The sequence below is a fragment of the Chamaea fasciata genome, unplaced genomic scaffold (genome assembly GCF_029207755.1).
Source record: "Chamaea fasciata isolate MVZ Bird 193981 ecotype frontalis unplaced genomic scaffold, bChaFas1.0.hap1 SCAF_4, whole genome shotgun sequence".
NCBI lineage: Eukaryota > Metazoa > Chordata > Aves > Passeriformes > Sylviidae > Chamaea > Chamaea fasciata.
In genome coordinates this window covers 19,706,196-19,760,991 of record NW_027094089.1, presented here as the reverse complement: position 1 = coordinate 19,760,991, position 54,796 = coordinate 19,706,196, and the positions used below count along the sequence as shown (strand labels likewise).

At 58.7% G+C, this 54,796-nt stretch overlaps 5 protein-coding genes across 10 annotated transcripts; 2 read left to right on the top strand and 3 right to left on the bottom strand.

The window, feature by feature from the left end:
• The first annotated feature begins 7,170 nt into the window (after window positions 1-7,170).
• NPR2 (natriuretic peptide receptor 2) lies at window positions 7,171-18,561 on the top strand. 2 transcript variants are annotated; one of them, XM_066180997.1, is made up of 22 exons: window positions 7,171-7,894; window positions 12,703-12,902; window positions 12,987-13,100; window positions 13,363-13,498; window positions 13,590-13,684; window positions 13,770-13,902; window positions 14,019-14,103; window positions 14,189-14,309; window positions 14,727-14,801; window positions 14,964-15,041; window positions 15,177-15,281; window positions 15,545-15,616; window positions 15,693-15,852; window positions 15,935-16,090; window positions 16,170-16,338; window positions 16,451-16,597; window positions 16,768-16,891; window positions 17,014-17,082; window positions 17,171-17,345; window positions 17,432-17,530; window positions 17,629-17,720; window positions 17,889-18,561. In XM_066180997.1, the coding sequence occupies exons 1-22, from the start codon at window positions 7,171-7,173 to the stop codon at window positions 17,940-17,942; spliced, it is 3,183 nt and encodes a 1,060-aa protein (XP_066037094.1). In that variant the 3' UTR covers window positions 17,943-18,561. The 2 variants fall into 2 exon arrangements, with proteins under 2 accessions (XP_066037094.1, XP_066037093.1); XM_066180996.1 differs by having other exon boundaries at window positions 16,448-16,597.
• Window positions 18,562-19,171: 610 nt separating this feature from the next.
• On the bottom strand, window positions 19,172-19,787 carry SPAG8 (sperm associated antigen 8). The gene is made up of 3 exons (XM_066182315.1): window positions 19,619-19,787; window positions 19,439-19,501; window positions 19,172-19,355 (listed from the first exon to the last, which is right to left on the bottom strand). The coding sequence occupies exons 1-3, from the start codon at window positions 19,691-19,693 to the stop codon at window positions 19,206-19,208; spliced, it is 288 nt and encodes a 95-aa protein (XP_066038412.1). The 5' UTR covers window positions 19,694-19,787; the 3' UTR covers window positions 19,172-19,205.
• Window positions 19,788-24,883: 5,096 nt separating this feature from the next.
• HINT2 (histidine triad nucleotide binding protein 2) lies at window positions 24,884-26,415 on the bottom strand. 2 transcript variants are annotated; one of them, XM_066182313.1, is made up of 5 exons: window positions 26,343-26,415; window positions 25,466-25,624; window positions 25,277-25,381; window positions 25,129-25,201; window positions 24,884-25,027 (listed from the first exon to the last, which is right to left on the bottom strand). In XM_066182313.1, exons 1-5 carry the CDS (start codon window positions 26,394-26,396, stop codon window positions 24,936-24,938), a joined length of 483 nt encoding a protein of 160 aa, XP_066038410.1. In that variant the 5' UTR covers window positions 26,397-26,415; the 3' UTR covers window positions 24,884-24,935. The 2 variants fall into 2 exon arrangements, with proteins under 2 accessions (XP_066038410.1, XP_066038411.1); XM_066182314.1 differs by having other exon boundaries at window positions 25,298-25,381.
• Window positions 26,416-26,651: 236 nt separating this feature from the next.
• TAF1C (TATA-box binding protein associated factor, RNA polymerase I subunit C) lies at window positions 26,652-31,073 on the bottom strand. Of its 4 annotated transcripts, XM_066180994.1 has the most exons (14): window positions 30,889-31,073; window positions 30,707-30,800; window positions 30,454-30,560; window positions 30,267-30,362; window positions 30,111-30,181; window positions 29,777-30,024; window positions 29,592-29,702; window positions 29,357-29,480; window positions 29,173-29,244; window positions 28,923-29,058; window positions 28,699-28,827; window positions 28,378-28,552; window positions 28,107-28,244; window positions 26,652-27,848 (listed from the first exon to the last, which is right to left on the bottom strand). In XM_066180994.1, exons 1-14 carry the CDS (start codon window positions 31,018-31,020, stop codon window positions 26,674-26,676), a joined length of 2,808 nt encoding a protein of 935 aa, XP_066037091.1. In that variant the 5' UTR covers window positions 31,021-31,073; the 3' UTR covers window positions 26,652-26,673. The 4 variants fall into 4 exon arrangements, with proteins under 4 accessions (XP_066037091.1, XP_066037089.1, XP_066037090.1 ...); XM_066180992.1 differs by having other exon boundaries at window positions 29,777-30,181; window positions 30,267-30,560; XM_066180993.1 differs by lacking the exon at window positions 30,267-30,362 and having other exon boundaries at window positions 29,777-30,209.
• A 7,256-nt stretch (window positions 31,074-38,329) lies between these two features.
• Window positions 38,330-43,081, top strand: TMEM8B (transmembrane protein 8B). Its single transcript, XM_066180990.1, has 10 exons — window positions 38,330-38,452; window positions 38,587-38,846; window positions 39,097-39,452; window positions 39,738-39,834; window positions 40,047-40,170; window positions 41,485-41,627; window positions 41,807-41,985; window positions 42,061-42,207; window positions 42,282-42,398; window positions 42,595-43,081. The coding sequence occupies exons 1-10, from the start codon at window positions 38,421-38,423 to the stop codon at window positions 42,928-42,930; spliced, it is 1,791 nt and encodes a 596-aa protein (XP_066037087.1). The 5' UTR covers window positions 38,330-38,420; the 3' UTR covers window positions 42,931-43,081.
• The last annotated feature ends 11,715 nt before the right edge of the window (window positions 43,082-54,796 follow it).

Genomic DNA, 54,796 nt, shown 5'->3' with positions numbered 1-54,796 from the left:
CCAAAGTGCATGGGTGCTGCTGTGGACCCTGAGGCAGCTCTGGGATGTGGGCACCTTTCCTTACCCAGCACCCTGAGGATGCTTCAAGCACCAGAGCACCCAGGGCACCAGGGCAAGTCCAGGTAGATGCTGGCTCTGAGTGATGACCACTTATGAATGCTCACTGCTCACTGGCATGACCAGACCCTTGGGAGTGGTGAGCAGAGGGGTGAGGAAGAGCTAGGCAGTCAGGAGCTGGGGAGGGAAGACAAAGGGCTAGCCGGCGAATGACAGCTAACTCATAGCATCCTTCATCCCACAGCTGGCAAGCCAGGTGGAGTAGCTCACAGAGACTGGAGTACAGCCCCACCAGCAATGAGACTATTACTCCAAAAAGGGGACAAAATAGAGGGGATGTGAGAAAAACTTGATGTCTCCTTACTCTGCAGACTGGCTGCCTGCTAAATGAAGTTTGATGCCAGTGGAGAAGCATGGGCTGCAAGGCATGCTGGCATGCCTTGTGTCTTTCGTGGCCTCAGCTCCCACATCCTTACCCTCCTCACAGGGGAGAGGTGTTCTGACCCCAGAGGTTAGGCACAGCATTTCAGAGGGGCTCTACAACCCTGCCTGGGGGTGCGTGTGGGGTCCCTGCCATGGGACAGCAGCTGCTGTGGGATAGTGTCTGCAGGGCCCCAGTCGTGGGATGGACTCTATGTACTGGGGAGTCCCATGCTGTGGCTAACTCGGGCTCTCATGCCCTCTTGCCCTCTCTCACATGGTCTCATCCTCCCTTGCTCATGCCAATGCTCCATTCCTTTGGCACTTTCCCAAGTCCTTTATCATAGCAGTGGCTGCTCTGCATCAGGTCAGGTTTTGGCATCAGTGGGTCAGCCATGCATTCCTGCTACCCTCAGGCCTGGCAGGGTTCCAGGCTCTCTAGCACCCTGGCTATCCCTGCATGGGTGTGCTGCAGACCGTGGCTCTACCTGGGCTCCCCTCAAGGAAATATGCCGGGAGGTCACAGGGTGTTTAGGAAAACAGGCCTTTGCTCTTGCTGGCCATACCAGGAAAATAAAAACATCTGGGCAGGCAGCCGCAGAGTGACTGCGAGAGGCTGGCACTCCATAAATCCCCTGGAGCAGGTGCTTTGTAGTCAGCACAAGGAAATGAGCATATTATTCAGCTTGGCTTAAACCCCAAAATGTTTCCTGTCCTGTGAGTCAGAAAAAACCCTGGGAGATCATTCCTAGGCCACGCAGAAGCCACACAAGCCAAAAAAGTTCCAGGCACTTCTTGGTGTAAGGACTTGCTGATGAGGTCAATGGTCCAGGCCCCTTGTTTTGGAGGGGAATTTGCCATGGCGGTGTCATGCCACCAGCACTGACCTCAGCATATCAATGGCCTGGAATATGCTGAGGATCCACAGGGGACTACCAGACTGGTCCTGGCCACATTGCTTCATTGGGATGCAGGGATGGGGAGAGCCCCAGGAGACCCTGAGGCTTTCTATGTCCTGGGTGAATCCTGCAGATCTCCGGCCTCACTGTGGTACTGGAAAGATAGATCCCCCTGCGCAGTGCATAGGCTGTTTTACTGGCACCCACAGGGCCATGCTGGGGTATACCCTGATCTAGGGACACTCTACAGGAAAAGCCATGGATGGCTGGTGGCTTCATGGTGGAAGAGACTACCTAGGCATGGGACTGGGACTCCACATACTCAGCCTGGGGATCCCAGGAAAGTTGGGGAGGAAAGCACTGTAGGAGCTGTCCCTGGCTTGGCAAAGCAGCACACACCTGAAGGGGTACATGGGTGACACTTCCTGCCCTGGTGCCCTGCAAGGATGCTCCTAGGGTCCCACCCTGGGTCTGGGACACAGAGAGGTATGGGTTCTAGGGGCTCTCCCTATGGATGCACAGGGACAGCCCATGTCCTGAACCAGGGAGGTGACACAGCTGCCACATTAGCCAAATTTTTCCCTTTAAAATATTTGCCTTTGCTCTATTTTTTTCCATTACTGGCACACAAACTTCAAATCCAAGCAAGGAGCCCTTTAGTCTCCCTGGACAGCAGGAGCACAGGAAGCCCATATGTGAAAAGGTCACCCCATATATCTGCACCAGTCTCTGGGTGCTTTATGCCCACCTGGTCAAAGCCTCTCCGACCTTCTGAAGGTGTAACTCTCCCATTTGGGATGAAGTGCAAATGTGAGCACTGGCAATAGAGACCCCAGCAGAACTTGAGTAGAAATGTGAGTCCGCAGTGGTGCCTTCTCCATCCCTGCCCTCTTTCCACAGCCTCCAGCAGGAAGGGGTTGCTGGCCGTCCATGCTAGACCTCCCTGTGACCCAGCGGTGTTTGTGCCCTGGCACAGCACTGTCTGCAGGACTCCACCTGGCCCTGGCAGTGACGACTGTGCTGCAGGCAGTCATTTGTGGTGCCTGCCATGCTCTTTACAGCCGCCTCCTGAGGCTGGCAGGTTCCTGGCTCCACTTCCAGCATGGAGGAGAAGGAGCTTGGCAAGGCCCATGGCCTTGCGCTGCTACACACCAGGAGGTGGAAAAACAATTGTCACCCCTGGAGACAAGGGGCTTGGTTTTGCTTGCCAGGGGAACATGGAAAAGAAGACTGGAATCTCAGGAGTGTGAGCCCTCCAGGACAGAAGAGCACAGCTGTGTCCTCAGTGCCCATCACAATCTGGTGCAGTCCTAGGACCAGCATGTGTGTGATGAACAAGTGTGTGAGATCACTTAAAAAATCACTGGCAAGGGTATCAGCAAAAACCAGATTTAATATTAAGCGGCAGCACGACGAAGTTCATTGGCAAGCTTCTACCACTTACAAGACAGTCAATGCACACTGAGGAGATAAAAAAGCAACAACAAACAAAATCCAGGCAATCAAAACAGAAATGAACTGTTGAGTTTGTGTGTGTGCGTGTGTGTGTGTGTCCGTGTCTGTGTCTGTGTTTAGGTGTGGATGACAAAAGGACACTGAGGACAAGGATAAAAAAGGAATATGGCCTAAAAGCTTAGCAGCACTCACACTTAACACTACTAACTTGTAACTTAACAATTTAACAGAGGAACTGACACTTAACAGCATCTAACCTATGTAAATTAAACTTAACAACTTAACAAAAGAACAAAACTTTAGCAGCCTTTAACTTAGCTTATAGCTTATGACTTAACCTTACTTAAAGGCCTACATTACTTAGATCTGAGATACTTAAACATCTAAGAGACTAGCATTTCTCTCAGATTTGCTGCATCATTTGGTAGGGGCATGCACACAGACAGAAAGACAGTGCAAGCCAGGTACCTGTGAAAAATTTCCCTCAGAGGTCAGTGAAACACTCACTTTGGATGCCTTTGCATCTCCTCAAAGGCAAAGGGTTGAACCTCAGGGAGTGAGGGTATCAGCCCAGGACCCATCATCGTTCAGTGATCCTCCAAGTACAGCAGACTTGAGTTTGCTGGCTCTGAGAGGCCCCACTCAGAGGGCGGTTGCTGGTCACAACCTGCTGTGTTCCAGGACAGCTCCAAGGGTCTCATTTTGGACCACTGTTTACAGGGCTGCAAGAGAGTGGGCTTTAGTTGTAACAGTGTTTCATCCTTGCCACAGTTTCAGTCTGCACTTTCTTTGAATATCTGAGAACAGGGATGTTCTGCCTCTCAGGGAAGAAAAACAGTTGCAAGTGCTGTTCATAAAAAACCCCAGGAGCTCTATAAGACAGCTGAAGTTCCTGGAAGCAGAGAGTATTTCTGGTAAGCTAAAGAAGAGCTGAGCCCAGGTACTGTTTTTCAAGGCTGTGGTCTAACAAGCATTTCTCAGATCTCAGTGCAGCCTGAGAAAGGTGAGATGCATCACCACAATGGGTCACCATGGATTCCCATGAACCACCATAGATAGCCATGTACCACAACAGAGTACCAGGACCAAGCTGCTGGGTGCTGCCCAGTGCAAGGGAAGACTGTCATCCCAAGGTGTGGGATGCCAATAAAATTCCGTGTAACAGGGAATGTGCAATGGGGTTTAAAAAATCCCAAGGTACGATACATCTGTATGTATGGTAAGTATATGGTGAGAGTACGATCTGTTTATGGGATGTATGGTGTGTACATGGTGTGTGTCTGGTCTGTGGTGTGTGTATGGTGTGTATGGTGTCTTTATGGTGTGTGTATGGTGTGTGTGTGTATGGTGTGGAGTCTGTGTGGTGTGTGTATAGCGTGTGTACGGTATGTGTATGGTGTGGAGTCTGTATGGAGTGTGTATGGTGTGTATGGAGTGTGTCTGCTCTGTGTGCGGTGTCAGTGTGGTGTCATTTGCAGTGTCAGTGCTGTGTCGGTGCGGTGTCATTGCGGTGTTGGTGCTGTGTTGATGCGGTGTCCGTGCAGTGCCGGTGCGGTGCAGGTGCGGATGTGTGGCCCCGGGGCGGTGGCTGGGCCCCCTCTGGTGGCTCACACGCGCACACACGGGGTGCCTCCGCAACCACATTCCCTGTCATGCGCTCCAGCCTTCCCGGAGCGAATCCCCACCGGCTCCTCCCTCGCTCCTTCTACCCCCTCTGCTTTTCTTCTCCATATCTCTATTTTGTTTTACCAGAGTCGTTCCTCCGTCGGCGGCATTCTGCCTGCCGCAGGTCCTGCGGGAGCAGCACCACCTCCCGGAGAGGTCGCGGCGGAGGCTTTTCCTGCTGTCTGTTCCCAGCCCCTCTGTGTCCCCTTTGCCCCCCGGCCTGTGCCACCGGAGGCTCAGGACAGAAGTCACAGGGCTGGGCTGGGGGCACCTCAATGTGCAGCGTCTGCCACCCTCTGCCCCGTGAGCAGGGGTGATTTCGCTGACACTGTGGTCTCCGGTGGGACCACCACCACCCCACCATGTCCAGCTCCACACTCCATGAGCAATTCTTCCAGATCTTTCCAGCTTCTCATTTCTGGATGTAATCATTGTCGGTTGGATTTCAGTGTCCTTCGGCTCAGACACCGCTGCCAGCTCCGTACCACACTGGACCGAGATATTTATAGCCGGCAATGCAATCTCTTCGTCTCAGGTTGTGCTGGGCTGGGTGAGCCGAGCTCCGTGACCCCGAGACACGAGGCACACATCACTCGTTGTGGGGACACCTGCAGTGTGAATGGTGGGGGCAGTGAGAGGCACTGTGATTCCTAGCCACCCCAGAGGCGGAAGTATCCAGGCCGGGGCACCCTGTGGTGCCATGCCCGCGGTGTTGCTCTGCTCTGGTGGCCTGCCTCAAAATCCCGGGAGGCGACAGCGACACCCTGCCCGCCGCTCAGCGCAGCATCCCTCACTCATCTGAACGACGCAGGACCTTGAAGGGCCAGTGACACCGGCAAGACCTACGGGGCCGCCGTGCAGTCAGTGCGCTCCCCCTGTGCTCCCACACACAAGCATCCCGCCCCATACAGCTCTGAGCCGTGGGGCAGGGGCTGGGACCACTCCCAACGCACCCCTCCGGTCTCTATCGTCCCCCACCCCCGCCCGATGGGAGCAGGCAGCAGGCTGGGAATGCCAGGAATGCACCGCAGGCATGCTGCCGCCGCCGAGTCCCCCTTGCCCCACCGAAGCGCCCTGCAAACAAACGCACAGCACCTCTGTGTCCGCCCTGGCTGTGCGGCCCCCCATGGCAGCCCATGACATCCCCTTAGGTCCTTCCCAAATTCCCGGGAGTACAGGCAGCCCCGCTCTGCCGGCGTTATCCCAGCCCCACGACTCCATGGGGGCTTGTGCAAGGCTCGTTGCCAGACCTTGCACCCCGAGCACTGCCCTGTGCTCCACTCGTAGGCGTCCACCCTCCTACCCCACCTGGGCGCCACACGCCCCCATAGCAGAGGGGCTGAAGCCCCAAAAGCCACAGTGGTGACATGCCCGTTGCATCCAGACCCCTGCTATCCCTCAGCTCCCCCTGTCCCATCAGGTCCTGACTCGGCCAGGTCCCAGTGCACCCTCCACTACTGGGGAGACACACTGGGTCTCAGGGACGTCTGGTTCCCCAGGACATCCCAGTTCTCAGGGTCCAACTCCCCAGTGCCTCCCTGCATCCCAAATCCCCGAGGATATCTCCAACCTCCTCCCCTTCCCCCAGGGGAGATACCCACGGCCAAAGCACTGGAAGCCCCCACAAGGGGGGCAACTAGATCCCGGGTAACCCTTCCTCAGAGTCTGATTCCTCCTTTATCCCACAACTTAAGACCTCCCAAAAATCCCTTGTGAGGACACTCACACCCAGGATATTCTCTCCCCTTCCAGTTGGCTGTACCCCACATCCCTTCACATCCTTGCACCCCTCCCCAGAGTACACCTTTGCCCCATCATGAACATGCCTTGCACCTCACTGACTTCCCCAAACCCTGGGGACCCCCAGCATGAAACATCCCTCCCCAGTCCCTAGTACTTGGGGTACGCTAGAACTTGGATGCTCTCTCATTGCAGACTCCCGAACCCAGGTACCTTTTTTTCAATCCCCCACCCAGTGGGGACGCTCCAAACCATAATGCTACCTCCCCGATTCCCCTCACGGACCCTAGATCCCACGTACTCCCTCTTCAATCCCTGCCCACTGGGAGCGGCCGGCTCTGGGGACTTCCCTCCCTTAATCCCCCGACTGAGCCCCCTGAGCCCTCCCCCACCCCCTCCATCCAGAAGCCGAGCGCCCCAGTCCCCTGCCCCAAACCGATGCCCTCTTCTCCGATTCCCCCTCACTGCACCTCACCAGAACCAAAGTACACCTCCCTCGGTCCGCCTCCCACCGGAGACACCCAGAACGCGGATAGCCCTCCCTACCTCCCCTCCCGGACCCCCTAAAACAGAGGTAACCCCTCTTCACTCCCTGCCTACTAGGGGCCGCCGGACCTGGGGACCGCGCTCTCTAACCCCCCGCTAGGGATCCCATAGCGCTTCGTCAACCTTGGAAGCCAGAGTCGCCGAACACCCCGTCATCCCCCCACACCCGAGTCAGCGCCCCCCTCCCCGCTAGCCCCACCCCTGGCCCCCCCTCTCCGGGGACACCGCCCCGCCGCGTGCCGCCCATCCCCGTGCCCGTCCGGCCGGGCGGGAACCGCCGGCACCGCCCCCCCGGGGGAGGGCGGTCGGTGGCGGTCGGCGGGGCGGGGGCGCGGCGGGGGCGCCGGAGCGGCGGGCGGCGGCCGGGGCGGAGGAGCCAGCGCGGCCCATGGCTCCGCCGCTGCCGCTGCCGCTGCTGGCGCTGCTGCTGCTGCCGGTACCGACGGGCGCGGGTCGGCGGGCGGCGACCCCCGACGGGGCGCCCGCCAACTTGACGGTGGCGGTGGTGCTGCCAGAGCGCAACGTGAGCTACGCGTGGGCTTGGCCGCGCGTGGGTCCGGCGCTCAGCCTGGCGCTGGAAGCGCTGGAGCGGGGCGAGCCGCCGCTGCTGCCGCGGCCCTTCTCGGTGCGCGTCGAGTTCATGAGCTCGGAGCTGGAGGGCGCCTGCTCCGAGTACGTGGCACCGCTCAACGCCGTGGACCTGAAGCTCTACCACGACCCCGACGTGCTCTTCGGGCCGGGCTGCGTGTACCCCGCCGCCTCCGTGGGGCGCTTCGCCTCTCACTGGCGGCTGCCCCTCATCACGGGCGGGGCGGTGGCCGCGGGTTTCAGCCGCAAACGGGAGCACTACAGCACGACGGTGCGCACCGGACCCTCGGCACCCAAACTGGGCGCCTTCGTCTCCCACCTCCACGCGCACTTCAACTGGAGCGCCCGCGCTGTGCTCCTCTACGTGGACCGCAAGACCGACGACCGACCCTACTACTTCACCGTAGAGGGTGTCTACCAGGAGCTGCAGGATGGCAACAACCTCACCGTTACCGTCCACATCTACTCCCCCGAGGAGGGCGGCCCCGACACCGCCGTCCACTTCATCAAAGCCAACGGGCGCGGTGCGTGGGGTGGCGCGGCGTGGGGTGCGGGGGGGAGACGATGACCACGGGCGGGATCGGGCTAAGCGCCCAAGGAGCGGGGGTGGTGGTGTAGGAGTGGGAGGAGGAAGGGAGAACAGAGGGGGCTCCCCTCGGGAGATCTGCGTAGGGCCCCGAGGACGGGAGGCAAAATCCTCCGCGGGGCACAGCGAGGGGCTGAGGGTGCAACGGGATCCGTGTGGGGGACAGTGGGGGGGCATTGGACCTGTCTGGGGCACAGTAGGGGGAAGGATGGGGTGCAGCAAGGGGACTGGGGTACTGTGGACAACATGTAGGGTACAGCAAGGGGTTAAGGGAGAAGCAGGACCCATCTGGGGCACAGAACGCTGATGGGCATACATTGGGACCGGCTGCAGGACACAACAAAGGACTGGGAACACAGTGGGTTGCATGTGTAGCACAAAAAGCGACCAGGGGTGGCTGTGGGACCTGTTTGGGGCACACCAAGTGGTTAGGGGGCAGTGGAAATCCACATAGGGCACAACAAGTGTCTGAGAAGGCAGTGAGATACATGTGGGGCACAGCAAGAGGATGGGAACGCAGTGTGATCATGTGAGGTGCAGCAACAGTCCAAGGAGACAGTGGCACCTTTGTGGGGCACCATGAGGGTCTGAGGACATAGTGTGACTTGTGAGGGGTTGAGAGCAAAATGGCGCCCATGTGAGACATGGCAAGGGACTAAGCATCTGATGGGACTCATGTGGAGTGCAGCAGGGAGTGGGCAGAGGGATGCCTGTGGTAGGGCATGGCAAAGGGCCAAAGGAAGAGTGGGACCGCTGTGGAACAAAAGGAGGGGCTGGAGGCACAGTGGAACCTGTGTGGGGAGTGAGGATGGGCTGAGGGCACAGTGGGACACATGTGGGGCACAGGGAGGGATGGGCAAAATGGGCTCTGTGTGCGGTGCAGTGAGGATTGAGCACATTTTGTCACAGTGAGGCTGGAGCAGCACCAGGACCTGCACAGGAGGTGAGTTCACAGGAGACAAGACAGGACCTGAGTTCCTCCCCAGGCCAAACCCTGTGCCAGCGGAGGGGCCAGGATACAGCAGGAGGAGGGGGCACAATGTCTCCCTCCCAGGCCCCCAGCCTGGTCAACTTTGCCAGCAAGAACTGTGGTAGTCCCCCAACTTGGAGGGACACATGCAATGAGGGGCAGCCTGTGGCATCACCCCACCCTCTGTGTTAGCAGGATCGGCGTGACCCAGGCATGTCCTTGGAGGCTGGAGGTGATGGAGTGGATGTGGCTCTAGGAAGGACAGCATCAGCTGTGGTTATGTACCTAGAGAAACATGATGCCAACATACCTAGGTGGCCTTGCCATGCTCAGGCAGAGCCCCCCAGACTGGCACCTGGGCCCCCTGTGCTGTGCCTGTCCCTGCTGCACCCCCAGGATGGGGCTGTGATAGCCCCACCCTGCTGATGGAGGGATAAATCAATTTGGTGCCTTGTGAGTGCCCCAGGAGAGCAGCTATATTGGGAGCAGGAGGAAATGGAGGGGCTTACAGAGGCAGCTGGAGAGCAAGGGCAGTCTGATGCTCTTTCATTATTGATGAGCAGGGTGTATCAATCCTGGAGTCAGCCACTCTGCAGTGCTTCTTAATGGATTCTGAGATGCTGTGTCATTAGGAAGGACATCTAGCCAGGATAAGTGGAGCCAGATGGGCCAGCAGAACTTGTGTCCAAGGCTAGGCAGGACCAGGCTGCAGGGGGGAGGTGCTTTGGGATGCTGGTCTGGGTTCCCATCAGGACTGACACCAGTGAGGCTGAGTCCATGGGGTGAGCATCCCATGGCTGCCCTGCTGGGATGGGAGCTCTTGCATGCGTCATCCCCAGCCATGCAGTTTGGAGCTTCTTATGGGATGAGGGCAAAGGACTCTGCAGGGAGACAGGCTGAAATGAGTGATTCCCGTCAGCGTTTCCATATTGGTGGCATAAATCATCCCCGTGTGAATCAATCCCTCCTGGTGCAGGCAGGTCATGGCTGCTGGGGGAGAAGGCCAGGCATGGACACAGACCTGAGTGCTTTCTAAACTGGATCACTGAACCATGGAAAGGCTTGGGTGGAAGGGACCTTAAAGATCATTTAGTTCCATTCCCCCTGCCATGGGCAGGGATGTTGAGAGGGTCTGGGCCTCTCTGGCCACAGCTCACAGATGGTGCCAGGGTGTGGGGCTGAGTGCTTGGCCCCATGGAGATGGGTGCTGCAGAGCTCATCATAAGACCTTTCCTAGCCAAGGTATGTGGGGCAGGGAGTGGGAATTTGCAAGGCTGTCCCAGAGATTGGGACCCTTGCATGCAATGGCATGGAGATGGAAGCAGGGTCTTCAGCTGCATCCATGCCCATGACCTGCAATAACATCAAGTATCATCACTCTTGGCATCACCTTCCTTTTCTCAAGTCGTGGGTGGGAGTTTGGTAAACATTTCCTAGAGAAAGCCATTTCCCTGCCCCTCTGTGCATCCCTAGCAATGCTGGGTTTTGACATTCACAGGTGTGATGAATGGACATGAGCAGGGGTGGGATTGCCCCTCTCACTGGTGCTTGGGCGACGTGCAGGAGCCCACATCTCTCTAGCCATTTGCAAAAGCACTGATATAATTAAGAGCTGTGGTTGAGGGAATTACCGGAGCATTTGCCTGCAAAAAGCCCAGGTGCCCTGCCTGGCGAGATGGCTGGGTGGTGCTGCTGAAGGGGAGTGCATTTGGTCCCCCACACTCTCCCTTGGCTAGGGTGACAGCCTCTGCACTGCACTGCTCTGTGCTGGTGGGACTGCTTGAAACTGGGGTTTTCTGCCTGAATCTGGGATTTACCCTAATTTCAGGGTTATCTTCCATCATGCAGGGGTCAAGCAGTGTTCTGCCACCTCATCTGCATGCTCGTGGTCCTGCTCCTTCCCTGAGACCTGGCACTCCGCCACCTGTGCCAGAGACACCTCCTAAATCAATGTCAGGGGCCTGGATGCACTCTAGCTTTGCAGAATTTCATTCCCTTTGTCCAGTGTGATGCTGAGGCTGCCTTTGGCCGTTTGCTGGCCCCTGAGGTGTGCGTGAGCCCCCTAAGGCACTGCTGCCTGTGCAGGAAGCTGCCAGCTGGAGGCAGCTGCCTGCCTCAGGGAGAGCCCCAAGTATTGACCCTTCCTTCTGCACAGCTCATGCAACCTGTCCCCAGGGAGCTGTCTAGGCGCCGTCCATTCCCCTTGCTTGGTGGCCTTTGACCAGGCAGGCTTTCGCTGCTGCCACAGGGGCTGGCTGCCTGCACTGTCCCACCATCTGCCACCAGCTGTTGTGGCTCCTCAGCCCCTGTGGCTCCCTTTCCTTGGCGCCTGCAGTGGGATGGGGAGGGTCCTGTCTATGTCCTTGGGGGGAACCCTCAGGCTCTGCATGCTGGGGAGGTGCTGAACTCTCCATCCTGGATGAGAAATTTGGGAGCATTTCTTGATGCAGAGCTAGCAAAGTGGGGAAGCCAAGAGTGTTTATTTGAAGTATTGCAGCATTCAGAGGGAACCATTTCAAACCCTGAAACAGGCTTTTGCTCACACACAGCCCACGGTGCTGTGATTTCCCTCTCCCCCGTGCCCAGGAGCAGCTCCTCACATTGCTGTGCATTCCCTGTGCCCAAGCTGGGTGTGCTGGGTCTCTTCTCCCACCTATGGGCTTCCTCACTGCCCCTGTAGGCGACCCTTGCCAGCCCTGCTGCCCACATGGCTGGGTGCATGCCTGGCTGGGTGCCTTCCAGCAGCAGAGATCCCTTCCCAGAGTACAGCGTTTCCTTGCTGTCCCCAGCCCCCCCCACTCCCCGGGTCCAGCCGGGGTGCTGGGCCCCATGCAGAAGAGCTGTGTGTCGGGGCCAGCGCCCAAGCGTGACATTCCTCCAGCACCCGCTGCCGCCGCCTCCTCTGTTGCTCAATCCCGGGTTCCCAGCCAGACTGGCTGGAGCAGGGGCCCTGGTTTTCCGGGGGGAGGGAGGAGGCAGTGTCAGGATCCTCAGCAAGGGCACGGAGGGCCCCTGCTCGGGGGGGTTCGGACACTTTCAGGTGCCCATCCCCACAGCCTGTGATGCCTTGTGCCAGCCATGTGCTGGCCCCACACAGCACTTGGGTGGGCATCCCATACAGGCTGACTGAACCCCCAGCAGAGAGTGGGGGCAGGCGGGACGTCCCGACGGGGCCCGGGCACCCCCTTGCCGTGTGGGTCACACCAGTGAGATGCTCTGTTTCCAATTAGCAGCCGCCGAAGGTGCTGGAATCTGGGAACCTGCGCATTCCTGCCGCACGGACAGCCGGCCACGAACCCAAACATGGGTTTGTCCCATTCCACAGCCTGGGTTCCCCAGGGGCCTCCGGCGCACGGCTCCAGTGCCTCTTCCAGCCCCCCTGATTCCGTGGCTAGGGCTGGCATGGAGCAGATGGGAGGCTGATGCAGAGGGGAGACAGCCTTTGGCTGGCTTTTGCTGGATCAGGGTGTGTGGGGTCTGTGCCTGGGGCATCCACCTCATGATTTTAGCTAGTTTTTCCCTGTTCTCCTCTCCCCCTTCAGTCCGAAATGATTGATGGAGCAAGAGTGGGTCTGTGCCAGCAAGGGCTGTGAGTCTGGCCCTGGGTCACAGGGAGGCGGTGAGCCAAGCACTGCCGCATCTGCCTGCTCCATCCCCCTCTGTAGCCACCGAGTGCTCCTGGGAATGCCCTGCCCCATCTGCCTCATTCCTGGCTGTGTGCCAGGGGTGCAGCAGGGTGTCCCTGCCCCACTGAAGCCCCTGACTCTCTCTGGCAGTGGTGTATCTCTGCGGGCCACCAGAGATGCTGCGGCAGATCATGCAGCTGGCACAACAGGAGAACCTTACCAATGGCGACTATGTCTTCTTCTACCTGGATGTCTTTGGGGAGAGCCTGCGGGGTGACTCTGCCCGTGACCCCTTCAAGCCCTGGCAGGAGAGCCCAGGCCAGGACTCAAGGCTGCGCGAAGCTTTCCAGGTGAGCTGTGCCCACCTACTTGGGGACAGAAACCTCCCCAGCCTGACTCCACTGTGTGAACCAGGGTGCTGTGCTTGGTTGCAGATGGTGCTGGTGATCACCTACTACGAGCCCCAAAACCCTGAGTACCAGCATTTCCAAACCCAGCTCATCCTGCGAGCTAAGCAGAAATTTGGGGTGCAGCTCAACTACTCTCTGGTGAGTGAGTCCCCCTGCATGGTTGGGTGGTGGGGTCCCATCACATGGGTCTGAGGCACCTCACCAGGATGCAGAGGGTGGGACACAGCCACAGACAGTGCCAGAGGGGTCATCCCTGGTGGGAACAGCCACAGGCACTGCCATTCCTACAGGGTACATGTTGGCCTCAGAGTGGTTATGGGCCTTTGGGTGGGTGTGTGGTCCTGGTGTGAAGGTTCTGGGATGCTCCTGTGCGTGGCTGTGCTCAGATTCCCCCTGGCAGATGAACCTGGTGGCGGGGTGTTTCTATGATGGGATGCTGCTGTATGCCATGGTGCTGAATGAGACTCTGCGCGAGGGAGGCTCCAAGAAAAACGCCACCCACATCATCGAGAAGATGCGGGACCGCAAGTTCCAGGGTAACGCTGGGATGGGGGCAGCTGGGCTGTGGGTGCTGTGGGGGCAGTGGAGCCCAGTCCCCATCCCACCTGCATCTTAACTTTCCCACAGGTGTGACAGGGCTTGTGAGCATGGACAGCAACAATGACCGGGACACTGACTTCAACCTATGGGCCATGAGTGACCCCAAGACTGGGCAGTATGAGGTGGGAGCGAGCACCAGGTTCCCCTGGCTGGTGTTGGGGATTGGATGGTGGAGTCTGGGGGTGGCCTTATGTCTCTCTGCCTTAGGTGGTGGGACACTACTCGGGTGTGGAGAAGCAAATCCACTGGCTGGGACGACCTATCCCCTGGGTGAAGGGAGCTCCCCCCTTGGACAACCCTCCCTGTGTCTTTGATGTGGATGACCCCTCCTGCGATAAAAGTGGGTGTCCTGAGTCCCCACATCCCTTGGACCCCAGCAAGCTTCCATCTGGGTGCATGTCAGTCTGGCCATCATAGCCAGATGGGCCACGCTGACATGTCCTCTCCTGCCTGCAGCCCCCCTCTCTATGCTGGCCATTGTGGCTTTGGGCACTGGCCTCACCTTTGTCATGTTTGGCATCTCCAGCTTCCTCATCTTCAGGTCAGTCAGGACTGGGGGAACCTCCATCTGATAGGCAGGTAGGCAGGGCAGGGGGGATCGGGCCTGACCCCTCTGTGTCCCCCAGGAAGCTGATGCTGGAGAAGGAGCTTGCCAGCATGCTCTGGAGGATCCGCTGGGATGAGCTGCAGTTTGGAAGTCCTGAGCGATACCACAAGGCAGCAGGCAGCCGGCTCACCTTGTCCCTGGTGAGAGGAGCTATCCCTGAGGCACCACCTTGTCCCTGTGGTGCCCTCCCTTCCTGCGTGACACCCCTCCCTGTTGATCCCTTAAATGGCCCTGTTTCCTACAGAGCCCCAGCCCCAATGTCTCTCCTCAACACAGCCCTTCAACCTTACGTAGCTCTCCATTCCCTCTAGAGACTTATTCCATCCATCCCTGGCATGACTTTTCATCCCCTGCAGAACCACTGCAGGACCTTGTCCATGTCCTGCACTCTGTGCAGTGCACCATGGCTTTCCTACAGAGCATGCAGAGCTTGTCCTGACCCTTAGTGCCCATCCTGCACCATCCCCTGCACACTGTGGATGTCCCTGCCCTGCTTCATTGGTGTGGGCCATCCCTCCACGCCAGGGTTCCTCTCCCTAATCCCCTCCTTCCCACAGCGTGGCTCCAGCTATGGCTCCCTGATGACCACTCATGGCAAGTACCAGATCTTTGCCAACACCGGCCACTTCAAGGTCAGTGCAGCAGGCAAGGAGCTGAGCCCCTCCCCTGGAATGCCCCAGCTCTGTTGTGCTCCCTGTTGGTTGCACCCCCATCCTGCAGGATGTTCGTGCTTTCCTACCCTCCATAAATTCATCCAGTGAACATTTACCTTTTCACCTTCCCAAACACCCCAGGGCAATGTTGTGGCCATTAAGCACATCAACAAGAAGCGCATCGAGTTGACGCGGCAGGTGCTCTTTGAGCTAAAGCATGTAGGTTTGGGGTCTGGGCTAGGGTGGGCAACCTGCTTGGGTGTGCAGGGATTGGTCCTGGGCATGTGAGAGGGTAGCAGGAGCAGCTCATGCCCTTTGACCTCAAGATTGTCTTGGGTCCACCTCCACCTGCAGATGCGAGACATCCAGTTCAACCACCTGACCCGCTTCATTGGGGCGTGCATCGACCCCCCCAACATCTGCATCATCACCGAGTACTGCCCACGGGGCAGCTTGCAGGTAGTGGGGCTTGGGGACACTGTGGGTGACACTTAGACATTCCTGGTGACCCAGCTGGGCTGGGTGTTGTGGACCGGGCTGTGGATGCTCGTGGCCACCTGAGCCCTCCCTATAAGGCTCACAGTTGAGCTGTCCAAGCAGGTGTCAGAGGCCAGTGGAGGGGTGGGGGTGGGTGCTGCAGACCCCCCCAGATGGGCACTTGGTGAGGATGCCGTCACCATGAGCTGGGTGCTTGGTGGGGTCCACTCAATGTGCTACCCCAGGATGTCCTGGAGAATGAGAGCATCAACCTGGACTGGATGTTTCGCTACTCCCTCATCAATGACATTGTCAAGGTACCCAGCTGAGGGGTGTGTGGGGATGGGAGAGGTGCCTGAGAGATAGGAGCTTCACTGTGTCCATCTGTCCCAGGGAATGGCCTTCCTGCATAACAGCATCATTGGCCATCACGGCAGCCTCAAGTCATCCAACTGCGTGGTGGACAGCCGCTTTGTGCTGAAGATCACTGACTATGGCCTGACCAGCTTCCGCTCGCCCAGCGACAACGAGGACACACATGCACTCTATGCCAGTGAGTGCCTACCTGGGAGGACCAGGGAGACCAGGGGGATGGGGTGGCCCTCTCTCACTGCTCCATTGCCTTGTCCCACCAGAAAAGCTGTGGACAGCCCCAGAGCTGCTGCAGAAGGGGCACCTGCCCACCCCAGGCATGCAGAAAGCTGACGTCTACAGCTTTGGCATCATCGTGCAGGAGGTTGCTTTGCGCAATGGCCCCTTCTACATTGAGGGCATGGACCTGAGCCCTAAAGGTGAGAATGGAGAGCACAGGTGTGGAGGTTCTGCCCCACCATGGAGCTCTGGTGCTCACTATTGGCCACACCCTGTCAGAGATCGTACAGAAGGTGCGTAACAGCCAGAAGCCCTTCTTCCGCCCCTCCATCGACATTGGGGTGCACAGCGAGGAGCTGGCAGTGCTGATGGAACGCTGCTGGGCTCAGGAGCCCGCCGAGCGCCCTGACTTCAGTCAGATCAAGATCTTCATCCGTAGATTCAACAAGTGGGTGGTTGGCATGCAGGGATGGTGACCCTGGGTGGGAGTAGGGACAGCCATGGGAGTGGTGGTTGGGAGGCACCTCTTCCCAAAGTGTCAGCTGACTCTACCCCAGCAGGGAGGGAAGCACCAGCATCCTGGACAACCTGCTGTCACGCATGGAGCAGTATGCCAACAACCTAGAGAAGCTGGTGGAAGAGAGGACACAGGCCTACCTGGAGGAGAAGCGCAAGGCAGAGAACCTCCTCTACCAGATTCTGCCCCAGTGAGAGGGGGACACAAGGGGGTGTATGGGTATGAGGGTTAGCATGAGTTCACCATGCACCCGGTGCTGTGCAAGCATGGGGTCCCTTGCCAGCTGTCTATGCTAGTGTGGGGCAAGGGTTGCAGGGGGAACAGCGGGTTTGGGATGGAGCTCACCACTATCCTTGCCAGTTCCGTGGCAGAGCAGCTGAAGCGTGGAGAGACAGTGCGGGCTGAGGCTTTCGACAGTGTCACCATCTACTTCAGTGACATCGTTGGCTTCACTGCCCTCTCGGCAGAGAGCACTCCCATGCAGGTGAGAGCAGGACTTGGGGGGCAGCACCTCTGCAGGGCTGGTGGATGTCTCACACCCTGGTAATGCCATGCCTGGGGGGACATGTCCACTCCCAGATGCACACACACCCTTGTTCCATCCAGGTTGTGATGCTGCTGAATGATCTCTACACATGCTTTGATGCCATTATTGACAATTTTGACGTCTACAAGGTGAGTGGCATGGTGAGCAAGCACAGCCCCCCAAAGTGAGGCAGGCAGCAAGGAGCCCAGGTTGTACCTGCCCCGCCTTCCCCCACAGGTGGAGACCATTGGGGATGCCTACATGGTGGTCTCAGGGCTGCCAGTGCGCAACGGGAAGCTGCATGCACGTGAGATTGTCCGCATGGCCCTGGCCCTGCTCGAGGCTGTCAAAACCTTCAAAATCCGTCACCGTCCCAATGACCAGCTCCACCTGCGCATCGGCATACATACCGGTGAGCCAGTCAGCCAGCCAGCCAGCTGGGGGATGCTTGCCCACCTGCCCACCCTGCAGCATCTCCAAGTGCCTCTGTGTCTGCAGGTCCCGTGTGTGCTGGAGTGGTGGGTCTGAAGATGCCACGGTACTGCCTCTTTGGGGACACAGTGAACACTGCATCCCGCATGGAATCCAATGGCCAGGGTAAGCTATGGGGCTGGTAGCTGAGGTCCAGAACCACAGGGTGTGTTCTGTTCCTGTGGCACCCAGCCATGTCTCTCTTGCCCCTCTGTGCTACTCAGCACTGAAGATCCATGTCTCATCTGCCACCAAAGAAGTCCTGGATGAGTTTGGCTGCTTTGAGCTGGAGCTGCGTGGTGATGTAGAAATGAAGGTGAGGGCACAGTGATGCCGGTGGGGTTACCAGCCTTCCAAGCACAGGGGAATGAGATGGGGGGGTGGGCTTGGGCTGGGAGCCCTTGTTGCCCTCAATGCTGGGGATGACACCCAAGAAGTAGCTCCAGGGGTGGGCAGGGTCTAACTTGCTCACCTCTGCCTCCAGGGCAAGGGAAAGATGCGGACATACTGGCTGCTGGGCGAGAGGAAAGACCCTTAAGTCATTTGAGCCCAGTGGCTGTGGCAGAGCCCCCAGCTCAGCGGGGCTGCCGGTGCTTTCCAGTGCCCCAGGAGGCACTGGCAACCCACCCCCCCCATCACTGCATCCACATCCACCTGCCTCGGCAGCCCCGCTGCTTCAGCAGGGCCTGGGCAAGGTGGGGCAGCGGCCACAGCACCGTCTGCCCCCCTCCATCAGCACCAGCAAAGCCTACCTTCCCCACAACTTCTGCTGGAGTGAGGTAACCAGCCCTGATCCAGCCCAAGAGACCTTGTATCCCACCCACCCTCTTAGGTCTGCTACCCCTGCCCTATCCCCTGTGGCTCAGCTGGCTCTGAGCTTCTCCGGGGCCTGGCTGCCCCGCAGGGCACTTTGCCGTCTCTTTTCAGTACCTGGCTCCCAGCAGTTTTGCCCATGTCAACCTCTCCCTGGGGTGGGGGGAGAAATGGGGATTCCTGCCAAGACTGCTTGGCCAGGTCAGGCTTCAATGCCGCAGCTCCCCCCATCCCCAGTCTCCCCTTCCCCTGTATATAAGCCCATCGGGTCATGTAAATACCCATCCCTCCTCCAGGTGTAAATATAGGACTCGCTGCAACTATTTTGTTGAAATACAGACTTCCCCAGATCCATCTGTCCTGTGGCCTCTACTTCACTCTGCCCCAGCATGCCAAGTGGGAAGGGAGGCTGGGGGGGCCCACAATATGGAACTCAGCCTAGGCCGGTGACAGCTGCCTGAAACATCCCAAGAGATCGTATCCCAGGGGTCTGTCTGGTATAGGGCTGGGGTGTAGGCATGGGGAGCTAGTGCTGAGCGGTTGCAGCAGCGGCTGTTGAGAGCTTGGGCGGTGCTGGGAAGGCAGGGCTGCCATGGGTTTGCTTTGGCGTGAAGGCTGCAATGCGTTCCTCTGAGGTCATGCTCTGGCCGCCCTGCTGCCGCCTCTTACTGGAACACACCTGTGCCTGGGGACTGGAACAACGGCTGCGTGTCACCCATGGCGTGCACCAGGAGGAGACATGTCCCATGGGATGGGGCTGTGGCAGGGGCTCTCCCTCCATGCATAAGGAGGAGATCTTGGGACCACAGTGTGTTTTGGGTCAACAGTGACTTGCAACAGGGCTGAAGGGTTTCTCATTTTGCTTCATAGTCATAGATCTGGGATTTGAGATCCCAGGGACGCAGTGCTCCCCCTCCAAACATTCAGCTTGAGGACAGCCTTAGGGTGGGCAAGGATGCTGGGACCACCTGTGTCCCCTTGTTTTTTATTACTTGTGGGGCTGGAGCTGGCTGCTCAGGGGATTGTAGCGGTCACAGAGGTTGAAGGGCTCAGGATGCCCTAAGTACAAGGTAATGGGAGTGGAGAAGGCTGCATTCCTCTTGAAGGGAATGTTTCTGCCAAAGAGGGAGGTGACACCCTGGAGAAGAGAGAATTGGAGAGGTCTCTGTCAACAGTTGAGACCCCCAGGGTGCTGGCAGGACAGGGTGATGGGGGCCTTACCGGCACGCCGCGGGCCTGCTCCATCCAGAAGCTGGTTGGCTGCTCTGTTAAGTAGTTGTGAGACTGCAGTGGAAGCAAAATGTGAGCCAAAGGGGATGGCATGCTTGGCAGGACACGGGAACCTTCCACCCTCCCTGGAGGCTGCTGCAGGCTGCAGGGGAGGATGTCTATTGCCTGTACCTGAGTGGTGGGCTGGGGTGTGGACTGGAAACCCATGGCACAGTAGTCCTGGTGCGTGGTGGAGATAGATTCCATGCGTCTTGGGTGGGGATGGATCTCCTCCTCTGTCTCCTTACTGCAGTCAGAGCACACCCCACACCTCTCAGCTCTGGGATCCCCACCTCCCCAGGTCCCCTTCTCTGGAGCATAGCCCCAAGGGTGGATCTCATTCAGGAGTGCAGACTTGCCTATATTTCTCGTAGAGCATGGATGCCAGTGTGGCCTTCCACTGCCCTGCAGAGGGGAAAGTGCCATCAGCCCCCCAGCTAAGATTCATCTGCTGCCTTTTCAGGGTGCAGCACAGCTTGTTGGGATCAGCCTCACCTTGCAGTAGGGCCCTGAGAGGTGGGCAGTCCTTCGGGAGGGAGCTGTCCGTGAGTGAGGAGAGAAACTGGTGGATTGGCAGTCCGTGGTAGCCATGCTGGAAGTCCTCACTGCCAAAATCCTTCCCTGGCCGAGAGTCCAGGGGGTCCACGAGTATCTGGGGATGGACAGTGGGGTCTGTGGGAAGGGGACACGAGCCCATGCTGCACTTTCCGATGTGCGCTCCTGGCTTTTAGGCTTTTGATAGCCCTAGAGGCATAAGCTGCAAAGAGGTGTTATGGTCTTTCTGGCCAGAACCCTGGGAAAGTTGGAGCAGAGACACAGCTTGGGCAGGGCTGAGCTGTCCTGCCTGGTGGAAGTTAGCCAGCCTTGTATGGCTGTCCCAAGCACTTGGGTGCCCAGACTGCCCTTGGGCAAGCGCTCTTACAGCACTTGAACAACCCATGGAGTCCCCAGGCTGTGGCTCAGCTCAATCCATCAGGTGCCCCCCAGCTTTGCTTGCCCAAGCTGGCATCCCCACATCACCATGATGGGCCATGCCACACAACTCCTGCTCCCCAGCAGCAAGATCCCCTCCTGCCTTACTGTTACTCCCCATGTGCCTGCCTGTGCCTTTTGTGCTATAGAGTTTCATCCTTTTTCTGTCCTGCTGGGCTCAAGGTCATCTGGGTGGCTATTTAAAGAGAGGGGTTTGCCCAGGAGCAGGGAGCTTCACAAGATCAGCATGTGGCGCACAATGGGGCCAACCTGGTGGGTCATTTTCCCTTATGGAGTTACCTCCTTCTGCCAGTCGTGGGTCACACGGCTCCGCTGGGGCACCGACTGGCTGGGCTTCTCTGCTGGTGTGGGTGGGGTAGGGGACAGTGCTGGCACTGCAGTGGGGGAATCCTTCTCAGGGCTAGTCTCCCACTTTCCAAGCCAGCGAGGCAGCTTGATCCCAGAGGGATCCTTCCCAGTCTCTGGGGATGGCACCCTGCTGGGCACTACTGGTAGGGCCACAGTAGGCAGCTCATCTGTGTCTGCTATCTCCTGGGCCGTGTTGGCTATGTCTAACATCTCCTGGAGCCTCTTGGTTGTCAGCGTCTCACTGCAGCACGGGAGCCTCTCCTCAGGCACCTCATGCATGGGCTCATCACCCTGGACCCTGCACGGTGGCCTCTCCCCATGGCATCTGGGACCCACATGGCTTGTCAGAGCACCCCTGCAAATGGGAACAGACCCTGAAGAAAGGCAGCGGGCCGCATCCCCCATTGTGCCCAGCCTCACCACCACAAGCAGCGGCCTGACCCGGGGTTCTCTGCAGTGTCACCTCCACACAGGGGCAAAGGTCAAGGAATTCCTCTCCTTTTGGGGCACAGAGGCAGTGCCTGCTACTGGGTCTGTCATCTCGAGGGGTCTCCCCCTCCGTAACTCCCTTCTGTCCCCTTACCTCCAGCGGTGCTTCCCACCCCCTTGCCTGGGCTCAGCCCCCTCCCTGCTGCGGCCACCCCACGGGCCGAACCCACCATCTTCTCATTTCCCCTTGGCCCCTAATGCTCCACAGGCCCTGCCCCGCGACTCTCCCCACCGGGGGTTATCCCAAGGGGTCTCGATGCCCGCGGCCTGGGCCGCATCCCCCGGCGCAGACGGCTCCCGACTCCAAGGCGCCTGCGCGCGGCGGGACGCACCTCTCTCCATGGAGACGGTGCACGGCGGCCGCGCGCCCGGGGCTAGAGCCGCGCGCGTGCGCGCCTCCCATTGGCAGAGAGACCCGGAGGGGGCGTGACGGTGCTCCGAACTGGGCGGGGCAAGAGGCTGAGTTAGACGGGTAATGGGCGGGGTCTCGACCGAGTGGGCGGGGCGGGGGTGCGGTTGGCGTGAGGGGGTGGGGTGAGGGGAGGCGGAGCTGTGTCGGGGACTAGGTGAGGGGTGTACGGACACGGAGGGACGGGTATGCAGGGGAAGGGAGTGCGGAGCGATGGGAATGTAGGGGGATGGCGGCGCGGGGCTGCAGGGACACAGGGGTGCCCGCTCTGCACAACAGAATTAGGCACCTGTGTGGTCCACGCCCCCCGCGCCATCTTGTCCCGGTGCCATGGGGCCACCGCTTAGGGCAAAGCTAGCTGCAGGGGCTCTCGGGTGCACAATGCCTGGCCAGGGCCAGCGCAGCCCCACTGGAGCAGCAGGAGGGACGTGCCCAGGGCTCCTGAGGACACACTGCTCCCTACGGCTTGACCCAAGTGACCCCCACACCGCTTGGGCCTGGCACTGGAATATGCTCGCTTGCCCCAGGGACCCCCAGCTAGCTTAGGGTGGTGGGGCGAGACGTGCCCGGCGCCTGGCTGGGTGCAGCCGGTGCCTGCCGGTGTGGAGCAGTTGCCTCCTCTCACTACCAGCCCTCGATGGGCCCCCGGCCCCATCCCCGCAGAAGCCGAGCAGAAGAAGGGCCCTTTGATAGCAGGCGGCAGGCTGGGAAGTGAGGGCTGTTATTCCAGCGCTCTGCGGTGTATGCCAACAGGGCACGGTGCACTCCACGCTGGGGCCTGTTTTTCCTGGCTGGGGATGTGGTCAGCCCTTCTGGCCTCGGTGGTCTGCGGGGGCCCCCACTGGGGACTGCTCCTCCCTGCGAGCCCTCCGCCCTGTGCCAAGCAGGGGTTTCTCCAAGCCCATCTGCTGCACAGCTGTGGGGAGGAGGGAGAGATGGGAGACATGTCCCAGGCTCATCTCATGGCTCTGCCATGCTGGGGCCACATCAGCCCTGCTGCCGCTGGGGTGGTGGTGCCAGGGTGTCCCCAGGGCTGGCAGCTCACATGTCATACCCCTGTGCTCAGCTATGGTGGTCCCTGAGGTGCACCAGTACCCCAGCTCATGCTGAAGGGGTGGCAGTTTGGGGACCCTGCCCCAGCTTGCATCTCTTGGTGGTCTTCCTAAGAGCATCCCCAGATTCCCCACCAAACACCCATGGGCTTACCAAAAGCCTGGCTAGGCAGCATGGGTCCCTGAGGAATACTGAAGGGACACTAACAGCACCCAAGTACACTGTGGGATAGGGAACCTGGTGATGCCACCCCGGGAGTGCACATTCACTGTAGAGCAAACCACCCTAGGGTGGTCTATGGGGCATCGTTGTGGGGCTCTGCTCTGGCAGCATCAGCTCGGGGCAGCAGCCCTGGAGCTGCTGGAGCACATCTGGCCGCCTCCCGCTGGCTGACACATCCCTCGCAGCCCCCCCCCCCCCGGCTCTTCTGGGAACTTGCGTCATTTGTGCTGAGGAAGCAAAACAGCCGTTGGCCCCCGTTCCCCGCCCCGTCTCGGCCCCATGGGGCTGTGCCCACTGTCCTGCCCCTGCTCGGGGACTGACAAAATAAACCTGGCACAGGAAGAAACACGATGGCAAGCGACAGCTCTGACCTCGCGTGCCAGCCCGTGCCCTGTGCCCGGTACAGCACTGCCTGTGGGACTGCTCTGGGCAAGCCCTGAGGGATGATGTCCTGGGGATTCCTGACCCTTCTTTAGCGTGCCCACCTCCCCAAGGACACCCACCTCTCTTTGGGCTACACATCCCTGAGGCAGGGCTGTCCTGAGTTCAAGAGTGGCCCCAGCCCGCGCTGAGCCTCAGAGACAGGAAGCAGCAGTATCAACAATTTTAAGGCTCATTTACACCCCGAAAACATTCCCCATACTATACTGGGTGTGTATGTGTGGGAAGTGACTGGGCTCTACCACAGCTCCACAGAGCTCCCGGGGGCCCCCCGCCGCCAGCGCCACCGAGCCGGGGGATGAACAGAGCCGCCATTCTCCCTGGCGGGCTGCGGTCCCCTGCGCGGCGGCTGGCGGAGGCCCAGGCGCTCCCGACGGCGGTGCCAGGTGGGCCGTTCACCGCGCCAGCACCGGCCCCTGCCACTAAATATAGCCACGGCAGCCGGCCACGGACCAGCGGGCGCGGGAGGCACGCGGCAGGGAGCGGGCGGCCGCAAGCGCCGCGCCCCCGCGTGTGCTCCCCTCACGGGGCCGGCGCGGACACGTGCAGGCTCCAGACGGCGGTCATGGCCTGTAAACAGCGCTGTGCGTACACAGAGCCGGCGGTGCTTTGTGTGCAGGGAGGTCTGGAGTGTGCGGTTTCCCTCGGTGGTTCACAGCTGTGGGGTCTGGAATGAAGGGTACAGTGTGTTTTCCTCAGTGTGCACTTGGTGGGGGGGAATGAGCAGTACAGTGAGTTTCCCTCAGAGGTGCACAGTTGGGAGGTCTGGGGTGGGCAGCAGAGTCTGCATGGCAGTGCACACAAGCAGTATAGTGGCTGCAGTTTGGGGGAGTACACGGGTATGTGTACGTGGAGGGGGCAGCATGTCCACCGACCACACAGCCTGTCCTGCCCTGTGCTCTGCTCAGGGCTATGGTCCCTGTGGGAGCTCTCAGAGAGGCCCTTCTGGGGTGGACAAGAAGTACACGTGCAGTCAACAAGCCTGCTCCGAGGGTTTTCAGATCAATCTAGTCCAATTAACTGGTTTTGAAAAGCAGGCAAACATCACTGTCCAGCACAGGGCTCTGGCAGCAGCACGGGTGCTGCGGGGGGGCCACCTGAAGCGGAGCCAGGGCGTTGAGGGATGCTGGGGCTGGGTGCTAGCAGTGGGGCTGGGTGGGCAGCCCTGGACATGGTGCACTACTGATCCCCCTAGGATGTTCTCCACCTTGGGAACAACCCTCTGGCACCCAGCCTGTTCCCCTAGCCCAGCACCAAGGTGAGTCTTTTGCCTGTGAGCTGTGGGCAGCCACAGAAAACCCTTCTGCTTCAACTGTGGAGTTGGTATTGGCAAGCCCAGACCCTCTGCAAAAAGCAGGGTACTAACTCTACTGTCACAGAGGCCACCCCTGCGCAGGCCAGCCACCTCCACCCCTAAAAAAGCCACCCCGATGCAGAGCCACTGAAGTCACCACCAAGGAAATGGTTTATTGGGGAGCAAGTGGGTAGTGGGCATTAGCCGGGGGGCCAGCCCATCTGCCGCCCCCCCAGCACATGGAGGTGCAGGTGGTACACCGACTGTGCACCATGCTTCCCATCATTGATCACTGTCAGGAGAGGTACAAGGGTCAGGCCACCCCCTTTGTCACCAGCCCCCAGGACCACCAGTGAGGGTCCTGCCCCACAGCACTAGGGGATATCAACTCACCAAGGCGGTAGCCATCAGTCAGCCCCTCTGTCTGCGCTGTGCGTGCCGCCACCACCATCAAGTGGCCCAGCAGCTGAGGGAGGGAGGGAGGAGCGTCAGCACTGCATGACCCCCACTACCTGTGTCCCAGGGACCTCTCTGAACTCACCTCAGTGTCTTGGGTACTCACACCGCTGATCCGGGGAATGGGGCGCTTGGGGATCACAAGGAAGTGCACGGGGGCTTGGGGGGCCACATCACGGAAGACGAGGCACTACCAGGGGGAGCAGGGTAAGCCCCACACCTGTGTTCTGCCCCTCTGCCCCAGTGGGGACACAGCTCCCACTGTCCCAGCTACCTTGTCATCTTCATAGAGAATGGTGGCAGGGATGGTACGGTCGATGATCTTGCTGAAGATGGTGGGCTGCCCTCCTGCCTTCTCGCTGGCCGCTGCTGCCTTCTGCGCCTTGCCCACCTCCCCGTCCTGCCCGCCGGGCGCCGACATGCACCGCTGGGTCTGAGGGGCACACCTGGCTTACAGCCTGTGCCCGCGGGGACAAGGACACCGCGGTGGGGGTGGGTGGGGACATGTGGGGGAACACGCGTGCAGGAGTGATGGAGGGGAGCACATGGGGGTGATGTGGGATGCACGTGGGGGTGACTGGACTAATGCATGGGGTGATGGGGGATGTGATCGGGTATGCATGTGGAAAGTGGTGGGTGGGATTCATACAGGGGTTCTGGGTGTGCACACAGGAGTGATGCTTGGCTGTGACAGGGGTAACACGAGGCAATAGGGAGGTGCACACGGGAGTAACACTCATAGCGGTAGAGAGGGGCAGATGTCCAGGGGGCTGGTAAGGGGGCTGTGCTGACAGGGGACTGTCCACAGCCTGGACAGTGGGCTGTGTCCACGAGGGTTACAAGGGGCTGTGCTCACGGCGCTAACAGAGGACTGTCCACGGGGCTGACAGGGATCCGTGCCCCCGGGGGTGCAGCTGTGCCCAAGGGGGCGCAGGCTGGGGTGGGGATGGATGCCCACGAGTGCTCCGAGGCCCTGTGCCGTGGCCTGAGGGTGCGCGGGCCGGCGCTCATGCCCGCCGCGGACTTTGCCCGAAGGTGGAAGTAATGGTGAGCATGGTGCGGACCCGTTCCGATGCCCCGCTTAGCCCCCGCACCCCGGTATGTCTCCCTTGTCCCTGGATACCCCCATCCCCGCGTTCCGCCGCGCCCACCTGCCCCAGGCGCAGCGCACCCCGCACCAGCCGGCACACCAGCACCGCCGCCATGGCCGCCGCTCGCGCCCCCGTCACTCACACCCCGTCCCCGCTCCACGCCCCCTTAAAGCGCCCGCGCCCGCCTGCTACCGCGCCTGGCATGTGGGCGACCCTTGCGTCGGAGCAGCCGCCGGGGACCCTCCGACCGGGGAAGATGGTCGCTCCCTCCCTGAGGGGAGTCCCAACCCCGGGCGTCCCGCCCGACCTCTCCTGGTCCTAAGGGTGGGTGTCTTGACCAAACAATTGAGGATGCCAGGAGGATGGCTGTGGCAAGCAGGTTTATTTGAACTCAGAAACCCATTCGTGGGCGCTTGCGGCGGGGTTGCGAGGCGGAGGACAACTGGCTCTGTGAAGATGGGATGCACAGTTGGCTGGCCTGGCTGCCAAGGGGTTCTGGGGGCTCGGGGGGGCCCTCGGTCCACACAGGTAGGTAGTCCTGCAACGTTTTCCGCCGCTCCTTGGGGATGCCGCGGCAGCGCAGGCTCTGTGAAGACAGCAGGGCTTCATCGGGCGCTGCTGAGGTCACGGGGCTGTGAACTGGGGGGCTGCCAGCTGGCGGGGAGCCATCCTGGGAGAGAAGGGGTGGGCGACCGGGGGAGAGCAACGAGGGGCCTGTATCACTCAGCTCGGACAGCTCAGACTGATAGGTGAGAGAGGAGGTGAAGCTGGCTGAAAGGCTGCGGCGGCCCTGGGCTCGCTTCTGCCGCCGCCGCCGCTCCCGCAGTGCCTGCTGTCTCTGCGCCACACTGAAGCTCGTCCTCTCCTCCCACCACTGCTCCAAGTCCCCAGCCCAAGCTGCTGTCAGACGGGCACTTAGTGGGTCCAGACCCCCTGCTGGCTCCAGCGTTTGTGGCAGGTGCAGGGGCTGGAGGGCCAAAGGCACCCAGTGCTGGATGAGGCCCCCTTCCTCCATGGTTTGGCACAGCCGCTGGCGCATCTGCCTCTGCAGGCTGCTGGGGCCTGCTGGCCCCTCCAGATCTCTGCGGGTGAAGAGGCGCCTCTGGCTGAGGCTGGGGGGCCAAGTGTGCTGAGGAGGCTCCTTGCAGGTCCTGGAAATGGCCCTCAGCCAGCGGCGGTACCGGAGGGCTACAGCTGGGCTGGACACTGCTGGGGAGGGCTGGGGGTTGGCACATTCCTCCCGCAAGAGTTCAGCTTCCTCCAAGGGTGCTGGTGTGCCCATGTCCTCCTCATCATCATCATTGATAATCACCTCCAGGTTGGACAAGTAGAATGTTTGCTCTTCCTCCTCTTCTTCCTCACTGCCCAAGCCCTGTGGGCTGCTGGCTGGAGCCTCGAAGAGAGGGGAAGAGCCAGGGGCTGTTGTAGCCTCATCCCTCGATGGGGGTGCAGGAGGCTGTGCTGCCTTGTGGGTCAGCCTCTGGCAGAAGACATCCCCAGCCTCAGAGAGCTGGAAAATCAACATGGACTTGTGTGGTCCATCCTCTTGCAGTGTGGCAGCTAGCCCTACAGGAACAGGAAAGGCACTGTCACCAGGGTTCCAGTCTTGCGAACACTCCCGGTGCCTGGCCAGCAGTGGGGGCTGCCTCCACCCCTCAGTGAGTAGCCTCACCGCTGGCTCCTGGCCTGTACATCATTTTCTGTATCATTAATCTCTTTCACAGGATTGTTTGGGGCTTTGCTTTTGCCAGGCCATGAGAACCACTACACTTCCATTCCATTCCACCTTCTCTCCCACCAGGACCTGCAGTGTGGGACACTCACCTGCTGCTGGGGCTGTGAGGCGCTGCTGAAGCAGGTGGTGGCGGTGCGGGAGCTGCGTGGGCAGGTGCTGCAGGCACCCTGAGATACTGTGCAGCTTCTGCGGAGTCCCTGCCAGCTGACAGGCCGACTGGCTGCCCCCTGAGGAAACACCCCAAAAACTGTCAGGTGAGCAGAGACACCAGAGCAGCAGCTGATCCCAGCAGCAAAGAGGCTGGGATGCGGGCACAGAGGAGTCCTGGCTCTGCAGCACTACTGAAGCTTGATCTCTTACCCCGGTATTGCAACAGCAACAGCTCCTGGGTACGGGATGCACCAAGCAGCACCTTGTGGCTCCTCCCGGGTTTCCCTGGCATCAGGTGTGCAAAGAGTGGAGGGGCCTTCATCATGTGTGCCCACTTCAGAACAGGCACCAGTGGTAACCGCTCGTCCAGCACATACACAGAGAACTAGGACAGAAGTCTTGGCTCAGGCTGACACACCCCAACACACTATGGCAGCTCCCCTCAGCTGGAAGATCCTAATGCCCCATAGGCACTTGGAGACACAGCTGTGCAGCGTGTCTTCTCCAGCTCCCAGCTGTGGTGGGACTCACCTGGGTGGTAACAAGGTACTGTGAGGGGTGTGCCCTGCCCAGGTACATGGGCAGCACCACACGCTCGCCCTGCTGGCAGCCAGCTTCCTCGCCCACCTTGAACAAGTCAAAGTGGCATCTCCTGGGGGCCTGCAACAGTAGAACGGCACACAGTCAGCATTCTGGGCTGAGGAACTCTCTTCCTTGCCTGCTCCAAGCTCTACACCCACTCTCCCAAGGCTTACCCGGGCATCCAGGCACTGCAGACCCGTGCGGTCAGCACAGCTGAGCACCCGTGGGTGGGCAGTGAAGTCACTCCAGCGCCAGGGTGAATGGTCCCGAAAAAACATGGTCTGGGGGTCATGACGGAGCTGTTGCAGCCTGTGGGGAGACAGCAGTATTGGCACAGGGTAGGGCTGCCCCAGTCACTTGGGGCATCACTGGGACTCCACTATCTGCATGAGTCCCTAGACAGCCCCGAGTGCACTATCTCACCCAGTCTCGACGCTCCAGAGGTAGACAGTCCCGCTCTGGGTGCAGACAGACAACTCCCCAGGAAGGTGAGGGCTGTAGGACAGAGAGCACGGCATCACATTATGGGGTGACAGAACCCGCCACATGGAGCAGGGCTGCACTAACAGAGTTCACTCCTTGCACAGCCCCTTCCTCCAGCACCTACCTGACAGTGAGGCAGGAGGCAGGCACGTCAGTGCAGATCACCTGTAGTGGGGTGGGAGCTGCCCCTCTCTTGCCCAGCACCCTCCAAACACCACAGTGATAGTCTGAGCGGACCCCAACAAAATCTGTTGGGGGAAGGAGTTGGCATGTGAGCTGGCAGCATCCCAGAGGCCCCCTGCTGCCCCTCCTCCCTACATCCTGTCTGCCTCAAGATATGGATCCTGGGGCTGGCTCACCTTGCCCATCCACACGGGCGGCAGCCACTTGCCGGATGCGCCCGCTGAGCTCAAACTGTGCCGGGGAGCCTCGGGTGCGGGGCAGCTCCTCCAGCACCAAATCCTGGAAATCTGGGATGCTGGCTAAGGGCAGTGCAACACAACGCCCACTTCCCTCCCCAGGGACACCGAACGGGGAAGGATACAGAGGTGGTTCATAGCCTGCCCTCCAGGGTGCACAAGGCAGCCCACGGGTGTCCCCCCGTCTTCAGGGGGCAACCAGGCCAGTGCCCCCGCAGTGAGGCTGTCATCAAAGAGCAGGTTGGACCACTGCTGCATCAACTCCTCATGCAGGCAGTCTGCCAGCAGCCCCAGTGGCACCTCGAAGAGCCAGTCACGGCAGAGGTGGGAGAACCAGCGCAGGCGGGAGGCTAAATGCTGCCGGGGGCAGCCACTGCAGGGCATGGACAACATCAGGTGGGGGGACAGAGCAGGAGCCCCCCTAAACCTCTGCAGGTCAGGGGACATAGGGACACTCACCGTCGGGCCTCCAAGCGGTCGATGTCCTCCACCAGGGCCGTCATCCGGATGGTGCTCCTCCGGGCTGGTCTCTACAGGAGTGGGGGGCAGAGACTGAGACTGTCAAGGGGAAGGGTGGGGAACAGCACTGTTATTTATCCCTGAACAGACAATGACCTGCAGCTTGGAGTTTCCCAGGTAGAAGTTCTTGTGCAGAAGACGCCCCAGGGAGCCAAAAGCATCTTCTGGGTGATCCACAAAGAAATGGCCCAGCTGTGTGGGAGGGAGAGGAAAGGGCCAGTGCATGCAAAGGTCCCACACTGCCCTCCAGGTCTTTGCCAGGAGGCCACACCTCAAATCCCACCTGCCTGGCGAAGTCCAGAGTGGCTCCAGAATTGTCTGCTCGAAACTTCCTGCACAGGCCCCTGCGGTACAGGATATCCTGAGGCGCGAGCGTGGGGATCCAGCAGCCTGTGGGGAGAAGGCAGAAGCTGCCTGGCACCACACGAACACTGGGACACCGCTCAGCACCGCGGGGCAGCGGCAGCGACAGAGATGGAAGGCACATTCCCTCAGCCCCCGTGGAAGGAGCTCCCTCCCGCTCCCGCGGCTCTCACCCGCTCTGGGCAGCAGCACCGGAACGGCCGCAGCGTCGGCGGCTTCCCACCTTTCGCCCGTCGCGCCGCGGCGGGGCACGAACGCCGGCTTCACCTGCGAGGAGCGAAGACGGAAAGTCAGAGCGGCCCCTGAGCGTCATGTCGGTTCTCTCGGCCGGTCCGGATCCCCGGCAAGGCCTCACCTGGCGGCGTCCGGGGCCACCCTCCAGGATTTGCCCGTGCTCGCCCCAGCCGGCGACCAGCGCGGGGCTACCCTCTTCCTGCGGCGGGCCGGCGCCGAAGTAGGAGGGGAAGAGCGCGGCCGGGAACTCCATGGCCGCGGTACCGGGCACAGGGGGCAGCACGCGGCCCAGTACCCCGTGGGGATGGCGCCGCCACCGCGACTGGCGTCACCGCCGCGCGGCTGCTGCCGCGAACCAATCAGCGGCAGGGAGCAGCGCGGGACAGAGCACCGCCGGCGGCACTGTCACGCGGGGCGCTACCGCCCCCTAGCGGCCGGAGGACAAAAACGTACGGCCATCAGGGGGCCGGGAACAGGAGCGGGACGAGAACGGGAACAGGGTGGGGAGCGGTGGGACCGGGATGGGAATAGGACGGGAACAGAAACAGGCGGGGGAAGCGGTGGGACCGGGACAGGACCGGGCGGCGGTCCTGGGCGGGAACAGTGGGATAAAGCCGGACCAGGACCGGCACTGGAGAACCATGAGGACAGGACCCCACCGGGGCACGGGCAAGGGTACGGGCATTGTTTCCCTCTGGTCGCCTCCAGAGCAGTGAAACCCCCTTGGGAGTCCTGCTAGGGGCACACCTGGTTTTCCGTGGCCCCGGTTGTGTGGTCATGGGGCACCCCACACACCAGCAGGGTGTGGAGCCACGGGACAGTCTCGGATATCTGGGGATTGTGGGGTTGAAGTGCAGCTCCTGGAAAGTTGAGGATGTTCCAGTCGCCCCATCCCACCCTGCCCTTCCTCACACCTGCTTGGCCTTGGTGAACCCACTCCCACCCCACAGAAGGCCCTGTGCTCCTTCCTCCCCACAGGGTGGTTGCTGGCTCACCAGAAGCGATACACCTGGCCCCAGACCCCCTTGGGAACACACACAGAGTTCAGGTTAATACCATGGGGCTCTAAAGGGACTCCGGAGCATTTGGAGAGTATCTGGAAGGGAGACAAGTTCCCCTGTCCATTTCCCAAAGAGAGCATGACCAACTTTCTCGAGTGACCATGGTCCTTGTACATCCCTGTGCCAGAGGCCACTGGCCTGAGGTCTGTATTGGGAAGGGGACCCCCAACCATGCCTGGAGGGGATCTGTGCTCTGGGGAGGGTTGCTGGGTAGTCATGATGGGACATGGTGGGGTGGCTGGTCCTGCTGCAGCTCCCATGGTGCCCTGTGGGGAGCACAGGATAGAGAGGAGCACGAGTAGCATTCCCATGAGTAGTAACCTGCTGCCTCCATTATGGCCAAGGAGGATGGTGATGTCAGGGGAGTTTGATGAAAAGTCAAACAGAAAGTGTGATGAGATAATTTCCAGTCAAGATGCCCTCATCTGGGCAGGTGGTGTCGAGACTCCCTCTGTGGGACACCTCCTCTCTAAGACACATGCTGCAATTTGCTTTGAGAAGGTGGTAGCCACTGGTAGAAAACCACCTGACCCCTGACCCCCTTACACAGCCCCCAACTGGGATAGGTAGCCCCACCACCTCCACCTCCATAGGTAGCCCTCACTGCATCCCATCCCTTTCCCTAATTCCAGGGCATGCCATCAGCTCCATGTCCCTCTCCATTATATACTTCTGTACCCAGGACATAATCCTGTCCCCAGGCCCATGTACCTGTCCCCTAGACCCACATCACTGTCCCCAGTCATTGTTTTTGTCTCCAGCCCCATGTCCCTCTTCCCCAACCTATGTCATTCTCCCCCAACCTATGTCTCTGTCTACGGCCCTGTGTTCCTGTCCCTCGGCACCGTATCTCGGTACCCAGTCAATATCCTTGTGCCCAGCACCATGTCCGTGTTCCAAGCCCTGTAACCCCATTCCTGGCCTATATCTCGGTTCCAGAGAGATGTCCCTGCCCCCAGTCCTGTGACCCCATTACCGGCTCGTATCGCAGTTCCAGCACCATGTTCCTGCCCTGAGCTCCTTGCTCCTGGCCTCAGCCCATGTCCCTGCCCCAGCCGGTGTCTCTGCGCCCTGTGCCTCCGTTCCTGGCTCATATCTCCGTTCCAGCCCCGTGTCCCTGTCCCCAGCGCCATGTCCCTGTCCCCAGCCCTGTGCCCCACTTCCCGGCCCATATCTCGAGTTCCAGCCCGGTGTCCCTTTTCCGCAGCCTCCCATCTCCATTCCCGCCCATGTCGCTGTCCCCCCGTGTCCCGATCACCGCCGGGTCCATCCCGGGGGGGTATGCGGGGCGGGGTGGGGTAATTGTCTCTCGGGGAGGCGTGGCGTGCTGCGGCCGCCGGTGATTGACGTACCCGTGGACCAATAGCGACACGGAGGCGGTCCCGGTGGGCGGGGTGGGTGACGTCAGGGCAGCCGGTGCGCGGCGGGGCGGCCGGAGGCGCGCGCCCCAAGGCAGCCGCGGCGGCGGCGGCGGCGGCGGCGATGGCCCGGCGGGGCGGCGGGGGCGGCGGGCAGCGCCTCCCGCTCCCGCTGCTGCTCCTGCCGCTCCTGCTCCTGCCGCCGCCCGCCGCCGGTGAGCGCCGCCGGGAAACCGGGACGGGGGGCGCGGGTGTGGGGCGGCGAGGCGAGCGCGGGACGGGGCGCGGGAGCGCACGTCGAGGGTGCCGGCGCGGCGGGAGCGAGGCGGTACCGCGGAGGACGTGTGTGCGGTGGGTGGGAGAAATGTTGGAGCGGAGAGCGGGGGTCCGTGCGGCGGGACGCAAGCGATGAGCTTGGGATGGGTGTGAGCAATCGGATGTGGGGGGGTGCGCGCAGTGGGGCGGGGGGCGGGTAAGGACGGAACACGGGGGAGTGTGCGCTGGGCAGAGGTGTGGAGCGGGAGGTCCGTGCGGCGGGACATAAGGGATGAACTTGGGATTGGTGTGAGGTACGTGAGCCGTGGGATGTGGGGAGTGCGCGCAGTGGGGCGGGTGGGATTGGAGCACAGGGGTGTGTGCGGTGGGCAGGGGGGCTGCAGGCACGGGGTGCGGGGGTCCGTGCGGCAGAGCACAGGGCAGCGTGCCGTGGGGCAGCGGAATGAGCGTGTGGTGCGCGTGAGGTACACGAGCAATAGGATGTGGGGTGTGCACGCAGTGGGGCGGGGGCCAGGTGAGAATGGAGCACGGGGGTGTATGCGGTGGGCAGGACGGCAGGAGGTGTGAGTCACAGGGCTCTATGAAGATCCGTGGGGCAGAGGGATGAGCTTGGGATACGTGTGAACTACACGAACAATGGGTTGCGGGATGTGCATTCAGTGGGGCAGGGAGTGGGTGAGATGCGGTGAGCAGAAGGACTGCAGGCGTGGGGTGTCGGGGTCCATGTGGTGGGGCACAGGGGGTGAGCTTGGAAGGGGTAAGTGGGTAGCTTGGGACGAGCTACACGAGTAATGGGGTGTGAGATTTGCATGCAGTGGGGCAGGGTGTGGATGAGAATGGAGCAAAAGGGCACCGCTATGGGGGATGGCATCCTGGAATGTGGGGTGCACATGTGATGGGACACGATGAGCGTGGCACAAGGGATGGGGCCAGCATGGAGTGGGGTTTGGAGCAGATATGCATCAGAGTACAAAGGTGTCCCCAGTTGGGTGTGGGGTGCCATGGGGCGCAGGGTGTATGTAACTGGGACATGAGATGGGTGCAATGGGTGCAGAGATGCATGTGCAAGGGTGTGTTTGCATAATGGTGTACAGGGATGCCTGTGTAGGGGGTATTGATGTCTGTGGAATGGGATGCGTGGATATGCGTGCAGTGGGGCACAGTGATGAGCATGCCGTAGGGCACGGCATACCCATGCAACGGGGCACGGAGACAGATGAGAGTGGGTTGCCTGCGACGAGGACGCAGGCAGTGGAACACCCTGGGAGGGAGGCGTGTGCGTGGGCAGTGAGTGGGCCCCGGGGGTTGCAGATGCAGGGCAGAAGGCTGTGTGCGTGCAGGGGGCAGCGGAAATGGACAGCCTGCAGAGACGGGGGGTGTGTGTCCAGCAGAACGTCAGGATATGCGGGGGATACATTGACGACAGTATGTTGAGACTAGGAGCAGGCTATGGGGCAGGGAGCTGGCTTAGTGACCGGGATGCGGAAGGATACTTGGGGGCTTCGAGGGGGCATCCCTTGGGAAGGGGAGAAGCTAGCCGGGGGCCGCCGGTGCCGGGGTGCAGCGGTGGGGCGGCAGCGGGAGCTGTGCGTGGTGCTGACCATCGGCCTCGGAGCTGTCCGCGGTGCTGACCGCCGGCCTTGACCGGAGGCTGTAGCACCGGGGTTGGGGTCCTGCCGCTCCGGCCGCTGGCCTGAAGCAGAGGGGCTTTGGCTTTTCTCCTTCCGTCCACTCCGCGTCCATGGATAGCAATCCCTCTCCATCCTCCAGCACCTTTCCCATGCTCTGGCTGCACTGCCGTGGTGCCTCAGAGTGACCCACTGCATGCAACCAGTTCCCTCACCTTGCCCTGGGCGAGTGAGCATGAGGAGGCTGCGCTGGGACTGGGTAGCTCCGGGTCCTTCCCCCAGTTCCCCTTCTGAAGTTGTGTTCAACAGCCTCCCTGGGGTCCCCTGCCAGGTCACTGTTGCCACGTGGGGCTGTGGAGTGACCAGGTGGTTCCTGGTGGAGAAATTGGTATCGGACGCTCTTGCATTGAGGAGACAGGTGTTTCATGCCTGGCTTGTGCCGGCTGGGAATGAAGAGGAGGGGGAGCTGCCTTTGTTCCAGACAAGGGAGCAGATGCATGTCAGTGTACAGCCTGCTGGGGCTGCACACTCGCAGCACAAACACACATGCACACAAGCACATGCGCACACTCCTGGCCTAGAACATGTGGTGCAAAGCAGATCCTCTTCTCAGCTATCCCACTTCACACTGGACAAGTCCTCCTGGGCACAGACCTGTTCCCAGCCCACCCTCTGCTGGCCTCCCCCTTTCCAGCAGCTTGTGAAGAGGGGTATTTCATTCTTGCTGTGTCTCTAAAGAAAAATGGATGGGTGTCCCAGGCTGCCACTGGTGTAGTGTGGTAATCATAGGTGAAGTTATGGCTGCTGCCTCGAGTCCTGCTCTCCCTTGTGACAAAGAAGTGGCTGTCTCTCTGCTGCTGGGGCTAATGGAAATCCCTGAAAATTGACCTGTCAGGCAGCTGGTCAGGGGGAGGTGGCCCCCACCTATGCCGTGGGCTTGCAGGAAGTGTCTTTCAGACATGGGGCTGTGCACAGACACACACCACCATGGACATGGGTTTGCACGCCTCCACTCTGTGGTGCATGTAGACAGCACCCACGTGTGCATATGTGCACACATATGTGCACCGTTGCTCCTCCACAAACCATGGGAGAGCTGGGAGGCAGTGCAGGAAGTGTTCTGCTTGCTCCTTCTTCTTGTGGCTCTAGGGTAGAACTTGGCACTTTATGATGGGCTCAGTGCTGAGCCTCCCCTGCAGGCAGATGAAGGGGAATGTGTGTTCCTGTGGGAGCTGACCTGCTAGGGCATAGCTGAAGCCATGAAGAATGTCCCTTTACTTATTACAGGTAAAATGCAGGGAGCAGAGCATGAGCAGCCAGGGCCATGGGCTCTTCAGGCTACAGGCCATCAGCACCCGCAGTTCAGTGAACTGGACTTGAGGCAGTGCTGAACCAGAAATGATGCAGACTGTGCCAGGGCCAGGAAACACAGCTGGGGGCAGCTGACATCAGCCCTGGGGTTTCACTGAAATGGCACTGTTCCAGCCCCTCCTGCCTCTGGGCTGCTGGATGCTTGTGACATATTCAGAGCCTGGGGGTGGGCCTGCTCTGGGGAGACTGCTCCACAACCCCTCCTCAGTCCTTTACCTTACTGAGAGCCCCTTGGGTCTCCTTTGCAGATGGGCTCTTTGTGACCGACTACTTCACCCGCACACCACGAAAGCTCAGCCCCTTCCGCTCCTTTGCCAGCATTGAGCTCTTCCACTTCCACATTCCCGAGGACACAGTCATCGCTGTCTGGAACCTCATCACCTTCAAGGAGCAAGGTGGCACCTTTGGGGATCAATGCCCAGACCGTAGCATCACCGTGTGAGTAAGCAGCCTGGCCTGCCTGTATCCCTCCTGCCTGCCTCTGCTGCTCCTGCCTGGGTTTGCCCCACAGCTTGCCTGCTCTTGCCTCCTTCTTTGCTTCCACAAGCACATGTACTTAGAGAGCCAAAGAATCATAGAACCACAGAACGCTTTGGGTTTGTAAGGACATTAAAGATCATCTTGCTCCAACCTGCTACCATGGGACACGTTTCACTATAGCAGGTTGCCAACTGAGTACCACACAGCTGCTTGCTCATCCCCCTGCTCCCCCGCTGGAGTGGAGAATCATGGAGAAAAAAGTAAAACTCGTGGGTTGAGATAAAACCAGTTAACTAATCAAAATAAATATGCCAATAAGACTAAAGATAAAACAGCTACAATAATAATAATAATAATAATAACAACAGTAACAAAAAGGAGAGAGAGAAATAAAACCTGAGAAAGAGGAGTGATTAATCACACAGTTGCTCACCACATGCTGACTGATGCCCAACCTGTCCCACAGCAGTGGCTGGTGGCTTCATTCCAACTCTCTCATGTTTATATACCAGGCAGGAGGCTCTGTATGGAACAGAATATGTTCTATATGGTATGGAATATCCCTTTGGTCTGGGTCAGCTCTCCAGGCCATGCTCCCTTCTGGCATCTTGTGCACCCATTCTCTGGTGGAGCATGGGACACTGAAAAGTCCTTTAGTGTAAGCTGTGCTGAGCAACAACTGAAACGTCAGCATGTCATCAACATTATTCTCATACTAAATCCAAAACACAGCACTGTACCAGCCACTAAGAAGAAAATGAACCCTATCCCAGCCAAAGCCCAGACATCATGTACGCTCCCTCCCTATGATTCATTCTTCCAGGACCAATGCAGGCACCACTCTTTTGAGCATCTCTTAGATGAACTGTTTTGCTTGAACACCCACTCAGGAAAGCTCAGTCTCCAAAAAGGTCCCAGCTTACAGATGGCTTCCAAGATGTCTTTAAGCATAGAGGAAGACACCCACATATAGGACATACTGGCCCTGCCATGATGCCCAGCCTACACCCTACTGACTGCTGTCTCTCCTGCAGGTATTTCCGCTCAGGGGCTCCCTCTGTCATTAACCCGCTGCACACGCACTTCCCCAGGGACACGGCCGTCCCTGGCTCCTTCGCACTGACCCTCACCTGGACCCTGCCGAACCGCACCACGGGAGTGTTCAATGTCACCAGCCCACTGCCCGGGGACTGGTTCCTGGCTGCCCACCTGCCCAAAGATGAGGGCAAGATCTCTGTTAAGGTGAAGGGCCTGGAGGGAGCATAGGGGGGCAGGGCTGGGGTCTGATTGCTCTGGGCTGGCAGTGCCCAGGGCAGGTGTCCCAAGTAGGGCAATGCCCTGTGCCCCTTGCCCTGTGCTGACTCTCCTCTGGTGCAGGGGCTCTACGAGGAGTGCCAGTATCTCTTCCAGCCACAGCTCATCGTGCAGCGCCTGGTGAACATCGCTGTGCTGTACCCTGGTCATGTCACCGAGCAGAACATGGCCCCCCACAACCGCTCCTGCCTCTACAAGTGAGTGCTGGAAGGTCTCCTAAGGAGGGGGCATCTTCAGGGTGGGGAGATGAGGGTTTCCCATCCCTCTGGCTTCCCTCCCCAGCCCTGTTAGTCCATAGTGATGAGCACAACCTGGCACTGCTGTCCTGCAGGGTCTTTGTGCCCAGCTACACATCACGAGTGCTCGTGGAGGTGCTGCGGTGCCGTGGGGCTGAGGGCTGCCCACTCTGGCTGCGTGTGCGGGCCAAGGCCCCCCCTCTGCACAACTCCACAACACTGGACTGCCGGGAACACACTCCCTGCCAGCTGGCACAGGACCTGCCCTTCTGGCAGCACTGGTACTATGTGCTGGTGGAGAAACACGCTGGAGTGCCAGGCACTGTCTCCTTCCAGGTCACCGTGCAGCTCACAGGTGAGGGTGCATGTGGAGGTGTGGGTGGAGGCATGGTCTTGACTCTGCTTTGGTGTGGGCATTAAAGGATGCCAAGAGGATCTGTCTGCAGCTGGGCACAGGGTTATACCCAGCTCTGCTGGGATGGGAATGCTGTGAGGTATTGGGGATGAGTTGCAAATGGAGATGAATGGTGGGCAAGAAGGGAAGGTGGGAACTAAGAGGGAGCTAGAGCTGTGTGGCGCCCAGGCTGATGGCTCTGTCCCTCCAGACTGTTCCCGACCCAGCCTGGCCCGGCCACCCTTCCTGCCATCCAGCGCCTCCATGAACATGCCCCACTCCTTTGGCTCTGCGGGTGGGCTGGCGCTGGGGGACAGCCCTCCACCCACCAGCCCCAATGACACGAAGCACCCGGTCCCCATTCCTGTCACCTCACATGCTGGAGAGCAGTGCTGGCCTGTCCGGCCCACACTGCGCAACGAGCTGGACACCTTCTCCGTGCACTTCTACATCTTCTTTGGGCCCAACGTGTCAGTGCCGCCTGACCGCCCTGCTGTCTTCGTCATCAACCTCCTGCCAGTGCTGGACAGTGGTGGGGTGCTCAACCTGGAGTTGCGGCTCAACATGGTGAGGTGGCCACACACACCCTGAATGGGGCAGGGTAGCTTGGGATAGGGGGCATGGGAGATGGGTGATGTCCAGGTTGCAGCAGGGCAGGGAACAGGATTTGGGGTTGTTGTGAAGTTTTTGGGTGATGGAGAATGAATTAGGGTGTTCCAAGGCCCAGGTTTGGGGTGTTCTTGGGTGAAGGGCAGTGGGTTAGGGCACTGCTATTGGGTGCACTGTGATCCAAGTGCTGACGGAGCAGGCGACATCCTAGCACTGGTTTATGGCCATCTCCTCTGCCGTCAGAGCTCCCTGTGTGGTGAGAATGTGACAGTATTTGGGTGTCTAAACCATGAAGTCCCACTGACATCCAGTGACAACACCTCGGTCACCTGTGAGACAGGTAGGCTGGGCTGTGCATGTCCATCCTGCCTTGTCCATGGAGTCACACCCCCTGTGTCTGGGAAGAGGCTGGGTGGGAGGAGGCTGCACAGACCATGGGGACATGTGGCCCTGGAGCCTGGCACAGGATAATCTGTCCCTGTTCTAGCTCTGTCCAGGGCAGGCAGCTGGCTGCACCTTGCTCTGCTCACCCAGAGCTCTTCTGGTCCACAGAGTCTCTGGCAGGCTTCCTGCTCTCTGTTAATGCCACAGCCAGCCTCAGCCGCCTGCGGATCCCCTACCCACAGACAGGCAGCTGGTACCTGAGCCTGCGCTCACTCTGTGCCACGGAGCATGGGTAAGTGCCCCAGCATACCCCCTCCCTGTGCCCCGATGGGGGATGTCGTCACTGTGTCATGTGCCCGTGTGTGCAGTGGGTCTGTGGGTGTGCCTGTCCCCTGCGCTGTGTGTCTCTGCTCATGTGGCTTTGTGGGCTGTGTGTCACCATGTGAGTGCTGCGTGGGCACGGATGGCTCCATCTCACGTCTGCCTGACCATCTGTGGGTCCCCGCGGCTCTTCCCTCTGTCTCGCGGTTAGGAAGTGCCTGTCAGCTCGTGAACGCCGGGCATCTGTCAGTGCCTCTCCGCCTCCGCTGCAGGCCCCATCTGTACCCATGCCTGGGAGGGGACCGGGCTGTCGCTGGGAGGACTGCTCTGCATGTGAGGGGCCATCTCTGGTCAGGCTGGGGCTCCACTTGGCATCTCCAGTGACTGGTCCTGTGCTACAGCTCTGCTCCTGGCCTCTGTCTGCCTGGAACCCTGTGGAAGAGTGAGGCTTGTGTGTGTATGTCTGTATGTGCAAGGATGCATGAGTGCAGGTGGTGCTGCATGCGCTTTTGGTGCAAGCGTGCATGCAGTACTGCATGCATGTTTGGGTGGACATGTGCAGCCAGCTCTGTGTGCATATTTTGATTTGCACAAGCAGTAAGGGCTTTGTACAAGCAGTCAGGCCTGTGTATGTTCTGCACACACACATGCAGATTCAACTGTGTGAGGACACAGTCAGTGGACAGCAGACACACATGCAGAAGGCCCTGTGTGCATATTTGTGCATGTTGGGGTGCTTATGTGTGTCCAGCCAGCAGCTGGTACATGCTGTCTGCCCTTGGGGCTGCCTGTGCTCCTGGTGTGCTAGAGCTGATGAGGTGTTGGCAGTGACCAGAGTCTTGTGCGTGGGTAGTGCAGGGCAGTGGGGTTGGTGTGCCTACCCTGACTCTGCTTTGTTTCTAGTTCATCCTGAGTTGCCAGTCACAGTCAATCTTTCTCTGATGGGTTCACACACGGGCACTGAAGGGCAGGGTGTAGTGTTTGCACAGCAAAACCCAAATGAAATAGGAACCTGCTGAGTGTGCTTGCTAAAGGTAGAGGGACTTTAAGTGTGGCCATGTTCCTCCTGTTCACTCAGGCTGGCACAAACAATTGAAGCACACAGGATCCTTGGGGACCAGCTCTCAGCTACCATATACAGCACCAAGGAAGCTCATTTTCAAGCTTGTCCAGCCCCTGGATCTCCCATCAGCTGCCAAGTCTGGGTGTGACAGGTGGCTCTGGTAGAGGCAGGAGCTGCTCAAGGGCACAGGGTAAGGGCTGACCCACTTCTCTCACCCTACAGATTTGAGCCCTGCACCAACGTGACAGCTGAGGTGTACCTGCGCGCCTACCTCTCCCCCTGCATCAACGACTGCGGCATCTACGGCCAGTGCAAGCTGTTGCGCACCAACAACTACCTGTATGCTGCCTGCGAGTGCAAAGCTGGTGAGAGCTGAGCCAGGCACACACAGACCCCCAGCATCCTCCCGTTCTCCTGGCGGGTCTTGTATCCCAGTATCCATTCATGTCAGGTCTCTGCAGGGTGCTGGAAAGGGGGTTCTCTGGTCCACCCACCCAGCTCCTGTGAGTGCTGCAGTAGTGACAGCAGCTCTCCCTGGTCACAGGCTGGAACGGCTGGGGCTGCACGGACAACGCTGAGGCTTTCTCCTATGGCTTCCAGCTCCTCTCCACGCTGCTGTTGTGCCTCAGCAATGTCATGTTTGTGCCTCCCGTGGCCATTGCTGTCCGCAGCCACTACCTCCTAGAAGCTGCTGTCTACATCTTCACCATGTTCTTCTCCACTGTGAGTGTGGCATGGGGCAGCTGAGGGGCTGGGGCTATGCAGGGCAGCTCTTACACCCTTTCCCTGCCACCCCAGTTTTACCATGCCTGCGACCAGCCGGGCATTGTGGTGTTCTGCATCATGGAGTACGATGTGCTGCAGTTTTGTGACTTCTTGGGCTCTCTCATGTCTGTCTGGGTCACTGTCATCGCCATGGCCCGCCTCCAGCCCATAGTCAAGCAGGCAAGTGTGGGGAGGGGGCACGCAGGGCAGGCATGGAAGAGATTTATCCTGATGAGTGCCCCACTGCCCCACAGGTACTGTACCTGCTGGGAGCCATGCTGCTCTCCATGGCTCTGCAGATGGACCGTCACGGGCTCTGGAACCTGCTGGGGCCCAGCCTTTTTGCTTTGGGGATCATGGCCGTCGCCTGGGTAAGATGGGTGTCCCTTTTGTCCCCATCCTGTCTGCGCTTGGCATCCTGCCCCTGCCAGCACCTCCCCTCTGCTGTCTTCACCCTTCCCCATGAACTCCCCTCCCTGGCTCCTGAGAGATGTTTAACCATGGCACAGAAGCTGTGCCTGTCTCTGCTGTGGGTCCCCCTTCCAGCCTGTCCTTTCCCCACCACAGACGGCTCGCACCATCCGTCGCCGCCACTGCTACCCACCGACCTGGAAGCGCTGGGCTTTCTACCTGTGCCCAGGGGCGCTGATTGCAGCGGCGGCCGTGCTGCTCTACGCCTTCGTGGAGACAGAGGAGAACTACTTCTATATACACAGCATCTGGCACCTGCTCATTGCCGGCAGCGTTGGCTTCCTGCTGCCACCCCGTGCCAAGCCCAGCAGGCGCCTGGGGCCACTCCCCCGGCGCAAGGGATGTGGGTACCAGCTCTGCGTCAATGAGCAGGAGGAGCTGGGGCTCGTCGACCCGGCTGTGGCCTCCATCAACAGTATTTGTACCAGCTGATGCTGACACCAGCTCAGACTCCTCTGTCATGGACAGCAGCCCTGTGGGGCTTGGCACCCACTCTCTTTGCTTGTCACCCATCTCTGGGAGTGCCAGGACTCCTCTGGGCAGGCACACAACCACCTGTGCCACCCTGTTCTTCCAATTACAGCCTGATTGAACTTGTCTCCAGGGGTTGCTGTGGCTCAGTCTGGGGCAGAGCTGTAGGATCTCAAGGCTGAGCTGGGTCACATTCCTCTCTTTGCCAGGTCATGGAGTTGCTGAGGGGAGGGGGGTGGGTGTGGAGGGGAGGAATGGCAACAGTCTCTGGCTCTCAGACAGAGTTGCTATTCTGTGGTGGCTGCTCTGGAGCTGATGCAGCTCCAACATAGAGCAAAGTGGCTGGCAAGAGGTGGGGAGCAGAGGCTGCAGTCTTGGCTCCTGGCATGACAGGTTGCAAGGCTGGGATGTCTTTGTTGGGGCACTGTGCTCTCACAGGATGGCTGTAATATCTGACCCAGGAGCAGCAGTGCTGTACCAGGGCATCCAGGATCCTCTCCAAGCCTGCAGGACTCTGGTGAGCCCATAGCTGTGGGGGTAGGTGCCACAGGGAACGATTCTGGTGCTGCCTGCCATGGCAATGTACAGGTCTGAGAGAGCTCTGCCTGCAAGGGCCAGATCCTCAGGAGCCCACAGCCTGTTGGTGGCACCCCACTGCCTGGGGCAGTCTGCCTCAGCAGCCCACATGTCACTACACCCAAGCAGCATTGGACTAGTGACTCTGTCCCTGCTGTTGCCACCAGCCCTGTCTCTGCAGGGCACTGGGCTCCAGTGGGAGGGGCATTGCATGGACTATGCCCTGTGACCCAGTTGGGACAGCCTCTTCTCAGCCCCTGCTCCTTGTCTTGCTTATGGTCAGACCTGTGGACTCAGCACCCACTGCAGCCAGCGGTGACCATGTTGTGGTGACAAGACACCTGGGCTGTGTGTGTGCCTCAATGACAGGGGTTTTCACTCTGCTTAAGCAGCTCAGAGGGGTCAAGGTGGACTGGGAAGACAGGGAAAGTTTCACTGACACTTCTCACCCCATTGGGGACTTCCCCAATCTCCTGAGAATTTCTCAGCCCTGCAGGAGTCTTCACGCTGGAATCTTGAGGCAAAGCTCTGCATTCTAGCAGTCACATCCTAGCTCAGTAGAGCCCACCCACCAGCAGCCCCCCTTCCTGTGCCCCTGGGGACAGAGCTCAGCACAGGGAGATTTACTGGATGCTTAACAGGATTAGCAACTGCAGGCGGGCAGGCAGCTATGTAATAGGATTGCAATCTAATTAAAACTGCTGCTTGGGAGCTGGGCCCCAGCTGGCCAGAGCAGGGTGGGCTTAGGGGTCTGTGAGGGCAGCTGGAGAGGACTGTGGGGATGGGATTGGCAGAGCAGGAGGAGGGATGAGCTGTCGAGGAGCATGGCAGTGCTGGTGGGTTCAGGGGTTTGCTGCCTCTGTCTCTGGGCATTGGTGTGGGATATGCCCGTGGGGAGCCAGCCTGGTGTGCATGTGTGCTGTGCTGTGCTGGGGCAGGAGCCCCAGTCATTGTATAAGGACTGGGGAAACTGCATCTGCCACTCTGCTTTCCCCCTGAGCTCAACCTCCGCCCTTTCTCTGCCGTACAGAATGTCCTGACTGATCTGGCCAGGTGGCAGATTAAGGATTAATTTTTTAATTAAGTCCAATTGGACCCCACTGACAGTAGCAGCCCCCAGAGGATGAGTAGCTCAGCTTTAGCTTTCACATCAGCAAGAGGGTAGAGTGGAGCACACACTGGGCACAAGCTTGTCCTACACCAATGCACCCCAGTTTCATGGAGGTGTCAGAGCTGCACGCAACATCCTTATCCATCCCTCATCCCCTGTTTCACTGCTGTAGAGCTGAAGTGCAAACCTGCTGCTTGCCAAATTTGTGAAGACTCTACAATAACGGAGACAGCGGTGGGATGAGCTGTCCCCTTGCAAGCAGATGCACAGCCCCTGGCCTGCCCCACAGCAGACACCACGGGGGTGACACATGTGGGATTGGACCCTTGAGGGGTCCTCGAAGAGGTGGGCAGGGGTTTTAGCCAGGAGAGCTGTCCAGGGGAGCCTGGAGGAGCCACACACCAGCTCTGCTAGACTGCTTTTCTGGGCTGCTGGTGCAGCTCAGAGCTCCCTCTCCTTTTAATTAAACCTGCAACTGGATTTTTCATCTCAAGGACAGGCCATGCATCCGACCGCACCACCCAGGAGGGAGCTTGGCCAAGCAGCACTGGAGGGGATCCAGGCATTCTCTGCCAGCCTAGATCGTCCCTGGGGGCCCATGAGCTGCCTGCTGAGAGTTGGGAATCCCCATTCTCACTTCATCTCCGAGTCCCAGGTTGGGCAGGAACCCATTCCCTTGCCTAGGAGGCCAGTACAGCTCAGGGCATAGCTCGGTGCATTTTAAGTGCAGAACATACAGTACTGCAGGACAGAAGGGTTTTTTGCTCACTGCTCCAGGCACCAAGCATGGAGAAGCAGGTCTCTCCTGTGGGACACCCAGCACAGGAGGTATGTGTGCCTCTCCCACCAAGCCTGTCTGGGAGCATGCTGGGACACATCATGGGAGACTCCAATTCCCCTCAGTCACCCCTCCTTTGTTGCAAGGTCAGGAGCACCAGTGTGCTCATCCCTATGGGTCTAGTGAGCTTTTCTGCCATGGTTCCCCATAGCTTCCAGCCTCTGCCCCATAAGGATGCACTTGGGGTGAAGGCTGGACTCTCCTGCCTTCCCCTCCTGCTCAGAGAGTTGGGGTCTCTGTGACTCCCACCCCTGGAGTGTAAACAGCTTTCCCAGTGTTCCATCCCTGCCTCTACCAGGCACAGCAACCACATAACCATGGCAACAGTATCCCTATAACAGCCAGGTACATCTGACATCCCCATGGCAACCAACTCCCGGAACAGCCGATGAAGAGCTTTGCTTCCTCAGTGCTGGAGAGGGATGAGAGGGATTCAAGCCATATCACATCAGGTAGTGCCAGGGACCTAGGGACAGACACAGCTGGGTAGGGTTTTTGACTTGGTCTGTGGGGCAGCAGAAGCCTTCACAGCCTCTGTCCTGACAGGTAGGATGCAGGGGACACAGGGGAGTCATGAGAAGGCAGCAGCCTGGGGAACAGTATCACCCTGATTCAGCCTCCTGCATCCCAGCTCCATCCCGCCTGCTGGGCTGTCAGTGCCATTGGGCCAGCATTCCCTGCTCCAGCACAAGTTTCTTGGAAATGTGCATCCCAAACTCTGGTATTGTGCTTCCGGCCACAACCTTCTCACCTCTAATCTGCACTAAAGAGGTGCTCTGCCTGTTGCCTTCATTCTGCCTCCCTCGGGGGCTGCTGGACCCTCCTGCCACTGCCGGCCCAATGCCTGCTGTCTGAACTCATCACCCAGCAACCCTGACGCACTCTGTCGTTGCAGATGGCAACTGCATGCCATGCAACTTTAATGTGTCAGGCCTGAATTATTGAGCCCTGCAGCAGACTGCGTGCATGCAGGCAGGACTCAGCCTCCTCCTCCTCTCCCTGCCCACGTATGCCTGACCAGGCAGCAATGGGTGGGGGCTGGCGAGAGGTCCAAGGTTTTGGGGTCTCTCTGGGTGCACAAGGGTGCTGTATCCCTTGCTAACCACCGTGACTGAGAGGTGTGGGTGGAAGGGTAGCTTGTGGTGTCACCAGATTGGTCACCTGGGAGTTGGTGAATCCCCAGGCAGGTATGTAGGGAGGGAAGTGTAACTCTGTTGTCCCCACCTCAGCATTTTCTCCCTGTATCCTCATGAAATCCCGCGTCTAGAGGCAACAGATTCCCTATTGCTGCCCTGAGAATCCTCACCCCTCCTGCTCACTGTGCTGCCAGACCCCAGGGAGGCAAAGCCTTTCCACCCCAGTCAATGTAAATCCCACGGCGGACACAGACAGAGCTTGCTCCCTGGCCGGACATGGCTGTCACTGTGCCACTCTGGGGATGATGAAGGGCTCAGAGAATGCCCTGGCTGCTCTCTTATTTTTGCAGTTTGCCTGAAGCACCCTGCTGCCACTTGATGATTTTCTCATCAGAGTAGCAAGGCTTGACTGTCCTCCCCACACAGACCCATCCATCACAGGCACTGGACCTGCCTGCCCTGCTCAGTTCCTGGCTGTCCCTCAGCCCTGCAGGCAGTGCCTGCACCATGACCTGCCTGAGGGAGCAGCTCTGTGCATGCAAAGGGACTCTGTTTTCCCTGGGGTAACCCATGCATAGCCTGCTTGCTCACTCCTCCATCTCCCCATGCCCTAGCTCCAGGTCTTACCCTCCTTGCTGCCATTCCCAGCCTTTGGGGATGGGATCAGGGACCCCTCAAAGCTTCAGCCCCAGCCCCAGCTTCATGCAGCAGCATGCTGGGTGAGGACCAAGTTGGAGCCAGGCACTCAGAAGTGGGAGATACAGCTACATATGGAAAAAGGCCAGCTCCAGTGCCATGGGGCATCTCTCCAGAGCCCTGTTCCTGAGAAACACTCTGCCATGGGTACTTGTCCCGTAGAACTGAGACAGCGCTGAGCATGACAAAGTCAGCCCAGAGCAGGGACAAGGGGTTCTCAGGGGGACTGAGCGTACTGAGAGCTAGCATTGTGCCAGGAGCACATCATGTCACAACACCTGGAAATGTGAAACAGAAGGGTGGCAGGGCATGCTCGGTTTGGAATGAGGGTAGGGGTTTTCAGGGGCCTAGGAGATGCAGAATTCTTGGCTGTCCCCAGAGGGACCAGAGCATTGCAGGGGGAATGTGTCAAGGGTCACACAGCAGCTGCCGTGGTCACATGGCTGGAAGGGAGCAGCAGACAGGAGAGGAGGACACCGAGACATCGGAAATCAGGAAAATGTGGTGGTGATGCAAAGCATCATGATTTTCAGCTGCTGTTAATTGAGTTTCTTGGAGAGGTTGGTGGGGAAATCTGTGGGGGGACTGGACTCAGGACTTTATCCCTGGCAGTTTAGAAGAGGGCTGTTGAAGACCTGCTCTGTTGAGCGGGAAAACCACTTGAGTTGTGCTTAACTTCATCAAGGGAACTGCATAGAAATCAGGGATCTTGCTAAGAGAAATTAATAGAGCAGACAGGGCAGAAGACTGCCTGCAGACAGCATGAGAACTACTCAGATCCACATGCTGGAGACTTCCAGTAAATGAACACGTCCTTTAACAAGATTTGCAAGGCCAGCATGGCCAAGAAGCAGAGTGAGCAAATGAGTGAGAAAGGTCATTCCTCAAGGAAGGGAGCTGTGCCAAAATGAAGAGTGCATGAAGGGGGGGGGGGGGGAAGGTTACATGAAAAACCAGAGCAAAACAACCCCCAAAGAGCCTTTGAGGAATATCTTGGCAACAGCTTAAAACTGCAAATAATTTTGCAGTGCTAAATTTGCTAAATTGTTGCCATAGCAATGAGAGTTTGGAAATGTCCAGGGGTGCATCAGGGTGCTGCAGCTCAGATCTATCCCTCTGGATGAATCTTCGGGTAGGATCTGTGAGTCCTGCAAGCTCTTTCTGTTAGGACAAAGAAGTCAAGTGTTTCTATCCCTGAAGCAGACATCTACGGCCCACAGGAGCAGGCCTGTCACATCCTGGCTGGTGAGCAGAGGAAGGGCTGCGATTGCAAGGACAAAGTCTACAAGTACAAAATGCAGCTGCACTTGCTGTCAACTGGTAGGAAATTAAGGCAGTTGCTCTTGTGAGAAATCAGCCTTGCATCAACAGAAATCAAGCTGTTACACCAAATGCAGTCCTGGATAAATTTATCTTAAGAAGCGAGCCTGCAGAGGAAGATAAAATCAGGTTAGCAGAGGCTGAGAACGTTGTCCATAGGATGCAAAGCCACTGTTCCCTTTATGGCTTGCAGATTAAAGCTTTCCCTTAATAATTTTCCCCCACTCAAACACTACCACTAAAATTTCCCTTGAGTCCCAGGTGCTAAGCAATATGTTGTTATGTATGAACAGAGCTCTTAATGGAGACTGCATTAAAGAAATCATATTGAAGCTTTCCGTTGGACTGCAAGAGGTGCCTACAATGTGAGGAATATTACAGATTATTCTTACTTTACATAAATATGCTTCATCACCTCCACAGCTAAAACACAAGGCTCTGCATTTTGAAGAGGAATGTTTTTGGCTAAAATTAAATGGGCTTGGAACAAGTGCAATCCAGAGACTTCTGGCTCAGCAGGAAGGGAGGTAAGTCCCTGAGGGCTCCATTTGCCAAGTCCTCCTGAGAAGCTTTGCCCCAGGGCTTGCCTACAGTCAGCAAATCTTCTGCCAGCACAACTACAAATCCCAGATGAACCCATGAGGACTGTTGTTCTAATTAACTAATGAAATCGTCTCCTGTTGGGAAGGTGGATAATCTGAGCTGGAGGCTTCCTCCCTGTTGTGGGGGAGGACCTGGAGCAACATCCACCTCCTCTCAAAGGACCTCATAAATGTTTGTACACCACGAAGTTGTACTTGCTGCAGGGACGTGCCAAGTGCTCCCAGACACAGCCTCTTCCCTGCACCCTGCCTTCAACCTGCCTTCAAAAACCCATCTCACCTCATCCTCTGTCTGGCAGGTCCAAAGGCAGCTTGGCTGCTTTCATCCCTGAGTTTTCACTTCGGTCTCATAATTTTCAGGCAAATCACAAGAGAAAAATTAATGTTTGAGGAGGGTGAAGTCTGTGCAGGGTCTCCCTGAGCTGCAGCCATGAACAGCACAGGAGGATCCACTTCAAAGGGAGGAGCCACTTCATTAAAAAAGAGAACTAGGGCTTTTGATATCAAGATAAACATCCTGATACACATCAAAGCAGCTTCCTTTCCTTGTCCTTAGACACCCTCTCCTCCTTCACTTAAGTTCTGGATTTTGGAATTAAACCTCTGCCTAATCCATGCTGTGCTGCATCCCATCTGGATGGTTGTTTGTCAGGGGAGATTCTGGGTGCTGTTTTGTGGTATGTGAGACCTTCAGGTCATGTCCATGAGCCTAAACACTCTGTCATCGCCTTCTGTTCCACATATGAAGAACTAATAGCTGCTGGTGAAAGTGATTCTATTTCCATTGAAAAACATCATGTTTTTAAAGGTAAGTGCAATAGAAAAGCGGCAAAAGGCTAGGTGGGTTGCCTGAGAACCCAGTGGCATCCACCCCTCTGGACACCCTGCCTGAGTGGCTGCAGACCTACCCCTGGCAGCAGGCTGGACATTCAGTAGCCTGGGAGAGAGGACTGAGGTGTGAACACTGACCACTGGCAAAGGGAGCGGTGTGAGGATGCAGGGGCGGTGTGCGTGCAGGGTGCTGGTGGGAGTCACATCCCCCATGGTAAACCTCTCCTACAATATTTGGAGATTATGTGAAGGATTTTATAAGACTCAAGAGCCATGTCCTGTTCCTAATGCCAATACCTTGTGCTTTTGCTGTGTCCAGGGGCTTTATCAAAGTGGCCATTGGAGCTGGGCTGGAGGGTGAGCTGTTGCCAGGGGCTCTATGTCCTCTCACCAGGTCACCCCAGGCCTTGGGGCACTCTTTGGGGCAGGAAAGAGAAGAGGAGTGGCTAATGCAGTGGGGAAGACACAGGAATAAGCATTCAACTATTAGCAGCCAACTACAGACAGCCCAAAGCTGCTCTTAGGGCAGTCATTTGGGTCACACTACCTGTACCCCATGTTTGCGACATAGGACTGGGCTCAAGTGGGCACAGAGCACCACCTCCAGGTCACAGTGTGCTGGCTGGGAGTGAGGTACAGGGGCAAAGAGCTTGCTGCCACCGGCAGGCAACAACTTTATTATTTCAGTTCTTCTAGATATTAAACATAGGCTCTGGATTGGGGCAGGCCATGCAGGAGGGAGAGGATCAGGAGAGTGATACAGCTTTGACTTGTTCCAGAACGGGTTAAAAACAGGGAAAAATCCTCTCCCCTAGCCTTCAGTAAGTACCCTAGGGATCCATTCTAGCTGCCCTGGCTGTTGGGTTTCAGCTGCCATGTTGCAAGCTGCTGCGTGTGACAGAGGTAGAAGGAGTTGTATGGCCCAGGCTGTCCAGAGCAGCACCTTCAATGTCCCTGAGCCACCAGACAACAACACTGAAATCCTGCTGAGGCATACTGGTGCTTTCACTTGTATTTCCAGCCTGCAGACAATCTTGCATGCCCCAAAAAGAAGTCCACCCTTTTTTTCCTGTGTCCTGGCTCTCACTCCAGTCCTGCAAGTGCAGACACATGTGCATGTGGGGGAGGGTCTCATCAAACAGGGCTTTTCCCAGAGGAAAGGCGACGGCTGTGTATATCTCAAACCCTTCCACACATGCATCTCCTTGTGCCAGCCTGTTACCCTTGCTGGAACCGCCACCTGCACAGCATCCCAGGACTCGGGGCTCGCTGGGATGAAGCTGGGGTCCAGCTCTGCCCTGCCGCCCCTCTGGCATTGCCCTGAGCACAAGCTGGAGGGTAGCAGGGGGCACGGGAAGCCTGAGGCATGGCATGCTCTTCGGGGGAGTGCAGGGTGCCATGCAAGTGCCATAGCCTCGCCCTGGCAGGACACGGCACGCCTGCCCAGTAGCCCCCTGCACACAGGAAGCGGTGAGTGAAACAGCCCCCCAGGGGCGTGGCGGCAGGTGAGCCCCCGGCATGGGGGCCACCATGCGGGGGCAGTGACGCCCCACCTCCACCGGGCCGGGCTCCGGATCCGCCCGCAGCAGTCCTGGGCCTGCCCCCACCGGGAATGCCCCGCCCATGGCGTCACGGGAATCCCCGCCCCCTCTCCACCACGGCATCTGCGATTGGGTGGCAGGTATGGCCAGACACGCCCACCTTGTCCTTTACGAGTTCCTATTGATCGCTGAACTGTCACTCCAGACAGGTCATGCCCCGCACGGACGGGTAGGGAGCTGCGCCCCGGAGACCGCGATCCCTGCGCTCATACCGCTCCCCTGTGCATTCCCTTTGCCCTCTTCTGCCGCCTCACCGCCTCCCTGCTGCAACCCCGGCACCGCTCTGCACTCTTCAGTGCCACTCACTGTACTTCACTGCAACCCCCTGCACCTCTCACTGCACCGTTCACTGCCACCCTTGCACCCCACTGTACGCCCCACTGCCCCCTTTCAATGCACCCCTGTCCTGGGTTGTAGTATAGGATGTGCACAAAGTATTCTATCACCATCTTCATGAACTGTTGAATCCAATTGTTGGAGCAGTGTTTTCCCAGGCCCCCTCCCTCAGGACTATCTTCTGTTAATGGACCATCAAATGCCTTGCCCATGACTCATAGATAACTCCCTCCGGGAGCTATCTCTGTTTAATGGGCCATCAAGGACCCCCTGCATGACTCATCATCCCATTGTGAGATGCTTCGCCCAGGGGGAGGAACCAAGCTTCCAGCCTGGATATAATCTGGGGTTTGGGACAGTACAGGGGGCCCTTACCCACTGGATTCCCAGAGGACAAGAGCTACCAGACCTTTCTACAAGATCACTGCTTCAGGAAGACCACCTCATCTGGACTGCTTCCATCACCCTGCTCAAGTTGTATTCTGACTCCGTCAGTGGTCTTTGTGTTATTGCATTTATTTTACTTTACTTTTTTTCTTCTTATTAAATTGTATTTCTGACTTGGGGCCTCTCATTTGTTTTGCTTTTAAACCACTACAACCCCTCACTGCACCCCTCATTGCAATGCCCTGCCCCTCTCACTGCACCCCGTTGCACCCCCAGTTGAAATCCCCAGTTCCCAGTACCTCACATTGTTATGTACACTTAGTACATCATTAGTTACTATGTTGCTATGTCCTGCTTGTACCTCTGCTGCTATCCCATGCACCCCTGTCCTGCAGCCTCCAGGAAATCCCCCCACCCCCCATCCCCAGTCCTGGCTGCAACACCACGCTCCTCAGCAGCCAGCCCCCTCCTGCACTCCCATCCCAGAGCACGCCACTGCCCTTCACCTCCTGCCAGGGACCTGCACAGAGAGCATCCCAGAGTTGAAGGAATCCTGCTGTGGTGTCCCAGGGCTAGAAGGAGTAGGTGTAGACTCAAGTGAGGAGCATGGCAGAATGGCAGGGAGCAAGCCCGGGTGCTGGTGAGTGTGGTGGGATGATGGGGATCATAGCAGGCTGATTGGGAGTACTACGGGGCAACCAGTTGGAATGATTGGGGAGCACAGCGAGCTAAGTGTGGAGCATGGACAACCACAGACCAACCACTGCAACTCGAGTAGTGCAAGCAGCACCCAGGAAGGGAGACTCCACCTCTTTCCTCTTCCTCTTCTTTCTCTTCTCTTCTGCCACACTGATAAGTCCCAGAAAGAGAAATCCGGAGCAGAGATGTTTGCAGGCAGTGGCCCCATCACTGTGAGGCTTGGGGCCAGAGCTGCTGGCCAGCAGCCAGGCAGTTTCTGCTCCTGCTTGGGAGCACAGAGGATGTTTTGTATGCAGTGGTGGCAGCAGCATGCCCACCAGGGCTGGCCTGCTCCCAGCAGCCCCCACAGACACCAGCTCCCTGCCCACTGCATCATGGGGCCAGTGCCAAGGGGGTCACAGGCTTTCCCAGCACTACCCGCCCATGTTTTTCTTCTGCCAGATGATGTCTGGGCTGTGATGTTGTTGCTCATTTCTGCTGTGACACCTCCTGCTCCCCTGCCACCTTGCTATTGGGCCCTGTGACTGTGCCCCTGGTCCCTCTCTGCGGCTTGGCCACACATAGGGTACTCCAGCCAGCTGCCATGTGCACTTGGAAGACTGGGGTGCCCTGGCAAGCTCTTGGAAGACATTGGGGCAGGCAATGGGATGGGTCAGGGTGTGCAGTGAGAAGGGCAGGAGTTCAGGGACATCTAGGTAGGAAGCTACAGGGACATATACTGCAACCTCACCCTGAAGGTCATGCACGGCATCCAGGCAGTGGATCCATCATCCATACATCCTCAAGATGGGATGACAATTGCTTTAACATGGACTGCTGTTGGGGGTTACATTTTTTTCTTTTCTACTTACAGACTTCGTCATCTCCCCCCCCCTCCTCCCCCCAAGTTGCCAGCAAACTACTGGGTACTTATGGATACAAAAGAAGTGGCCAGAGGAGAGGAGGGTACCACCTGACTACATTTCTTTCCTCTGGGAATTTTCTCTTGGGGTGGAGAGGGGGGAAGATACCCGAGTTTTGGGGGCAGCTAAAGGACAGGGTTGAGGCAGCTGCGCTCTCTCGAACCAGAAGGAGCACGGTCAGGCAGTTGCTTACTGTGGAGAGAATTCACTACCCTCACTGGAGCCTATCTTAAGGGACCTACCAGCATCTGCTCATGTGACCAGGAATTCTGAGCTCGTCTTTTCCTGCCCTGCGGGAGCCGCTGTCCCGCTCCTGCCGCTTCTCTGGCGCTGCTCTGGGACTTTGCTGTGCTGTAACCCCGCACCCCCTGCCCTGCTGGGACATCCCCCCTGCAGTTCCAGCTAACACTGTGGAGCTTCTGATACATCCCATCCACCAGCCCGGGATTCCTGCTCATTCCTGCCGTTCCAGGTTGGTGCTCCTCAGAGTCCTGCAGGGGCACCGGGATCAGACTGCCCCGGGGTTTTGTGAGGCAAAGCCTCTCCTCCATCCCCTCCCGACTCGGCCGAGAAGGCCCTCATGAGGTTCCTGGTTCTGTTTTGTTGCTAATGGTGTAGTTGTTGTTTTGTTTGCCTTGTTACACATACTACTCAAGAACAGTTATTCCTATCCTCATACCTTTGTCTGAGACCCCTTAATTTCAAAATTATAATAATTCAGAGGGAGAGGGTTTACATTCTCCATTCCAAGGAAGGCTCTGGTTTTCCCTGGCAGACACCTGTCTTTCAAAG

Bases quoted from the DNA above. Each gene is read 5' to 3' on its own strand.
- NPR2 (XM_066180996.1), top strand. From the start codon at position 7,171: ATGGCTCCGCCGCTGCCGCTGCCGCTGCTGGCGCTGCTGCTGCTGCCG. The intron at 13,903-14,018 runs GTGGGTGTCCTG...TCCTGCCTGCAG, and splicing joins TGACCCCTCCTGCGATAAAA to CCCCCCTCTCTATGCTGGCC. The intron at 17,721-17,888 runs GTGAGGGCACAG...CTCTGCCTCCAG, and splicing joins GTGGTGATGTAGAAATGAAG to GGCAAGGGAAAGATGCGGAC.
- SPAG8 (XM_066182315.1), bottom strand. From the start codon at position 19,693: ATGGAATCTATCTCCACCACGCACCAGGACTACTGTGCCATGGGTTTC. The intron at 19,502-19,618 runs GTACAGGCAATA...CTTCCACTGCAG, and splicing joins CACCCCAGCCCACCACTCAG to TCTCACAACTACTTAACAGA. The intron at 19,356-19,438 runs GTAAGGCCCCCA...TCTCTTCTCCAG, and splicing joins AGCAGGCCCGCGGCGTGCCG to GGTGTCACCTCCCTCTTTGG.
- HINT2 (XM_066182313.1), bottom strand. From the start codon at position 26,396: ATGGCGGCGGTGCTGGTGTGCCGGCTGGTGCGGGGTGCGCTGCGCCTG. The intron at 25,202-25,276 runs GTGAGTTCAGAG...TCCCTCCCTCAG, and splicing joins TGAGTACCCAAGACACTGAG to CTGCTGGGCCACTTGATGGT. The intron at 25,028-25,128 runs GTGAGTTGATAT...CTCTCCTGACAG, and splicing joins GACTGATGGCTACCGCCTTG to TGATCAATGATGGGAAGCAT.
- TAF1C (XM_066180992.1), bottom strand. From the start codon at position 31,020: ATGGAGTTCCCGGCCGCGCTCTTCCCCTCCTACTTCGGCGCCGGCCCG. The intron at 28,828-28,922 runs GTAAGCCTTGGG...CTACTGTTGCAG, and splicing joins TGCAGTGCCTGGATGCCCGG to GCCCCCAGGAGATGCCACTT. The intron at 28,553-28,698 runs GTGAGTCCCACC...CTTCTGTCCTAG, and splicing joins AGTACCTTGTTACCACCCAG to TTCTCTGTGTATGTGCTGGA.
- TMEM8B (XM_066180990.1), top strand. From the start codon at position 38,421: ATGGCCCCCCACAACCGCTCCTGCCTCTACAA. The intron at 41,986-42,060 runs GTGAGTGTGGCA...CTGCCACCCCAG, and splicing joins TCACCATGTTCTTCTCCACT to TTTTACCATGCCTGCGACCA. The intron at 42,208-42,281 runs GCAAGTGTGGGG...ACTGCCCCACAG, and splicing joins TCCAGCCCATAGTCAAGCAG to GTACTGTACCTGCTGGGAGC.